The following is a 72,089-nucleotide window of genomic DNA, read 5'->3' as shown; positions in this document are numbered from 1 at the left end:
TTTAAATATTTAACCCTTTAAAATATTTAATTAAAATACTTGAGCCCTTAACAATACATTTTATTAATACTTAAATACTTTATAAAAATACATAAAAATACAGGGTATTACAATTCAACTTCATCGAGTTTACTTTCTAACGCAATGCGTAGAGAAGGTATTTCTAGTTCTACAGGTTGTACGACATCCATTCCATAGACTAAGGCGAATGGTGTATTTCCTGTTGATGTATGAATTGACGTGCGATAACCCCAAAGTGCAAAATGGAGTTTGTCAGGCAAATCCTTGTAGTTTTCTGTCATTTTCTCGATGATAGTCTTTAAATTTTTGTTAGCTGCCTCAACTGCTCCATTTGCTTGAGGTCTGTAAGGAGAAGAATGGTGATGTTGAATACCATACTTTTGTAACAATTCTTCACATTCAGCTTGAAAGTGTTTCCATTGTTAATTATCATCTCATGTGGGACTCTGTATCGAAAAATTATGTTCCTTTCGATAAAGTGTGCTACATGTTTTGCAGTGAGTTTAGCATATGATTGTGCCTCAACCCACTTTGTGAAGTAATCAATTTCTACTAAGATGTATTTGTCCCTTCCTGTTCCAGGAGGAGTGATTTTTCCGATTATATCAATTCCCCACGCTGAGAATGGCCATGGTGATGTGTAGGTGTAGAGAAGAGATGGAGGAACATGCTGTAAATTTGCATAGATTTTGCATTTAGGGCATCTTTTTACATATTGATGACAGTCCCTATTCATGGTAGTCCAATAGTATCCTTCTCGCATTATCTTTTGGACTAACATTTTGCCATTAACATGTGTTCCACATACTCCTTCGTGGACTATTCTCATAGGCCTTTGTGCGTCATTTTTGCCTACACATAAGAAGGCTCGACCTTTAGGTACCCTTTTGTGCAACTCATCATTTATGAGTACGTATTTGGAAGTCAAAAGTCTTAAAGCTCGTTTTGCTCTTTTGTTAGCATGAGGAGGATATTCTCCGTAGTTGAGTATATCAGTGTACCATGGTTCTTCTTCTTCTTCTTCTTCTTCTTCCTCCTCTTGGACTATTTCATCATCCTCTAGCTTGAATGTACGCTGGTTTGTGTCTTATCTCTATAGTTAGAGGCATTTGCTCAATTTCCTTAGGAATCCTGACCATTGAGGCTAGTCTTGCCAAGGCATCGGCAAATTGGTTTTCCTCTCTAGGTAGTTATGTGTATTCTAACTTCTCCAATTGATCGGTGAAAGTTTCTAGATAGGTTTGGTAAGGGGCTAAGCTTTCGCTCCTTACTTTCCATCTTTTTGAGATTTGATTGATGATCAAGGATGAATATCCGAATATTCGAAGTTTCTTTACACTAATGCTAAAGCTGTTTCGAGGCCTACCACGCATGCTTCGTACATTGCAACGTTGTTGGTAACGTCGAATTCTAGCTTTATTGAGATTAGGACATGTTCCTCTTTAGGTGATACTAATAGGACTCCCACGCCACATCCCTTTTGGTTTGAGGCCCCATCAAAGTATAAAGTCCAAGTATCGTCTTCTGTATCAAGTCTTCATCTCAAAATTCATTATCGTGTATTGGTGTCGAATCTTCTATAGGAAATTCCGCTAAGAAATCCGAGACCACGGATCCTTTAATAGCCTTTTGAGGCATGAACCTTACATCAAACAGGGCTAGACTGACTATCCACCTTAAAATGCGCCCGTTTAGTGTATATTTCTTGAATAAGTACTTGAGAGGATCCATTCGTGACACTACAAAGACTGTATGAACAAGCATGTAATGTCTGAACTTGGTTGTGGCCCACACCAATGCGAGGCACAATTTCTCAAGTGGTGTATAGCGTGCTTCATATTCGATCATCTTTTTGCTTAGGTATGCTTAGGTAGTAGATAGCATTTTCTTTTCCTTCTACCTCTTGTGCGAGCATAGCTCCCATTGTTTCTTTGGTGACTGTTAAGTACAACCTAAGAGGAATTCCTGGAAGTGTTGGAGCTAATACAGGAGGATTGGCGAGATAGGCTTTGATCTTCTTAAAGGCTTTTTGACACTTGTCGTCCCATATTACCGGCACATTTTTCTTGAGCTTTTAGAATATCGATTCACATATAGTTGTTAGCTTGGATATGAACCTACTTATGTATTGCAACCGGCCAATAAATCCTCGAATTTGTTTCTCGGTTTTGGGCGGAGGCATTGACATGATTGCTTTGATCTTGGTTGGGTCTATCTCTATTCCTCTAGAGCTTATGAAATAACCTAATAGTTTGCCTGAGGTAACTCCAAAAGCACACTTGGATGGATTCAACCTCATATTATATTTTCTTAGCCTCTCGAAGAATTTTCTTAAGGCTACTTGATGTCCAGGACGGTCTTTAGATTTCACAATCATGTCATCCACATATACTTCGACTTCTTTGTGCATCATGTCATGGAGTAGGGCAGTTGTTGAACGTTGGTAAGTGGCACCCGCGTTTTTCAACCCGAATGGCATTACCGTGTAACAGTAAGTACCCCAAGGTGTTATGAATGTTGTTTTCTCCATGTCTTCTTCGGCCATGAGAATCTGGTTGTACCCTGTGTATCCATCCATAAACGAGAGAAGTGCGTGATTCGCTGTATTATCTACCAAGATATCGATTTGTGGTAAAGGGAAGTTATCCTTTAGACTTACCTTATTTAGATCTCGATATTCGACACACATTCGAACCCTACCATCCTTTTTCGGAACTGGGACCACATTTGAAACCCATTCGGGGTATTTGGATACCCTGATAAAACCTGCAGTTATTTGTTTTTGTACTTCTTCTTTTATTTTAAAAGCTATGTCTGGTTTCATTCGACGTATCTTTTGTTATACAGGTTTTATTCCTGGAATTAGTGGTATAGTGTGTTGAGCTATTTCTCTATTAATGTCTGGCATATCTTCATATGACCAAGCGAATACATCGATGTATTCTTTTAGTCGGTTAATTAAATCGGTTCTTTCATCTTTATTAAGTGTGAGTCCGATTTTAACTTCTCTTTTAATGGTTGGATCTTTTGAGATATCAACTGTTTCAGTGTCTTCAGTTATTGGTGTTTTATTTTCAATTGTTACCATTGCTTTAATGATTTCTTTGTCATTTTCATCGTTAGTTAAGCAATGCTCGTCATCTTGAGTTAAAGAAAAACACGAGGAGTAAGGGAAGAATACATATTATTGAACTCAGAAATCATTACATCGAATAAAGAGATGTCCGTTGGGACTTGATTACTAACTATCCTAGGAGTAGATGATGAAATAGAAGAGTTAGAGGGAGGTGCTACAACTAAAGACTTAGAAGACTCGATAGGGGAAGAATCTGACTCAGACTCTAACGATTCTTCGAATATTAGTCCTTGTCCTGTAGTTATTGAGATCTTCTTTCCGCTTGTAGTAGTCACCTTCACTATCTTGCGCCATCCTTGCACTAAATCCCCTGCTGGAGTGATGAGCTTCGAAGGATCGAAGCTTTCGCTTTGTAGGACTGTTTGAATGAGCGAGGAGTCATCCTCTGCATATTTTGGCTCAATCTTTTCTCACCCAAAGAGGAGTCCCATGACATTAAAATCAAAGCATGGGGGTGCTTTCTCCTTATAGATGGAAGTTGGGATCTCATCTAGAAAGCAACAATCCAAAAATATTTCAAACCCAGGTTGCCTTATGCCGTTTACAACAAAGGGTTCTGGGAATTCATATCATGGATAATCTTCTCCCTCTCTTATGAACTGTCCATTTAAAGTGAGAGGGTATTGATCCATTGGGATTGCTTTCTTTTGTGTGCGAGCATTCCTACGTGATTTTGATCTTTCCCGGGCTCGCTTTAGATCTTTGAGAGTTGGTTTGAAACTAAGTCCGAAAGTATCTAATTTGGGGAGGCCAGGTAGTCCCATCTGTTTTGCTATCCCTTTCTTCTTTCATAGAGTCATTCCAAGGAAATGTCCTTGTTTTCTCAGGATAGCATTGGTTATTATGTTGGAGTGGAGGTCATAGCGAAGAGGGGTCCTTTCATCTTCCTCAATTAAGGAGACATCTTTATTAAAGCCCCACAAATCTTCGTCATTCTCATCGTGCTCCACATTGATTATTGGGTTTTCTAGTGTTTTGATCCTCATAGGCAAAGCATCGATTGTAATTGGGATTCCTCCAACTATGGCTTTCACTTGTTGGTGAATGGATGAAGGGACAGCCTTAAGGTCATGAAGCCAAGGGTGTCCTAACAGTAAATTGAATGAAGCTTTAATATCTACCACTTGGAATGTAGTGGCGTGTTCAATTACTCCCTCCGTTATGTTCATAGTAATTGTACCTAATGCTCGGTGACGTGAGTTGTCGTAGGCTCTTATCCCTTGTGTTGATAAAGATAAATCTTCATCTCTTATTCCTAACATCCTTGTAGTTCTAAGTGGGCAAACAATAATTGCCAATCCATTATCTACAAGAGTCATTAGGACATTCATTCTCTTGCAAATTACTGTGAGGTTTAGAGCTTTGTTGTGTTTATCACCTTCTGGTGGTAGATCTTTGTCGGAAAAGGTGATCAAATTAATAGGACTTGGGAGTTCACTCGTGAGAAAGTTAGCCAACCCCTCAGGAGTGGTGTCTGAATCTATTCCTACTTTAGCTAAAGCATCCATGACCGCGATTCTGTGTTCTCGGGAGGTAGCTAGAAGTTTCCATACGATCATCTCGACCTTGGTCTTTTTTAATTGTTTGAGAACATCGTTGTCTTCTATGATTGGTATGGGAACTTGTTGAGTAGCGGGAATAGGTTATGTAGTAATGGGAGGTTGCATTATCCCGGATCTTGTAAGGACATCTATGGGTGAATCCTCTTCATCTCAAATGTCACCTACTGGATATATTGTCGAAAGTGGAGTTTCTTCAACGTCCTTGAGGTAGACATCCTCATCATCACTGTCCCAAACTCCATTAAGGTAGCATCTTGTTCTTGTGGGATTTGGACTAGCTTCTTGTTGTCAATCAATCTTTGGACCAAATCTTTATAATGAAACAATTTTCTATTGTATGACCTTCCGATTGATGATATGGACAATAGTATCTATCTGTCCTTTTTAGTGATTCAAATGGTCTCGGTTCGAGAGGTTGAATTATACCATTCTCGGAGAGCATTTTGAACATATTTGCATAAGTTCCAATTGGAGTGTATGGCCTATTACTCTTCTTGGGTGTGTCAATTACTTGGAGGGAAAACGATTTCTTTTCCTTAGGTAGAGGTCTACTTTTGAGTAGTGCATTTTGTTCTTTTGTGACCTCGATGGCCTCTCGTATCAATTCCCTCGTTTCTAACACAACCTGTATAAGGATGCACGCTTCTTGTTTAGTTGCGGGTTCTTGTCCACAAGGTAATTCATTCTTGGCATCCTCAAAGATTTCTTCCTCCTCTTCAATGGTATGAACTTCTTCGATGGGTTTGATGAGGCTTGAGGGGTCAACCTGATTTTCCTCATCGGAAATAGCCAAGGAATCCGACAGTGGTGCATTATTGATGCTTGGCTTCTTACTTGCAGCGGGCAATGGAATTTTTTGTTATCAATTAGATCTTGGATAGCTTCTTTTAGCTTCCAACAATTTTCTGTGGGATGGCCCCTACCTTGATGATACTTGCAATGTGCGTCGAGGTTCCATCTAGCCGTTCTTCTTTCGACAGGTGGGTCCCCAAACGATCCAATGGGAGTTATAAGACCTTTTGCATGTAGGCGATCGAATGCGGTGTCATAACTCATACCAATAGGAGTAAAGTTCTTCCTAAATGGTTTATTTTGTCCTTGATTGTTCATGGCGAGGAAATCATTCAAATTAATTAAAGGTGCTAACATTATTTGAGTGGGTGGTTTTGGAGGAAGAAAGATTGTCGTTCTTCTTGCCTTTCCAGCCACTTTTGGAGTTAATATTGTTAGCAGCTTTTTGTTTAGCTAGGTCGTCTTCAATATTGATACCGATGTCATAGACGGCCTTGAAAGTGTGCAAGTTATTTTGGTGTTTGAGATGGTTAGAGTATTTGTCCTGGAGGTTCTTGATGAACATCCTCACATATTCTTTCTCACTAGGCACCTCAACCATCTTCGCGGAAGTTTCCCTCCATTTATTAAAGAAGGAAGTAAAGCTTTTATTTTCTTTCTGTTTAAGGATTTCAAGTTCTCTATGATCAATTTCAACTTGAATATTGCATTTATATCTATCAATAAAAGCGTTTACAATTGATTCCCAATTATAGGTTTTCTCTTTATCAAGAGATAAGTACCATTGCTGACAAACGGTTTCTAAAGATAAAGAAAACAAAGAATGAAAAGCTTTCTTGTCTATTCCCTTAATATTCATTATAGTTTCAAAGGCTCTTAAATGAAAATAAGGGTTATCCATTGCCTTGAATTTTGGGATGTCGTTGGCATTAAACTTCTGTGGAAGAAGATCCTTGTCCACCGAGACCCCTTGTGAGCTAATGCCTTGGAATCTATAGTCATTGGATATCTTGCTCAAGCTTTCTTGCACGAGCTCCATCTGTTGTTGATTCACAGGGTCATTGATTTGAAGAGTCAAATTCTTTAACATTTTCATCCATGTTAGCCACTTGGCCCTTGAGTTCGTTGACATCTTCCTGACTTGCCATTATCTTCTTAGCTTTTTTTTTTCGACCGATTGGCTTATCAAAAAGTGAGATTTGAACGAAAGTGTTGTCCTTGATTAGACGCCCTTCCTTTCTTGACCACACGCTGTAAATTAAACCTTTTTTTGTTTTAATGACTTGACTCAAAGAGACTTTGATTTTATGGTTTAAAAGCAAAAAAAAAAAAAAAAAATAGGGTGCATATTTTTGGGAATGGGTTCAAACATGTGGTTTACTTGGAGGATTAATATCCGACTTACCCCCCCTTAAAAAAATGACGGAAAACACGCATTCACAACTCTCTAGACATGGTAAAAGTATGACATACATGTTAAGTGTGTGCTTTATAAGTGAGTGCAAGTGACATGCTTTGACTCTTGTGTATGACCATTGGACTAAGTGCCTAGACTCAGACAAGAACTAAATATGGCTAAAGTCATTAACAAAGTTGGTCAAACTGATTAGCAAACTACTTAATTAGACTCATCGTGATGACTCGAGTAAAAATCTGGACTGTCGCTAGAACAATAGAACTGTCGCCGCATTCGGAAGCTTGTCGCCAAACGACAAAATTGTCGCCAGGCGACAAACAGCAGAACGTGGCGCCATAGCCCAAACCACTGTGCCATTGCTGGAACATTAATTTGGGATTGTTTCTAGTAATTTTACTCTAAAGGGGACATGCCTAAGTCGTGCTAAGTCAGATAGATTGATTTATTAGCCTTTAATTAGTTTAATTAATTAATAAGACAAAGTCCTTTTTAGTCATTAATTAGTTTATTTAGACTTAAACACAAGTCAAAGAAACGAATAGCACATATAGGGTATGCACAAGCAAAGAATGCACAAATAATTCAAGTAGTCACAACATGATGCAATGAGTTTGCAACCTAGCCATGGCTCTAGTTCTCTAAAGTTCAAGGATATGGGTTAGTCAAAGAGGGTCCATGGTTATGATTCCGAATGCATCGCGCGGAAGACTTACCTTTGGAAGGGTTAGCGCGTATGGATGGGACCCCGCAAGTTAAAAACTTGCTTCCACGGTTTGGTGGATTCACAAACTCGGATGTACCCGTCGTTTCCAGGAGTGTTCGATTGGGTAGATGGAGCGTGAACCCCAAGAGGGTTATATCCATATGTAGAACACATATGGGTTTCAAAAAAGAGTGAAAAACTCAATCAGGAAGTAGAATCAAGCCAACAGTGCTAGAAATGGTCAAAACAAGAAGGCAGAGTTCTGGCTCAGTATTGGAAGAATTTGGCGCCAGACTATAGGAACTGTCGCCGCAAAAGTACTCGTGTCGCCAAGCGACAGAAGCACTTTACAGGCGACAAGCCCTGTTTTCTAGGAGCTAGTTCCTACATGCCTCAGTAGGTATCTACGTTCTTAGAATTTTCCAGATTTTGCAATATTATTTCGATTCTAGTTGTGAAAGATATTTCTCAAATTTCCTACATGTAAAAATCTTATGTTTTTTACTTATTTCGGATGGTATATCCAAAGAGGACCTTTTTTTATGCATATGACAATAATGTTAATCAAAATTACGCACATGAAATACTTATAACTTTTCGAGTCTCATCTACTCATTCTAAATCATTGCCAAAATAAATTTTAGGAATTAAAATAGAAATCCTCCCCAACGGAGTCGCCAAAAAACTGTAGGGAATATTTCAAGCATCATAACCCCAAGCTTGAACCCCACTGTGATCATACACTTAAGTATGGTGGCGTCCAAAGGGAAAGAAAAGAGAGTAAAAGAGTCGCCAACAAGTTTTAGGAACTTGTAAACCGTTCACGAGGTGAAGGTTACACCCCTTAACGATCCATGAGATCATCAGCTCCAAAAGGTCTTGAACCAAATAGGGTTCGGGGATGAGGGTACAAATCCAATCTACAAAAGAAAGGACTCGCCCTATAAAATAGGCCTCTACTTTATTCTACTCGTATTCATGTGCGCTTTCTGACTAACATGCAAACATTATATTTAGCCCTAAACCTGTTTATCTATGTTGGTTGAATATTAATGCACAAATAAATCTATTATTGGCAATCACTTGTTTTAAATCATATTAGCCTAAACCAATTAATTATCTTATTAAGCGTGATTGAAGTAAAATTCCCTTTAAACATGCATAAAAGGTGTGATCAAGAAATAACAAAAATATAAATATCAAGCAACATAATAATAACGTACAACAACAATAATAATAATAAAAATCATGTTAATAATAAGGAAATTTTGGATTTTGGTACCTCGAATATGGGGGTAATTGAAATTTCGTACCGTACCCGTTTAAAATTTATTTTTAAATTGGTACCTCCAAAAACACAAAACTGTAGATTTCAGTACCTCCGTCCAGATCCGTTAAGTTTTCCGTTAGTGGGGCCCACCATCTAATTATTTAATAATTTAATTTATTAAAAAAAAAGGAAAAACATTTTATATAAAAAAAAAACTTAAAAATAATTTTTTTTAAAAAATCAGCCACTGCCACCAGCGCCGGCGCCGGCTTCCGGCTGTTGGTGGCCGAATTCCCCTGGCACCGGCGCCGGCCACCCCTTCCCTTTCCCTCCCTGTATACCCCTTCCCCGAAAACCTAGCGCAACCACCACCATCTTCCCTCCCTTCCTCGTTCCTGGTCGCGATACCCCACCCCCTCCCTTTCCCTTTCCCTCCCTGTTTTCCCTTTCCCCGAAACCCTAGCGCAACGGTGGCCACCCTAAACCAACCTAGCGAGAAGCCGACAGCAGCAAATCAACCCACCACCGCCTCAGAACTCCTCTCCCTTACCCAAAACCGTCGCCGAACTGCCGAAACCCCAACCCACACCCATACCAAAACCCACAAACCGTCAGACTCCTCTCACCCTTACCCTGAAACCAAATCGGGGCTGAGGTTAGGGTACAGTTGGGCTCGTTTCGAAGGTGGTCGGACGGCTGGTGTCGTGGTTCGAGGAAGGTCGGTCGGCTGACTTCGTGGGTAGAGGGTAGTCAGTTGGGATTGGGTGATGGCGGTGGGGGTTGGCATCGGTGGTGGCTAGTTAAGATTTTAGGGATTTTTCATTTTTTTTATTATTTTTTTAATTATTTTTTAAGTTTTTATTTTTTTTTTATAAAATGTTTTTTCTTTTTTTTTAATTAATTAAATTATTAAATAATTAGATAATGGGCCCCACTAACGGAAAACTTAACGGAACATGGACGGAGGTACTGAAATCTACAGTTTTGTGTTTTTGGAGGTACCAATTTAAAAATATATTTTAAACGGGTACGAAACTTCAATTACCCCCATATTCAAGGTACCAAAATCCAAATTTTCCTAATAATAAAGCTTAATAATAATAGCAAGATCCTAGACATGATACTAACACGATTAATAACAAATCCTAGCATGTCACTAAGCATCAAAGATCAAAGCTTTAAACCTAACATGATACTAACATGCTATTAGAAAGAATAAAAGGCACCCTAAACATGATTCTAGAAAGCAATAAATAACACCCTAACATGAACTAGGAACTAAACAAATCTAAACATGTTTTCTACATTGAAATAAAATAGGGAGTAAGCTAATTACTTACTTTGAAGCCTCGTACCTCTTTCTAATAACAAAATACACTTGTAAGTAAACTTCAATGAAAATAATAAAATTAAAGAATTAAATTAAATAAATTGAAAGAAAGAGTTAAAAAGTTTAGACTGGATTTGGGACCAAACCCTCAGAAAAGTATAAACCTTTCACGTCTAGGTCGAAGGCAACTTCGAACTTGGCTAGGTGTTTCTAGATCTCGTGAGTGCGGAATTGTGTTTGTAAAAAGCTAGTTTAGAAAGAGAGAGAAAGAATAAGCTATATTGCTTAGAGGGAGAATAGAGAGATTTGATGATTGTTGATGAATAAAAACGGAGGTCCAGGGACCCTATTTATAAGAAAAATAGTCCAGAAATAGGTAGAATTTGATAAGGAATAAAACTCCATGCTGTCGCCGCAAATAAACCTTGTCGCCTAGCGACAAGCATTGTCGCGTGGCGACAAGCCTGTCGTTTGGCGACAACTTGGATTTTCACACGCTTTCAACTCGAAGTCCACTTGTCAATCAAAATTGATCCGTAGAGTCTGTACAAAAACTAAAATCGTATTTTTACATAAAATAATATTTTATTCCAAGTAAAACTTATCAATCCACAATTATCAATTCTAATTCCATTAGGATTTAAGAGAACCTTCTAGAGAATTCTAGAAGACCATAATCAGTCCTAATAGCTTTAGGAATTATAATTGACATTAGGCCCTCTTCTAGATCATTGGGCCGCATGTAAGGATCAAATCGGGCCCAGTTTAGTATTTTGGCCATAACTTCCTTATTATTCATCGGAATTGGGCTTATAATATATCGTTAGAAAGCTCTTTGCAAGCCCCATCCAACTACGCTGTTATTGGACCCTTGTCATGGACCAAACTAAACTGGATTGGCTATTTTCATAAAATAGAGTTGGTTTTCGAAAGCAGAAAGAAAGATTTTTAATAAAAACTAACCGCAACACTTGACCTTTCACACTTTCACTTCATTCGATTATGGTTCGACGCGAAAGGTATTGATCACTGGGTTTGGTTTTGGGGAGACACAAATGGGTGTCTACAGAAGCAGATGATAGAAACACAAAATTTTTCCACCAAAGAGCTTCAAGTCAAAAGAGTAAAAATACAATCAGGTGCCTCATGGATGATAGGGACGATTTGCATTCTGATAAAGCGAAAAAAGGCACTATGGCAGTGGACTATTTCCGTAATATGTTCACCACTTCTCGATCGGAATTGATTGATCAGGCCTTGCATGATTTTCAAGCTCGTGTGACTAGTGATATGAATGCTACATTGTGTGACGAGTATAGTAAAGAGGAGGTAAAGATCGCCTTAAGCCAAATGCATCCTATTACAGCGCCGAGTCCGGATGGAATGTGCCCCCTTTTTTCCAATATTATTGGAATATTGTTGGTCCATCCGTTATTCACACTGTTCTAGCCATTCTGCGTGGTATGCCGATCCCTTCATATTTAAATAAAACATTTATTGCTCTTATTTCGAAGAAGACGGGCGCAAATTGTATGCCTGATTTTAGGTCGACTGCTCTGTGTAATGTGATTTACAAGCTTGTGTCGAAATTGTTGGCTAATAGACTGAAAATATTTCTTGATAAGATTATTTCAGTTAATCAGAGTGCCTTTACCCCAGGGAGATTAATTACTGACAGTATTTTGGTGGTGTTTGAATTGTTTCATTACATGAAAAATTCGACACATGTTGAGGGTAGTATGGCAATGAAGTTGGATATGTCTAAGGCATACGATAGAATTGAATGGGTTTTGTTTAGATGTTGTTCTGAAAAAATTTGGCTTCGAATATAAATGGCGAGACAGAGTTATGGATTGTGTGCGTTCGGTGTCTTGCTCTATGCTTGTTAATGGTTTGATAGGCCGTCGTCGAGCCTACCAAAGATAAAGTCCTATCTTGGTCTCACTAGCTAATAGCAAGGGTAAGAAAGAGTCGAACCCAAGAGAGGCGTTGAATCAACCACCGAGATACTACCGTTTAAACAAGCTAAATGAAGTCGAAGGGTTTTATGTAGCATGTACTAATTCAAATCAACTAATACTAAGGGATAATTAACAATAATTAGAGAGTTCTAGGACTCGGGATATACCACTCAATTTCGTCACAAATCACAAATGGCATGTAGCAAACAATGATAAATTAAGGGGATAATATAGGGGAAGTCATCTAAAGCACCCAACTACTCTCTCAAGCTAGAGGGATTACTTGAATCATGAATACAACCTACTCTCGTGGTTACAAAGCATAAAACAAGTGTTAAAGTATAATCACGATGACAAAAATATTCCCTTGACTGGAAATTCCTATTCTCATGGCATTTCAAGTCAATTAAGCATAAGGGAGCTATCTCAAGTTCATCTCTCGATCATTCGTTGAGAAAGCTTAGATAATAGTTCTAGCAATGGCCATTTACAATAACTAAGCAATTAAATCACTTAAACTCAACTAATTAACACCCAACAATTACCAAATTAACACATGCAACAAGTAATTAGTGACTACATTGAGGGTTTTACCCAAACCCTAGAAAATTAGACTACTCACAATTCATGGAGATTAAAGCAATTAAGGATTTCAAGTAGCTCATGAATAAGAATTAACTAAAGATTAAGCTAAATAACAATCTAAACATACAAGAATTAACCAAGATAATTAACAATCAAAGCAATTAAAATGGAAGAGAAGAGTGAGAAAATGTTACTAGAAGCTTCAACTTGAATAACAATGGTGGAACTTGTCTTCTACAATGATTGAGATTGAAATTTCAAGCTATTAATTAAAATCTAACTAATTATTTGAGAATATTTTTGTTCTACAATTACAAATTAAGAGAAGGCACTCCAAACTTGGATCCCCCGTACAAAATGAGCTAAGAAGAGTATTTATATGACCCCCCAAATAAAAAGGACGGAGAAAACAAGAGTCGGGCTTGTCTACAGGTCGGCACGGACGTGCCAAAGGTTGCACGGACGTGCAGACCTGTTAAAATACGAGAAGTAGCTACTGCCTAACCTTACACGGACGTGCTTCATTTGGCACGGATGTGCAGTGACTTGCACGGACGTGCCACTTATTGGCACGGACGTGCAGACCTTTTCTGGCGAAACAGCTTATTTTCGGAAGGTCATAACTTTTTTGTTACTCATCGGAATAAGGCATATGACCAGTCGTCTGAAAGATCTTGAGATGAAATTTAATCTCCAATATGAATCACTTCAAAATGTTGATTGGAACAAAAGTTATGATCAGTGAAGTTGACCTTAGTGCAAAAATCCTTCTAAAACTTTCCAAAAGCTTTTCATTTCTCTTTAAGGCACTCATCCTTCTTCCTCCATTGCTCTATCAACCAATATTTCCCTTCTCCTTGTTCACTCATGCTTGATCACGTCCATATATAGTGCTAAAAATAGCTACATTACATCAAAAACACAAACAACCCGTGAAGCATGGATGGTGCAAAATTTGTATAAAAATAGGATAAATAATGAACTTTGATGTCGAATAATCACGAAAACAAGGTTCAAAAGTACCCTAAAATCATACCAAATAACAAGTTATCAAATCCCCCCAAGCTAAGATTTTGCTAGTCCTCGAGCAAAACAAACATGTCAAATCAAGAAAGAAGATAACTTGCTAATGATCAATACAAGGAGTGGTAATAAAGAGGAAACACAAAGACACAAATCCGCATGGTAACAACCATAAGCACTTTTAGCACAAGTGAAAAGCAATTTAAACCCCTAAGTCTCCTAAGTGGACGAGTTAGGGTTTCCATTGAGCTTAACCCACAACTCACACAAACCACAACACATCATAATAAATCATGCATACAATTTCAATGTTTTTTTTCCTGCCCAAGTCAACTCATCGGGATATGAGACACAAGCAAGACAAGTGAGCAACTTTCAAGAATTACCAATCATACAAATGTACACATGAGTTGGGGGTAAAGAGGAAAACTAAGCAAGGTTGCACTAGGATACTTCTTTAGACCTTTTACTAGTTCATTAGAGCACATCTAGATATTCAAAAGTTGCAACAAGCCCTTTTTCGTTTATAAAATCTCAAAATACAAGTCCACCTCCCAAAATGCACTCCCAATCCCCTTTAACTACACTCTAACTCGGGAATTTACACAAGAAACATCAAAATAGACAAAGTGTGGGAGGCGTCCACAAGTTGACCTCTAAATAAGAAAAAGTGAAAATTTTGAAAATTTTGGAGGAGTTTTTTTATCTCCCTTTCTTTTTCTATATTTTTTTTCTTTTTTTTTTTTTTACATTCATTGCCCTCGCCTCTTTTAACTGTGAGCGGCTCTTTCTTTTATTCGAGGCATGTGGCTTATTATGCCACTTATTACACAAGATACAAATAGATACAATTCCCTAATAGAGTTTAATTATTTTGGGGAGGAACATCAAGGGCACAAGGGACCACAATTCGATTCAAAAATATCCTACTTTGGGCAAATTTGACAATATCCTATGCTAGACGTGAAATTGAGCGTTCATCGGTTTTCATTTCATATACTCTAATGCAATCAAGATTAATAAGCCTCTAAATGACCCCAACTCTAGCATACACCCTTTTAAAAGAACTTTTACTCATCACTCAAGAGTCAAGAAAGCAAATCATATAAGCATCATCATTTGAGTCTCACCCTTTGGCATTTTTTCGTTTTTTTTTTTTTTTTTTGTTCATTTTTTTTACTACTAGAAAGCAAGAATATTTACAATGTTAAGTTAAGCTAAGCATAAAAATAAAACATAAATATATATCTATATAAGGAGAGAAGAGAAGTATTCACACATGATCAAAAGTTTGGATTTAAAGGAAGCAAGTTTGGCTTTAAGGGCTTTGGATTAAAAAGGGAAAGGAAACAACCAAAACAAACACAACATAAACAAACCAACATGCCAAGAAGGAATAAAAATGACTCCCCCCCCCCCCCCCAAGCTATCATAAACATTGTCCTCAATGTTAACCAATAAAAGCACATAAAAAGGGGGAGAAAGAAGACTAACTCAAGGATCGGGCCTTCTTTGAAGCTTGAACCTCCTTGGTAATTTTGTTCTTGTTGGTTTTTATTGGAAGACTTTAATTTCGCTTCTTGTTGTTGTTGTTGTTGTTGTTTTTTTATTTTTTTTTTAACAACTTAATCCATACAAAAAAAATACTCGGGTTGCCTCCCGGAAGCGCTTCTTTAACGTCACTAGCTTAACGACATTGCGCTATCCATAATTAGGGAGGGTCAAGGCACACCTTTTTGACCCATCTCATTGTTCCCACACACTTGCCATTTTCCTTAGGAAAAATATTCACATTGCTATCATCACTAGAAAGGCAACCAAATAATTTCTCCATCAACTTTATCTTGTTTCTTTTTTTCTTCTTCACCCCCTTTTGCTTTTTCACCTCCAAAGCATGAGTCAATTCTTGTGGCTCCTCCATGTCTTCTTTCAAAGTACTAGACAAAACATCGATCCGATGAACTTGTTTCATTATGGGCTCACTTGAAATTTCCGGAAATGAGAAGAAAATATTTTCATTCCCAACATGCAAGCTAAGTCGTCCCTGTTTCATGCCAATGTTAACACCCGCGGTCTTCAAAAAGGGCCTACCCAAGATGAGAGGTACTTTGGAATCCTCATCCATCTCCATGATTACAAAATCGCATTGCACAAGAGCCTTCCCCACTTGAATCGGGATGTCCTTTAAGACTCCCAATGGGATTCTAACCGAGTGGTCGGCTAGTTGGATTGACATTTTGGTGGGACTTATCTCCCCAAGATTCAACCTTGTAGCCATAGAAAGAGGCATAAGGCTAACACTAGCCCCAAGGTCACACAACGCATTTGTTGATTCAAGATCCCCAACCTTCACCGGTATAGCAAAATTACCGGGGTCACCAAACTTCTTGGGAAGCTCATTTTTAGAAATATCACTTATCTCCGTTGGAAGGGAAATAGAATCACTCTCCTCAAGCCTACTCTTTTTAGAAAGAAAATCTTTCAAAAACTTTGCATATGTAGGCATTTGTGATAAAGCATGAAGAAGTGGAATGTTTGATTGAAGTCCTTTCATTTCATCAAGGAACTTGGAAAGTTTCTCATTTAGCTTCTTCTCTATCATTCAATGAGGGAATGGAATACGAGGCTCATATGCTTTCAATGGAGCTTGGCTTTGCACTTCTCGCTCGTCCCTCTTTGAGGCACCCTTATCACTCAATTTTAAGCTTCCTCTTGCTTCCTCACTCACTTCATTTTAAAACTCACTTTCATCTGCCCAATAATCTCCCTCATCTCCCTTTTTGGTGACCTCTTCTATCATAATTGGAGCTTCATACCCTCTTTCCAAAATTAAGGTGATTGATTTCGCATGCTCTTTTGGATTCATTACCGTTGTGCTTGGAAATTGACCACCGGGGCTAGAAGGGCATCCAACTTGATGCGCAATTTGAGATAATTGACTTTCAATCATCTTATTGTGTGCATGGAGTTGTTGAATTGAGCTGCTAACTTCCCCATTGATCTTGATTTGTTGGGTCATGAAGGTTTCCAAAACAGATTCAATGTTGGATTTTTGAGGAGGAGGGGCTTGATTGTATTGGGTTCTTTGTTGGACATTGTCTCTTTGGTTGGGGTGGCGATAGGGAGCTTGTTGTTGTGAATGAGGTTGATTGATATAGTTTTGAGGAGGAGGAGCTTGGTTATAATTGTTTTGAGGAGGGGGAGCTTGGTTGGGTTGTTTCCACCAAAAATTTGGATGTTGTTTCCAACCTTGGTTATAGGTTTGAGAGTAAGGATCATTTCTCCCAATAGAAGCCACATGCTCCGTTGTTGTAGAGTTGCAATAGGATGCCATATGATCGTTTCCTCCACAAGTCTCACAAGACATGACTTGTGAGGAGGAGCTACCGGGCACATTGTTCACTTGATCTAGCTTTCGAGCTAACATATCAACCTTTGAAGCAATAAGATCTATTGCCTCGAGATCATGCTTTCCACCCTTCTTAGGATGACTTTGTCTTTTGTCACCCCCATAAGCATAATGCTTGGCAACCTCTTCAATCATTTTGTAGGCCTCGTTAACCGATAGCTTTTTAAGGCTACCACCGGCCCCGGAATCAAGGTTGGCCCTTGAGGTAGGAGTAAGACCATCATTGAAGCTTTGCACTATGATCCATGAGGTGAAACCGTGGTGAAGGCATGCTCTAGTGTAATCTTTGAACCGCTCCCATGCTTCACACAAAGTTTCATTAACCTCTTGGTTGAAGTTGGTGATTTTCCGTCTTATTTCGGCGGTTTTCTCGGGAGGGCAATACTTCCCAAGAAAAGCTCTAGTAACTTCATCCCAAGTAGTTAACGATCCCTCTTCAACCGTCCTCGACCAAAGCTTGGCTTTATCACAGAGGGAGAATTGAAATATATGCATCCGAATAAACTCTTCCGAAATGTTATTTTGCTTGATAGTTGTGCACAATTCAAGAAAGTTGTCTAAATGAGAAAAAGGACACTCATAAGGACTACCCCCAAATTGATCACTTTGAATCATACAGATGAGTTGGAATTTTTGAATTTCGGAATTTATTTTAATTATAATTTTTTTTCGAAACCTTATAGCTAAGGGTTATTTTTATAAGAGAAATCACTTCTGCTTCTATTGTAACAAAAGATTCCCTTTTTATATGGAAAAGCCTTTTTTGAGATTTTGAGAAGAGTTGCTCTTTGGAGAGCACAGTACGATGAAAGTTGTAAGCTGTGTTCGGGGGGGAGTTATTGTCTATCGTTGGCCTCTATGGTAGAATCAGTCAGTCGGGGGCCTGAGAGACGGTGGTTTACCCTGAGGCGGATGTCAGCGAAAGCTCGAAATTGTTTGCATTTGTGGTGGGGAGACGTATGCCACTCCGAAGTGTGAAGGCATTGGTGTGGTCATAGTCTCGTAGTAAAGGTGGAGGAGGATTGTTATCACCCATGATATCTTCGTTGTTGGTTTCAAAAACCTCTTCCGGATCGGAATCCGAATATACAATAGAGAACTCGGGAATGCCTTGCAAAAGTCTCCTGACGTTCCTCAAGGTCTTGTTCAACTCTAAATCCACGGGAATAAGCGATGATTGCTTACTCTTTCATGTCATGAAAAGTCAAACAAAGCTAAGAAAGACTTTAGCAATGACTATCATAAGTTAAAAAAATAAATATACAAAAATAAATAAGAAAAATTATGATACAAATACACACATTTAGTCTCATTCAACAATAATACATTCAATGTGACTTTGCCTCCCCAGCATCGGCGCCAAAATTTGATAGGCCGTCGTCGAGCCTACCAAAGATAAAGTCCTATCTTGGTCTCACTAGCTAATAGCAAGGGTAAGAAAGGGTCGAACCCAAGAGAGGCGTTGAATCAACCACCGAGATACTACCGTTTAAACAAGCTAAATGAAGTCAAAATTGGTTTGATTTTATGTAGCATGTACTAGTTCAAATCAACTAATACTAAGGGATGATTAACAATAATTAGAGAGTTCTAGGGCTCGGGATATACCTCTCAATTTCGTCACAAATTATAAATGGCATGTAGCAAACAATGATAAATTAAGGGGATAATATAGGGGAAGTCATCTAAAGCACCCAACTACTCTCTCAAGCTAGAGGGATAACTTGAATCATGAATACAACCTACTCTCGTGGTTACAAAGCATAAAACAAGTGTTAAAGTATAATCACATGACAAAAATATTCCCTTGACTGGAGATTCCTATTCTCATGGCACTTCAAGTCAATTAAGCATAAGGGAGCTAACTCAAGTTCATCTCTCGATCCTTCGTTGAGAAAGCTTAGATAATAGTTCTAGCTATGGCCATATACAAGAACTAAGCAATCAAACCACTTAAGCTCAACTAATTAACACCCAACAATTACCAAATTAACACATGCAACAAGTAATTAGTGACTAAATTGAGGGTTTTACGCAAACCCTAGAAAATTAGACTACTCACAATTCATGGAGATTAAAGCAATTAGGGATTTCTAGCTCATGAACAAGAATTAACTAAAGATTAAGCTAAATAACAATCTAAGCATACAAGAATTAAGCAAGATAATTAACAATCAAAGCAATTAAAATGGAAGAGAAGAGTGAGAAAATGTTACTAGAAGCTTCAACTTGAATAACAATGGTGGAACTTGTCTTCTACAATAATGATTGAGATTGAAATTTCAAGCTATTAATTAAAATCTAACTAATGATTTGAGAATATTTGTGTTCTACAATTACAAATTAAGAGAAGGCACTCCAAACTTGGATCCCCCGTACAAAATGAGCTAAGAAGAGTATTTATATGACCCCCAAATAAAAAGGACGGAGAAAACAAGAGTCGGGCTCGTCTACAGGTCAGCACGGACGTGCGAAAGGTTGCACGGACGTGCAGACCTGTTAAAATACGAGCAGTAGCTACTTCATGACCTTGCACGAACCTGCTTCATTTGGCACGGATGTGCAGTGACTTGCACGGACGTGCCACTTATTGGCACGGACGTGCAGACCTTTTCTGGCGAAACAGCTTATTTTCAGAAGGTCATAACTTTTTTGTTACTCATCAGGATAAGGTATGTGACCAGTCCTTGGAAAGATCTTGAGATGAAATTTAATCTCCAATTTGAATCACTTCAAAATGTTGAGTGGAAAAAATGTTATGGTCAGTTGAAGTTGACCTTAGTGCAAAAATCCTTCCAAAACTTTCCAAAAGCTTTTCATTTCTCTTTCAGGCACTCATCCTTCTTCCTCCATTGCTCTATCAACCAAGCTTTCCCTTCTCCTTGTTCACTCATGCTTGATCACGCCCATATATAGTGCTAAAAATAGCTACATTACATTAAAAACACAAACAACCCTTGAAGCATGGATGGTGTAAAATTTGTATAAAAATAGGATAAATAATGAACTTTGATGTCGAATAATCAGGAAAACAAGGTTCAAAAGTACCCTAAAATCATACTAAATAACAAGTTATCAGTATCCCAACTGATAATTTTGTTCCGACTAGGGGTATTAGACAGGGGGATCCAATCTCTCGGTATCTCTTTATTTTATGTGCGAAAGTGTTTTCGCATTTTTTGAGGAAGGATGAAGAGTCCGGGAGTCTTAGGGGGATTTGAATTGCTCCATTAACACCCTCTATAAATCATTGCTTTTTGCGGATGATTGCATTATTTTCACCAGGGCAACGGAACAAGATGTGACTGTCATTAAGGACGTGCTTGAGCTTTATGAGAAGTCGTCGGGTGTAGACACCCATTTGTGTCTCCCCAAAACCAAACCCTGTGATCAATACCGTTCGCGTTGAACCATAATCGAATGAAGTGAAAGTGTGAAAGGTCAAGTGTTGCGGTTAGTTTTTATTAAAAATCTTTCTTTCTGCTTTCGAAAACCAACTCTATTTTATGAAAATAGTCAATCCAGTTTATTTTGGTCCATGACAAGGGTCCAATAATAGCGTAGTTGGATGGGGCTTGCAAAGAGCTTTCCAACGATATATTATAAGCCCAATTCCGATGAATAATGAGGAAGTTATGGCCAAAATACTAAATTGGGCCCGCTTTGATCCTTACATACGGCCCAATGATCTAGAGGAGGGCCCAATGTCAATTATCATTCCTAAAGCTATTAGGATTAATTATAGTCTTCTAGAATTCTCTAGAAGGTTCTTTTAAATCCTAATGGAATTAGAATTGATAATTGTGGATTGATAAGTTTTACTTGGAATAAAATATTATTTTATGTAAAAATACGATTTCAGTTTTCGTACGGACTCTACAGATCAAATTTGATCACCAAGTGGACTCCGTGTTGAAAGCACGTTAAAATCCAAGCTGTCGCCAAACGATAGGCTTGTCACCACGCGACAAGGTCGTTTTGCGACGACAGCATGGAGTTTTATTCCTTATCAAATTCTACCTATTTTCGGACTATTTTTCTTATAAATAGGGTCCTGAATCCCCGTTTTTATTCATCAACAATCATCAATTCTCTCTATTCTCTCTCTAAGCAGTCTAGCTTATTCTTTCTTTCTCTTTCTAAACTAGCTTTTCCAAACACATTTCCGCACTCACGAGATCTTGAAACACCTAGCCAAATTCGAAGTTGCCTTCGCCCTAGATGTGAAAGGTTGATAATTTCTGAGGATTTGGTCCCAAATCCAGTCTAAACTTTATAAATCTTTCTTTCAATTATTTAATTTAATTATTTGATTTTATTATTTTCATTGAAGTTTACGAACACGTGTATTTTGTTATTAGAAAGAGGTACGAGGCTTCAAATTAAGTAATTAGCTTACTCCCTATTTTATTTCAATGTAGAAAGCATGTTTAGATTTGTTTAATTCCTAGTATCATGTTAGGATGTTTTTAATGCTTTCTAGAATCATGTTTAGGGTGCCTTTTATTATTTCTAATATCATGTTATCATGTTGTAGGGAATATTTCAAGCACTAATCCCTAGCTTGAACCCCACTGTGATCATACACTAAAGTACGGTGGAGTCCAAAGAGAAAGAAGATAGAGCAAAAGAGTCGCCAACAAGTTTTTTAGGAACTTGTAAATCGTTCACGAGGTGAAGGTTACACCCCTTAACGATCTAAGAGATCGTCAACTCCAATAGGACTTGAACCATGACTGGTAGTTCGGGGATGAAGGTACAAATCCAACCTAAAAGAGATTGAACTTGCCCTAATAATAGGCCTCTACTTTATTCTAATCGTATTCATGTGCGCTTTCTGACTAACATGCAATCAATAGGTTTACCCCTAAACCTGTTTATCTATGTTGGTTGAATATTAATGCACAAAAAAATCTATTATTGGCAATCACTTGAATTATAATCAAACTAACCCTAAACAAGATTATTATTTATCTTATTAAGCGTGATTACAAGTACCAATTCCCTTTAAACATGCATAAAAGGTGTGATCAAGCAATAAGAATAAATATATAATGTATCAAGCAATATAATAAGTAATAATCATAATAACAATAATTATAATCATAATAATTATAAAATAAAAAAATAAAATAAAAAAAAAATCATGTTAAAGCATAATAGCAAGATCTTAGGCATGATACTAACATGATTAATAACAAACCCTAGCATGTTACTAAACATTAAAAATCAAATCTTTAACCCTAACATGATACTAACGATATAAATATTAGGAAGAAAATAGGAAGCATCATAATAATCATACTTGATATTAAAGTTACCCTAGACATGATACTAGGAATTATAATAACAATTTAGACATGATTTCTACATCATAACATCAATAAAAAAAACCAATAAAGTACTTACTTGAATGCCTCGTACCTCTTTCTAATAACAAAATACACACATTAGTAACTTGAAGGAAAATAATAAATCAAACAATTAAATTAAATAATTGAAAGAGAGATTTGGGACCAAACCCTCAGAAATTAAACCTTTCACGTCTAGGGCGAAGGTAACTTCGAATATGGCTAGGTGTATCTAAGTCTTGCGAATGCGGAATTTTGTATTTGTGAAAAGGCTAGTATAGAAAAGAGAGAGAGAGTAATCAAGAGAATCTTGATGAGAGTTGGTGAATGAAGAGAATTGGTGAATGAAAACGGAGTTTTTAGGAAGCTATTTATAGAGAAAATCAGCCAAAAAGATAAAAAATCAAAACAGAGTTCTAACGCGTAAAACCAAGGTTAGCGCCAGACGCTGACATTAGCGCCAGGCGCCAAGCTTAGCGTCAGGCGATAATGCTGGCGTTTGGCGCTGACTAAAATATTGACGCGTTTTCTAAAATCAGATAGAAATTGCCCGTACAGGAGGATTAAATCGTATTTTCCTCAAAAACATTCTTTTGTTCTGATTAAAACTCTAAAAAGTCAACAAAAGTCAATTTATCAATGCTAATTGAATTAGGAATGAAAAGAACCTTCTAGAAGAATCTAGAAGACTAAAACCATTCCTAATTGCATTAGGAATGATAAACCCATATTAGGCCCTCCTCTAGATCATTGGGCCGCATATAAGGCTCAAACCGGGCCCAGTTCAGTAATTTGGCCATAACTTCCTCGATATTCATCGGAATTGGGATTAATTATAATGTATCGTCGGAAAGCTCTTTTCAAGCCTTATACAACTACACTATTATTGGACCCATTTCATGGACCAACCAAACCGGATTGGCTGTTTTCTTAAAATAGGTTTTCAAAAACAAAGAGAAGAGAAAAGAAATTAAAACTATCCGCAACACTAAACTTTCCACACTTTCACTTCATTCGATAATGATTCGACGTGAAAGGTACTCATCACTGGGTTTGGTTTTGGGGAGACACAAATGGGTGTCTACAGAAGCCCCCACTTTGACTGAGTTTGGAGAAACGCAAGTTTTGAAAACAAAAGTCAAAGTATCGATAGGGACGGAGAATGATTCAGAACGTTCTGCGATCCTAAATCATTCTTCCAACGTCGATACCTGCAAACTAGCATTAGTTAAACAGATAAAAGAGTTAAGAAACGCGTATCCTGCACTGTCGAGCACACGTCTCTGAAGTGTCCGATTTGCTGCTGCTTTACTGTTTTGATGACCTCCTGCAAGCTAGAGAATGCCATCCTTCTTGAAGACTGCTACGCTTGTACTGCCTCCAATTCCGCCATGATAATCTTCTGCAAGCCAGGGAACACTATTGAAGATTGCTTCGCTTGAAACGATCCTCTTCCGCTTTGTGACCATCTTCCACATCTTAGGGAACACGATCGAAGACAACTTCGCTTGAAATCACCTTCAGTTGTTTGTGACAACTCTCCACAAGCTAGGGAATGCTGCCGAAGATATTCTCGCTTGAAGCTATCCTCATTTGTTGTGATAATATTCCAAAGAAAATTATCGAAGACCTCCGATTGTCGATCTTTAAAAGCTCGCTTGAACTTTGCTTCCGCTATGCCTGTACGTCGACGCTTTTGCTGCTTGTGAGCCTGTATGTCGGTGCCTTTCTAAATGAATTACGAACCAGTATACCGGTGCCATTCTGAATGAACCAATATGTCGGTGCCTTTTGCGATGAGCCAATGCTTAGGCGCTTTAAGCTAAGTGAGACGATCTTTCATTAGGTCGATCACTTTATGTAATCAAGCCGATTACTAAAAATCGTGTCAAATTGCTTAGAGGGGCTAACTGGCATACCAAGGAACCCGAAATATATTGCATAAGGTTGGAACAACCGTACTGAGTGGCTGAACATTCTGGCGCCGCTGAAATAACATCAGCGCCACTTATCTGGCTGTAGCGCCAGACGCTAGAGCTAGCGCTAAGCTTATCGACTAACGCCAAGGTCTGACGCTTGGCGCTAGAGTCGGGTTTTCCTTAAATACCCTTCTCTTCCTCATTTCTACTGCTGTTGTTCGCGTTTCTTGCTCGAGAATTCTCAGAACTTCAACTCACTCGTTCTTGCTCGTTTCTCAACCAAATTTGCTCAAATTTGTTGCAAATCAAAGCTTATTCCATCCATTTTCCCGATCTATGTAAGTTTCCTCCAAACTCACGCCGGTTTCAATGAATTTCGCATGTATTTGTCCTCGAATTTCTTGAAAATTCGAATTTAGAATTGCTTAATTCTCATGTATTTGTGTATTTATGCCATGAAATTGCTTGATTATGTTTATATATTGCCTTGGGAGTATTTTGAGACTAGTTTGACTCAATTTGGTGAAGAAATGAACAAATCACCATTGTTGAACCTCTTAAGGTCGGGAAAACAATGTGGCTTGTTCTTGATGTTTTTGCTAGCAATTCTTGTCCAATTTGTCACAATAATTACCATAGTATTGCAAGACATTGTTTGGTTGCTTGAAAAATGTCGTGCATGCTCAATTTAAATTTGTGCTCTGTTTTAGTATTACGTACTCTGTTTTTTTGCGAACATAGTATCATGCGGCTAGGCGAACCTTAGATACTATAGAACCTTAATTTATGATAATTCTGCATAATGTAGCATGGCTAGACAGCGAGGCTCTAGTTCATGGTCCCGAGACGTTCGACGAGAGCATGAGCCTGTAGAGGACGATGCTGAACCGTCCACTTTGCTCAGCCCCTCCCTAAGTGGGAGGAGCGGACCTTGTACTTTTCTCTCGTCCACCATATCTCTGAGAGGGTGAGACGGGGAATCACAGTTGGGAGGACACGCCATGGTTCTGGTTGTGATGGCTTAGGCGATTTGTACAAGATGTACATCGCCATAGACGATCAGACGAGACTTCTATGGGAGTCTTGCGGGCTTACTGCACTGTTCGAGACCTCCGAGGCCATGATTGCCTTTAGCGAGGGTCACCACGTAGTCCGTTATCTAGTGGAGTTCTTTTGGGACACCACCAACACTTTCCACTTCCCCTGGGGTGAGATGGTGGTCACTCCTACCGACTTCAATCTCATTACGGGACTAGAGTTTAGCTCTGTGGCGCTGTCGTTCGACAGCGGGATCGACATCTTTTCTCCTGAGGTCGAGGAGCTGTTGCGTCCGATTGCTATTCGGGCTCGAGCAGAGGTAGAGTCGACTCAGTTCAGTGCTAGGGGGATTCGCCGCTCGACTCTAGCAGCTGCTTTCGATGATAATGCGACTACCCAAGAGCAATAGGTGCGCATCTTTGCACTTATCTTGTTGTCAGGGACGTTCTTCCCTGACAAGGGTAGTAGAGCGCTGCTTTACTACCTTTTTGCCGTCCGTGATCTGCACCGGATCGGGACTTATGACTGGGCCAGCTTGGCCTATGCTGATTTCATCCGAGCGATGTGGGACTCGTGTCGACATCGGTCCTTTGGGGTGAATGTTGCTCTATCCGGCTTTTGGAGGGTCGTAGAGGTATACTTTATTCCCTATAAAGTTCAGCCCTATATTTTAGCATTTGCTGATAACTTGCCCTTTTGTAGATCTGGTTCTACGAGTACTTCCCTCAGCTGCGCCGCCGATACCGTCGTCGCGCAGGCTTCCAGTTAGTGCTTCCTGGGGTAGCCGCCGTGTGGGGATGTCCACTACCTATGTCCGAGACTGGATCATCTCGGTATGATTCTTTTCCTATTTGACATTTTGCGATGCCTTAGCTAGATTCTCGCCTGATAGACGCTCTTTGCAAGAGCCTGAGCTGTTGTACCGACCATGGGTCGACTTGGTAGTCCCTGGGTTAGCCGCGCAGTATTCTGCTGAGCGTCGCTATTTCTTGGGGACTTACGGAGCGGCCGCATATCTTGGAGAGAGGGTTGCTATTCATCATTCCTCAGATACCTTTGTCGTTCCTGCTCCTCCACCACGTCACATGTTTAACGCCACGAGGTTGGTGAGTGTGTCAGAGGGAGTCGATACCCCTTTGCGATCTTACACGATCCCTGGGCGATGCTATGGGGAGGAGCTACTAGCGTTGTTAGCTGCAGTTCCTGTACCTGCTGAGGATGTGGCGGTACGATTTTCAGCTTTTACCTTTCGTTAAGTAGCCCCCAAGTGATGCTTTACTGATTTTGTTTTACTTTGTCAGGATGATCCTGCTGAGTTCGTGCCACCCCATATGTCTATCCATTATCAGGGGACATATGGGCCAATTGAGAAGATGATTCCTCCGGCTCCTGAGGGCGAGCGCTTTGTGGAGCGGTCGATTCCTCGTCACCAGACTCGGGTAAGCTTGTTTATTTACAACTTTTTGTCCATATATGTTATGCATGTTTACTGACTTATTTCTTTGGCAGTTCTCACGCGAGGTGGTTTCGGCGATGGCACGATGCATAGATGCCTTCCGTAGCCAGCTCGTCCGGATGAGGAACATGGCTACCTGCCTTCGAGACGATGTTGTTCAGGAGGTAGCCTCCCTTCTTATATTTTTGTATTACCGCTTCTACTTTGCATGTTTCTGATCTTAGTTTCTTTTGCAGGGTCAGCCCATTCCTTCTCGTACCCTCACGAGACCTGAGGTGCGGAGGGATCCGCCGAGGTCTATCTCTAGACGTCGCCGCACTGCTTTGGGAGGTCGGGGCGGTCATTCTGAGGCTGCTCGTACTGAGGCGGTAGAGGACTCGGGCTCTTCATCTGAGGGTGCACATGATGCGACGGTAGGCTAGGGAGAGGCTACCTCAGCTCTTAGAGGATGTGGGATGTACGAGGTCGGCTCGTCATCGCAGCAGCCTCAGCCTCAGGTTGATCTTGGGTGGACGGGTCTTGTGTTGAGTTTTCCTCCTCCCGAGGAAATTGGAGCTGGTGCTGGAGCTGGTGGAGAGGTTACTCCTCGTACGGCGCATTTTTATGAGATGATGGGTGTGCGTCCCCCGGCGCCGTAGCTTATTCCTGTGCTTTTTCTATTATTTTATTTTGACTTTGTACAGAACTTTGCCTTTTATTAGACTCATTACTTAGACATATTTGTATATACATACGATTATTAGTTTATTCTTTATTTATCATGTTTTTCATTTTTTATTATTGTTATGTGCATGTTTGTGTGTGCAAGGAAATGTGAAAAATAATTTTGCGCAAAAATTCCGTCATTTTTGTTAGTGATGGAGGGTATCCGACTTTCTCCCCCAAAAAAGAAAAAATGAAAAACTAAGAGTCAAATAAAATATTGGATTTATAACGACTTGGAAGTTAGTCTAAATAAAATCCAAAAATTAATATAATAGCTAAATTAATTAAGAGGGAGGAATAGATGAATTTTTTAGAAAAAAGATAAGGAAACCGTAAAATCATTAGCAGACTCGAATCAAGTCAAAAACGCAGTTTTTTAGAAAGCGCGTACGATGAGACGTATTAGCGCCAGCTGGCGCCACGCGTTTTGGTGTAGCGCCAGCTGGCGCCACGCGTTTTGGTGTAGCGCCAGGCGCTACACTTAGCGTTTGGCGCCAGGCTCTGGCGTCAGGCGCCAATAGTTGGCGTCTGGCGCTAATGAGCGCTGACCCCGAATCCTTCCTGGATTAAAACTGCTTCGATTTTGTGCATAAATAGCCCCCTGCCCAGCCGATTTTCTTCATAATTTCAACAGATAAAATATTTCTTAGCTTTTAGAAAAATAACATCATGTCTCTAGTCTCCAAAAGTTTTACCAACTATACTCATGAATGGTGACAGTCTCTTAATGCCAAGGAGAGAAAAGAGTTAGATGTGTTTCACTTGGGGGGTATTTATGGTATCAAAGGGGTAGATCTTGATTCAGATTTTATTCATACCGCTCTAGAATATTGGGATGTAGATACTAATTGCTTTAGAATATGGTATGATGATATTAGCCCTTTGCCGGAAGAATTTGGTGCTATTTTAGGCTTCCCTGCGCTAGATCTTGTAGTAATCCCTAGAATAAATGAATATTATTATAAGGATTTTGAACGCTTCTTCAATTTAAAAGACAGAGATCTATCAAAAATAGTAGATGGTAGCGTAGTTAATTTGAAAGAATTTGCTCGCCATCATTTTGATAGGCCTTATTCTGAATCTTTCCATGTTTATAGAAGAAGGGCTTTCCTGTTTTGCATGCTTAATCAATTTTTTTTTACTAGTGGTAAAAATAATGAGGGTCAATCAATTATATCCACTGTTTTAGAACAAATTGAATCAAGGAGAAATCCCATGCCTTTAATAGTTGGAGAGACTATGCTTAGTCTTGATGAATTGAAGAAAAATCCAAAAGCACCTTTTCGGGGCTCTCCAATTTTATTACAGGTAGAAAAATAATATTTTTAATTACAGAAATCAAAAATATATTTTTGTATAGTAATAATAATTTATTTGCATTGCAATTTTTACAAATGTGGCTAATGTAAAGACTAGAATTAATTAGCCCTCCGGACAACATTGAGAAATATACTCCAAATTGTTTCGTGAGAAGGAAGAAACGCTTCTCTAAGATGGGGCGCCATGAATGGAAGAAGATCTTCGAGTCTTCTAATTTTACCATCAAGTGGGTCATCCCTTGGTGGAAAATAGAGAAGATGGTTGGTGTCAACAAGCACCCTTTCTATCGTCTTCCAAGCTTGTCCCGTATGACTTTTTATTATCCCTGCAGGGTAAAAAGACAATACGGCTTACTTCAGACTATTCCTTCCGGTGATCTTCGTCAACCCTACGAGTTCCCTATCTCCCAAGAAGTAGACAAATTTGATGCTTATTGGAGCGCTAGACCTTTATGGGAAGTAATTACCCAAAAGGTTCCTCCTTCTTTGCCCAATGATGTAAAAAAGTGGCTTCTGAAGAAACCCTCAAAGGACGTGAAGAAAAATGAGAGTAAGACTGATGTGAAGAGTCGTCTAGGTGACAAAGTGATTCCTGTTAGGGAACACTTGGGTTAAAGAATTGAGTTTAAAGCACCTATAATACCTAAGAAGAAGAGTACTTCAAAAGATAAAGGAAAAAGGAAAGCTGACACCACAGAAAAGAAAGCTTGGGTAGAAAAGAAGCATGGAGTCCTAGCTGAGGGGGGAACTATCTACTCCAAGATTGAATGTAGGTCCTCTAAAGGATGCCTACTAGCTAAATTTATGGATGAGGAAGAAGAAGCAGACAAGAATTAGAAAAGGGCTAAGAAAGAAAAAGAAGATTAAGAGCATTGCTTAGTTTCCAATTATTAGACTTAGTTTTTAAATTTAAAGTTAATTTATTTAAACTTTATTTAAATTCCATCAATAATGTAATTATTTTATTAATGAAATTCCAGCTTTTTAATTAAATTATTCACTTTAAATTTATTTTATTAAAGCAATGAAAACCAAAGAATTAATTTTTCAGGTACGGAAGTCGAAAATTTTCCGAAAAACACCAAAATATTCCCAGACATTTAACTATAAATTAGCGCCACAATTTTGCGACTGGCTCTGGCTGCGGCAGTCTGGCGTCAGGCAACGGATGTTGTCGTCTGGCGCTGATGTTCATCGGCTGGCGCCAGAATCTTTTCTGTGACGCCGATGTTTCGTCGATCTTCTGTTGAATTTTTTTTATTAAGTCTGGGATGCGAGATTTTAAAAAATAAAGTGGCCGCACCCGTGAAGGGTTGCCTACGTATCCTCTCTTAAGGAATCAGGCCAAACGTAGCTCTCTTGAGTATCCTACTCAAGTAATTATGGGTAGTATTTCTTAAGTTGGTCAAGAATTGTCATGTTCGAGAATTCATTGTCATCCATGTCAGTTAATTTTGCTGCACCTCCTGACAGGATTGTTTTGACAATGTAGGGTCCGGACCAATTAGGTCTGAATTTTCCCCTTGGATCTAAAACATTTTTCCTTAATGCTTTTAACACCAAGTCTCCTACTTTGATGTTTCTTGTCTTGACCTTCTTATTAAAATGCCTAGCCATACGAGTTTGGTAACACTGAGTGTGATGTAGAGCTTCTAGCCGTTTTTCATCAAGTAGAATTAGCTCTTCATATCTTGCCCTAGTCCATTTAACTTCATCGAGTTTGCTCTCTAATGTGATGCATAGAGATGGAATCTCTAGTTCGACAGGTTGTACGCCATCCATTCCATAAACCAAGGAAAATGGCGTATTTTTTGTTGATGTGCGAATTGACGTGTGGTAACCCCACAATGCGAACTGAAGTTTGTCCGGCCAATCACTATAATTTTCCGTCATTTTCTCGATGATAGTCTTTAGATTTTTATTAGCTGCCTCGACTGCTCCATTTGCTTGAGGCCTATAAGGGGAGGAATGATGATGTTGAATGCCATATTTTTGTAGCAATTCTTCACATTTGGCTTGAAAGTGAGTTCCATTGTCACTTATCATTTCATGTGGCACTCCGTATAGACAAATAATATTTCTCTCGATAAAGAGTGCTACATGTTTTGCAGTGAGTTTAGCGTATGATTGCGCTTCGACCCACTTTGTGAAGTAATCAATTGCCACTAGGATATATTCGTGGCCTCATGTTCCTGGGGGAGTGATTTTGCCGATGATATCAATTCCCCATGTAGAGAATGGCCATGGCGACGTGTAGGTATAGAGCAAGGATGGAGGAACGTGTTGTAAATTGGCATAGATTTGGCACTTAGGGCATCTTTTTACGTATTGATGGCTATCCCTATTCATTGTAGTCCAGTAGTATCCTTCTCGCATTATCTTTTGGACTAACATTTTACCATTTATGTGAGTTCCACAAATTCCTTCGTGGACTATCCTCATTGCTCTTTGGGCATCCTTTTTTCCTACACATAAGAGAGCTCGACCCTTAAGTACCCTTTTATGTAGCTCATTGTCGTTGAGTACGTATTGGGAAGCCAAGAGTCTTAATGCTCATTTTGCTCTTTTGTCAGCATGGGGAGGGTATTCTCCTATGGTGACATAATTGAGTGTATCCGTATACCACGGTTCTTCTTCTTCTTCTTCTTCTTCTTCTTCTTCTTCTTCTTCTTCTTCTTCGTCTTAGATTATTTCATCATCTTCTATAGCCTGAATATATGCTGGTGTGTGCCTTTTTTCTATAGTTAGAGGCATTTGCTCGATTTCCGTAGGAATCCTAACCATTGAGGCTAGTCTTGCCAAGGCATCAGCAATTTTCTTCTCTAGGTAGATATGAGTATTATACCTTCTCTAACTGATTAGTAAGAGTTTCCAGATAGGTTTGGTAAGGGGCTAGACTTTCGCTCCTTACTTTCCACCTTTTAGATATTTGATTAATGATTAGTGAAGAATCTCCGAATATCCGTAACTTTTTTACTCCCAATGCCAAAGCTGTTTCAAGGCCTACCACGCATGCTTCGTATTCAGCAGCGTTGTTGGTAACGTTGAAATCAAGCTTTATGGAGATTTATGGAGATTGGAACATGCTCTTCTTTAGGTGATACTAGTAATACTCCAATGCCACACCCCTTTTGGTTTGAGGCTCCGTCGAAGTATAAGGTCCAGGTATCATCTTCAGTGACCATTAAGTCTTCATCTGGAAATTCATTGTCTTGTATTTACGTCGAGTCTTCTATTGGAAAGTCCGCTAGAAAGTCTGACACTACAGATCCTTTGATAGCTTTTTGCGGCATAAACCTTACATCAAACTAGGCTAAATTGACTATCCATCTCGATATGCGTCCATTAAGTGTAGATTTCTCGAATAGATACTTGAGTGGATCTAATCGGGAGACTACAAAGATTGTATGTACTAACATGTAATGTCTTAACTTGGTTGTGGCCCACACCAAGGTGAGGCACAACTTCTCAAGTGGTGTATAACGCGCTTCATATTCGAGCATTTTCTTGCTTAGATAGTAGATTGCGTTTTCTTTTCCTTCTACTTCTTGTGCTAGTATAGCTCCCATTGTCTCTTTGGTAACTGTTAGGTACAACCTAAAAGGTATTCCGGGAAGTGCTGGTGCTAATACGGGCGAATTTGCGGATAGGCTTTGATCTTTTCAAAGGCTTTTTGACACTCGTCATCCCATATTACTGGTACATTCTTCTTAAGCTTTTTAAAGATTGGTTCACATATCGTCGTCAATTTTGATATGAACCTACTTATGTATTGTAACCGGCCAATAAATCCTTGAATTTGCTTCTCGGTTTTGGGCGGTGGCATTGACATGATTGCTTTGATCTTGGTTGGGTCTATCTCTATTCCTCTAGAGCTTATGACATAACCCAAAAGCTTGCCTGAGGTGACTCCAAAAGCACACTCAGATGGGTTCAACCTCATATTGTATTTTCTTAGCCTTTCGAAAAATTTTCTTAAGGCTACTTGATGGCCCAGGCGATCTTTTGATTTTACAATCATGTCGTCCACATACACTTCAACTTCTTTATGCATCATGTCATGGAGTAAGGCAGTCGCTGCACATTGGTAAGTAGCACCTACGTTTTTCAACCCGAATGGCATTACCGTGTAGCAGTAAGTTCCCCATGGTGTTATGAAGGTTGTTTTCTCCATATCTTCTTCTGCCATGAGAATCTGATTATAGCCTGCGTATCCATCCATGAAAGAGAGAAGTGCGTGATTTTCTGTGTTATCTACCAGAATATCGATGTGTGGTAAAGGGAAGTCGTCGTTTGGACTTGCCTTATTTAGATCTCAATAGTCGACACACATTTTTACCCTTCCGTCTTTTTTCGGAACTGGGACGATGTTGGCGACCCATTCGGGGTTTTTTGATACCTTAATGAAACCTGCAGTTATTTGTTTTTGAACTTCTTCTTTTATTTTAAGAGCTACGTCGGGTTTCATTCGACGTAACTTTTGTTTTACAGGTTTCATTCCCGGAATTAGTGGTATAGTGTGTTGAGCTATTTCTCTATTAATGCCTGGCATATCTTCGTATGACCAAGCAAATACATCGATGATTCTTTAAGCAAGTTAATTAAATCGGTTCTTTCTTGTTCATTAAGTGTTAGTCCGATTTTAACTTCTCTTTTATTGGTTGAATCATTTGAGATATCAACCGTTTCAGTTTCTTCGATTATCGGTGTTTTCTTTTCAAGTGTTTCCATTGATTTAATAAGTTCTTTGTCTTTTTCATTATTAGTTAAGCAATGCTCGTCATCTTGGGTTAAAGAAGAACACAAGGAGTAAGGAGAAGAAATCATATTATTATACTCTGAGATCATTACATCAAAGAGTGATATGTCCTCAGGGACTTGATCACTAACTATTCTAGGAGAAGAGAAAGAAGGGGAAGGTGCTACTACTAAAGACTTAGATGACTCTATAGGGAGGGACTCTGACTCTGACTCTGACTCAGATGAATCTTCGAACATCGGTCCTTGTCCTATCGTGATGGAGATCTTTCTTCCGCTTGGAGTAGTCACCTTGACGGTCTTGCGCCACCCTTGTAGTGATCCTTCCGCTGGAGTGATTAGCTTCGAGGGATCGAAGTTTTCGCTTTGTAGGACTGTTTGAATGAGCGAGGAGTTATCCTCTTTGTATGTCGGCTCATCCTTTTCTCGGCCAAATAATAATCCCATGACATTAAAGTCAAAGCATGGGGGTGCTTTCTCCTTATGGACAGGAGTTGGGATTTCATCTGTGAAATAGCAATCCAAGAAAATTTCAAATCTCGGTTGCCTTATGCCGTTTACGACAAATGGCTCGGGAAATTCGTGGCATGGATAGTCCTCTCCTTCTTTTATGAATTGACCATTAAGTGTAAGAGGGTACTGATCCATTCGGATTGCTTTCTTTTGAATGCGAGCGTCCCTACGTGCCTTCGACTTTTCCTAGGCTCGCTTAAGATCTTTCCGAGTCGGTTCGAAACCAAGTCCGAAAGAATCTAATTTAGGGAGGTCAGGTGATTCCAGCGGTTTTGCTATTCCCTTTTTCTTTCCTAGGGTCATCCTAGGAAAATGTCCTTGTTTCTTGAGAATAGCATTCACGATCATGTTAGAATGGGGGTCGTGGCAAAGAAAGATCCTTTCATCCTCCTAGATTAAGGAGACCTCTTCATTAAAGCCCCATAAATCTTCATCATCCTCATCGTGCTCCACGTTAATTATTGGACTTTCTATAGACTTTATTCTCATAGGTGAAGCATCGATGGTAATAGGAATTCCTCCAACTATAGCTTTCACTTGTTGGTGGAGGGATGAGGGGACGGCCTTTAGGTCATGAAGCCAAGGGCGTCCCAACAGTAAATTGAATGAGGCTTTAATATCTACTACTTGGAAAGTAGTAGCATGTTCTATTGCTCCCGCCATTACATTCATGGTAATTTTACCAAGAGCTTGACGACGAGTGTTGTCGTAGGCTCTTATTCCTTGCGTTGATGGGGTTAATTCTTCATCCCTTATGCCTAGCATCCTCGCAGTTCTAAGTGGACAGATGTTAATGGCTGATCCATTGTCTATAAGAGTCATAGGGACGTTCATTCTCTTGCAAACTACTGTGAGGTTTAATGCCTTATAGTGTTTGTCACCTTCTGGGGGTAAATCCTTGTCAGAAAAGGTGATCAAATTGATGGGACTAGGTAGATCACTCGTGAGGAAGTTAGCCAACCCCTCAAGAGTGGTGTTAGAATCTATCCCTATTTTGTCTAAGGCATTCATTACAGCCAACCTATGTTCTCGAGATGTGGCCAGACGTTTCCATACGTTTATTTCAACTTTTGTCTTCTTAAACTGTTTGACGATATCATTATCTTCAATGATAGGCATGGGAACTTGTTGTGTGGTTGGCATGGGTTGTGTTGAAACAGGAGGTTGCATTCTCCCGGATCTTGTGAGGACGTCTATTGATGAATCTTCTTCAACCCAAAAGTCATCCATGGCATATGACACCGAAGGCGGAGGTCCTACCATGTCTTTTAAGTAGACTTCTTCTTCGTCGCTGTCCCAAACTCCATTAATACTTGCATCCTCTTCTTGTGGAACTTAGACTATCTTCTTTTCATCAATCATTTTCTGAATTAAATCCTTGAATTTAAAACAGTTTTCGGTAGTGTGACCTCCTGATTGATGATATTGACAGTAATATCTATCTGTCCTTTTCAATGATTCAAATGGTCTCGGTTCGAGAGGTTTGATTTCTTCACTCTCGGAGAGCATTTTGAACATTTGTACATATGGGATCCCAATTGGAGTGTAGAGTCTATTACTCTTCTTGGGTTTTTCGGTGACTTGTAAAGGAAAACGTTTTGCCTCATAAGTCGTTCCCATGGGTGTGAACTCTTCCTTGGGTTTACTTTTCGGGAGTGGAACCTCGTCATATTTCTCCTGAAGTTCTTTTATAGCCTTGAGAGTTTCACGTAGCAAGTGCGATCCTTCGATCATAGATAGTGTAAGCGATTGTATGTCCTCTTTACTTGCTAATTCCGGAAGATTATCCATGGCGTCGAAAAAGATCTCCTCCTCTTCTTCGATGACATGGATTTCTGTAACAGGTTTGATGAGAGACGAGGGGTGAACCTCGTTTTCCTCATCAGAGATAGCCAAAGAGTGAGCGAGCGGCGCATTATCAATACTTGGCTTTTTACTGGCAGGGGGCAACGGCAGCTTGTTATTGTCGAAGTCTTGGATAGCTTCTTTAAGCTTCCAACAGTTCTCGGTGAGATGGCCCCTACCTTGGTGATACTTGCAATGTGCATTAGGGTTCCAATTAGCCGACCTCTTTTCGACTGGTGGGTCCCCAAATGGTCCAATAGGAATTATAAGACCTTTTGCATTTAATCGGTCAAATGCGGTGTCATAACTCATGCCAATAGGAGTAAAGTTCCTCCTAAATGGTTTCTTTTGTCCTTGATTATTCATAGCAAGGACTTCACCTAGGTTAAAAGTGCTAACATTGTTTGAGTGGGTGGTTTTGGAAGAAGAATGATTGTCGTTCTTCTTGCCTTTCCAGCCACTATTGGAGTTATTGTTGGCAGCTTTTAACTTAGCCAGGTCGTCTTCAATATTGATTCAAATGTCGTAGACGGCCTTGAAGGTATGGAGATTATTCTGATACTTGAGATGCTTGGAGTATTTTTCTTGAAGGTTTTTGATGAATAACCTTACAGACTCTTTTTCACTGGGCACCTCAATCATCTTAGCTGAGGTTTCTCTCCATTTGTTAAAGAAGGATGTGAAGCCTTCATTCTCCTTTTGTTTGAGGATTTCAAGTTCCCTATGGTCAGTCTCAACTTGAATGTTGCATTTGTATCTATCAACGAAAGCGTTTGCTATGGACTCCCAGGTGGAGGTTTTTTCTTTCTCGAGAGAAAAGAACCATGGATGGAAAACGGTCTCGAGAGATAGTGAAAACAGAGAGGGGAACACCTTCTTGTCGATACCCTTAATACTCATTATTGTTTCGAAGGCTTTTAAATGAAAATAAGGGTTATCGGTTGCTTTGAATTTCGGGATGTCGTTGGCATTGAACATCTGCGGAAGAAGATCTTTGTCCACCGAGACCCCTTGTGAACTAATCCCTTGAAACTTGTAGTCTCTAGATAGTTTGCTAAGACTCTCTTGCATGAGGTCCATCTGTTGTTGTTTCACGGGATCATCGATCTTAAGGGTTAGGATCTTTAGTGCCTCAGTCACGGTAACCAGTTGGTTCCTGAGCTCATTGACTTCTTCTTGTGTTGCCATTAATGTTCTAGCTTTCCTCTTACGAGCAATGGGTTTGTCGAAAAGTTGGACTTGTACGAAAAGATTTTCTTTGATTAACCGCCCTTCCTTTCTTGACCACGCGCTGTAATTTAGACCATTTTTATTTTAATTACTTGACTCAAATCGACCTTGACTTTATGGTTTTAAAGAGGAAAAATAAAAAATAGGTGCATATTTTTTGGCAAAAATAAGGTATATATTTTTTTAGGAACCAAGTATGGTATTTAAATTGGAGGATTAATATCCGACTTACCCCCCTAAAAAAAAGACGGAAAAAACGCGCATACAAGACTTTCTTAAACATGGTTAAAGTACGTGTGTTGGTGTGTGCGTTGAGTGTAAGTGACATGCTTGGACTCTTGTGTAAGACCATGGGACTTGGTGTCTAGACTCAATTAATGACTTAACAAAGTGTTATTAACAGTAAAATTTAACCAAATTAATTAGCCAACTGGTTAATTAGACGCAAAGTGATGACTCGATCAATAATCTGAACTGTCGTCAAAACGACAAGACTGGCGCCTCTCTTTGCAGTGTAGCGCCAGACGACAGAACTGTCGCCAGGCGCCACACTACAGAGAGTGGCGCTACAGTTCAAACTTTGGCGCCATTGCTGGAGCTTCAATCTGAAACTGTTTTCGGTATTATTAATCAACAGGGGTATGCCTAAAGTCGTACTAGGTCAATTCTAGTTAAAATATTAGACTTTATTTACTCAAATTAATTAATTAATTAATTAATTAATTAATTAATTAATTAGGAAAAGTTCTTTTAGTCATTGATTTATTTAATCTTAGCACAAGTCAAACAAACGGTTAAGAAAAACATATATCATATGCACAAATAATGCACAATTAGTCAAATAGGCACAATATGATGCAATGAGTTTGCAACCTAACCATGGCTCTAGTTCTCTAAAGTTCGGGATATGGGTTAGTCAATAGAGGGTCCATGGTTAATTGTCTGGATGCACTGCGCGAAAGCCTAACCGTGAAGGGTTGGCACGAGTGGATGGGACACCGCGAGTTTTAGAAAAAACTCGCTTCCATGGTTTGGTGAATTCAACATTCCCGGATGTACCCTTTGTTGCACAGAGCGTTCAATCAGGTAGATGGAGCATGAATTCCCAAGGGGTTATGTCCATATGTAGAACACATATAGGTTTCAGAAAAGTGAGAAAAACTCAATCAGGAAGTAGGATCGAGCAAACAGTGCTAAAAACTGGTCGAAATTAGAGCGCATATTTCTGGCTCGGTATTGGAAGAATTTGGCGCCAACAAACAGAGGTTGGCGTCAGCTTTTGGCTTTAGCGCCTGGCGACAGAGCTATCGTCTGGCGCTAATGCCAAAATATTGGCGCTAACTTCTGTTCGCTGACGCTAATTCCTACATGCCTCAGCAGCTTTCTGTGCTCGATAAAATTTTCCAGTTTTGCACAGTGTTATTTCGGTCCTAGTTGTGAAAGATATTCCTCAAATTTTCTACGTGTAAAAATCCTATGTTTTAACTCATTACGGATGGTCTTTCCAATGAGATCTTTTTCATGCATATGACAATAATGTTAATCAGAATTACGCACATGAAATACTTAGAACTTTTCGAGTCTCATCCACTCATTCTAAATCATTGCCGAAATAAATTCCAGGAATTAAAATATAAATCCTCCCCAGCGGAGTCACCAAAAACTGTAGGGAATATTTCAAGCACTAATCCCTAGCTTGAACCCCACTGTGATCATACACTAAAGTACGGTGGCGTCCAAAGGGAAAGAAGATAGAGCAAAAGAGTCGCCAACAAGTTTTTTAGGAACTTGTAAACCGTTCACGAGGTGAAGGTTACACCCCTTAACGATCCAAAAGATCGTCAACTTCAATAGGTCTCGAACCATGACTGGTAGTTCGGGGATGAAGGTGTAAATCCAACCTAAAAGAGATTGAACCTGCCCTAATAATAGGCCTCTACTTTATTCTGATCGTATTCATGTGCGCTTTCTGACTAACATGAAATCAATAGGTTTATCCCTAAACCTGTTTATCTATGTTGGTTGAATATTAATGCATAAATAAATCTATTATTGGCGATCACTTGAATTATAATCAAATTAACCCTAAACAAGATTATTAATTATCTTATTAAGCGTGATTACAAGTACCAATTCCCTTTAAACATGTATAAAAGGTGTGATCAAGCAATAACAATAAATATATAATGTATCAAGCAACATAATAAATAATAATCATAATAACAATAATTATAATCATAATAATTATAAAAAAAAAATAATCATGTTAAAGCATAATAGCAAGATCCTAGGCACGATACTAACAAGATTAATAACAAACCCTAGCATGTTACTAAACAATAAAAATCAAAGCTTTAACCCTAACATGATACTAACGATATAAATATTAGAAAGAAAATAGGAAGCATCATAATAATAATATTTGATATTAAAGTTACCCTAGACATGATACTAGGAATTATAATAACAATTTAGACATGATTTCTACATCATAACATCAATAAAAATCATTAAAGTACTTACTTGGATGCCTCGTACCTCTTTCTAATAACAAAATACACACGTTAGTAACTTCAAGGAAAATAATAAATCAAACAATTAAATTAAATAATTGAAAGAGAGATTTGGGACCAAACCCTCATAAATTAAACCTTTCACGTTTAGGGCGAAGGCAACTTCGAATATGGCTAGGTGTATCTAAGTCTTGCGGATGCGGAATTTTGTATTTGTGAAAAGGCTAGTTTAGAAAAGAGAGAGAGAGTAATCAAGAGAATCTTGATGAGAGTTGGTGAATGAAGAGAATTGGTGAATGAAAACGGAGTTTTTAGGAAGCTATTTATAGAGAAAATCAGCCAAAAAGATAAAAAAATCAAAACAGAGTTCTGACGCGTAAAACCAAGGTTAGCGCCAGGCGCTGACATTAGCGCCAGGCGTTAACGCTAGCGCCAAGAGCCAAGCTTAGCGTCAGGCGCTAATGCTGGTGTTTGGTGCTGACTAAAATATTGACACGTTTTCTAAAATCAGATAGAAATTGCCCGTACAGGAGGATTAAATCGTATTTTCTTCAAAAACATTCTTTTGTTCTGATTAAAACTCTAAAAAATCAACAAAAGTCAATTTATCAGTGCTAATTGATTTAGGAATGAAAAGAACCTTCTAGAAGAATCTAGAAGACTAAAACCATTCCTAATTGCATTAGGAATGATAAACCCATATTAGGCCCTTCTCTAGATCATTGGGCCGCATATAAGACTCAAACCGGGCCCAGTTCAGTAATTTGGCCATAACTTCCTCAATATTCATCGGAATTGGGCTTATAATATATCGTCAGAAAGCTATTTTCAAGCCCTATCCAACTACACTATTATTGGACCCATATCATGGACCAACAAAATCGGGGGCTATTTTCTTAAAATAGGTTTTCAAAAACAAAGAGAAGAGAAAAGAAATTAAAACTATCTGCAATACTAAACTTTCCACACTTTCACTTTATTCTATTATGATTCGACGTGAAAGGTAGTCATCACTGGGTTTGGTTTTGGAGAGACACAAATGGGTGTCTACACATGTTAGTACCATGTTAGGTTTAAAGCTTTAATCTTTGATGTTTAGTGACATGCTAGGATTTGTTATTAATCTTGTTAATATCATGCCTAGGGTCTTGCTATTATATTTAAGCTTTATTATTAACATGATTTTGATTATTGTTATTATTATGTTGCTTGATGTATATTTATTGTTATTGCTTGATCATGCCTTTTATGCATGTTTAAAGGGAATTTGTACTTGAAATCATGCCTAATAAGATAATTAATAATTTGGTTTAGGCTAATATGATTTTAATTCAAGTGATCACAAATAATAGTTTTATTTGTGCATTAATATTCAACCAACATAGATTAAACAGGTTTAGGATTAATATAATGATTGCATGTTAGTCAAAAAGCGCACATGAATACGAGCAGAATAAAGTAGAGGCCTATTTTATAGGGCGGGTCCTTTCTTTTGTAGATTGTATTCGTACCTTCATCCCCGAACCCTATTTGGTTCAAGACCTTATGGAGTTGACGATCTCATGGATCGTTAAGGGGTGTAAACTTCACCTCGTGAACGGTTTACAAGTTCCTAAAACTTGTTGGCGACTCTTTTGCTCTATTTTCTTTTCCTTTGGACGCCACCATACTTAAGTGTATAATCACAGTGGGGTTCAAGCTTGGGGTTATGATGCTTGAAATATTCCCTACATCGTGGCAAAAGGTTAACTTTGATAAAACAACGGTTTCTTTTAGTAAAGGTGTGCCTTAAGATAGGCGTGTAGCTTTGGCAGGTAGTCTTGGGGTGAAGCTCGTGGATGTTCATGATCGTTATCTCGGGCTACCCACCGTTGTTGGTAGGTCGAAAAAGGTAATCACTAGAGGTGTGTAGGAGAAATTATGGAAGAAACTACAAGGTTGGAAGGGGATGGTGCTTTCTAAGGCGGATAGGGAGGTTATGATAAAGGCGGTGGCCTAATCTCTCCCTACCTACGCTATGAGTGTGCTCCAGTTTCCATCTTCTTTTTGTGATGAAATCAGGTCGTTAGTTGCTCAGTTTTGGTGGGGTCAAAAACAAGGGGAAAGAAAAATTCATTGGCTTGCGTGGAAAAAATTATGTAAGCTAAAGAATGAAGGGGGGCTTGGTTTTCGGGACTTTAAGCTTTTTAATTGGGCTTTACTTGGAAAGCAAGCATGGAGACTTGCTATGCAACCGGGCAGCTTGCTGGAACAGGTATTAAAAGGCAAATATTACCCATCGAAAAGCTTTATGGATGCAGATTTGGGTTCGTCTCCACGTTATACTTGGAGGGGAATTTTGGAGGCTCGTTGGGTTTTAAGAAGGGGAATGCGATGGAGAGTTGGAAATGGCAAAAAAATTAGAGTTTGGGATGATCTGTGGCTTCCTGGTACCCAAACTCTTAAGGTGCTCTCTCCTAGAGGAAATGTCAGCTCGGATTTAAAAGTCTGCGACCTTATTGACCCTGTGAGAAAATGCTGGGGTGCTACTGCAGTTGCTAGCACTTTTCTTCCTCTTGAGCAACAAAGTATCTTGAATATTCCTTTGAGTAGTCGTCTTCCAGAGGATTTGTTGTGTTGGGATTTAGAGAAAGATGGGACTTATTCTGTAAGATCTGCATTAGGGCGCTCTTTGATGATGATTGGAAAAAAGCTGAAGGAGCGGCAACAACTCTCATCAGTATTTGGGAGAAATTGTGGGGTGTTCGTGTGCTACCTAGGGTCAAGATCTTTCTTTGGCGTGCTTGTCAGAATGCCCTGCCTACTAGAAAAGGGCTGAGTGTGCGTATGAAAGAGTTTGATGCGTTGTGTGGGGTCTACAAGGGAGCGGAGGAAACTGCAATTCATGCCTTGAAGGAGTGTGCTCTGGCTCAGGATATTTGGGACGAGTCTCCTTATAAGAATTTGGGTGAGATGCGCTTCTCTTGTGTTGCTGATTGGTGGGATCACTGCTTCAAGGAGCTAGATGAGATAGATGTTGAAAACATTCTCACCATCTGTTAGGCGATTTGGAGTGCTCGAAACTCCTAGGTGATTGAAGGTGAGCAACCAGACCCTGCAAGCATAATCAGCCATGCCTTGAAGATCAGTGGGGAAGTGAGAGAGGTGGGTAATGATGCTGGGTTAAAGTCGGGGCAACAAGCTGCTTGTCATCCCGTGTCCTGGTCTAAGCCTGCGGTGAGAAGCATCAAATTGAATGTGGATGCTGGTCTGTTGAGGGATATTGACTCGACTTTTGGTGTTATTGCTCGTGATTGTGATGGGCAGGTGCTTGGTTGTGCTTCGTATCAGTGCAAAGAAGTATGGGAAGCGAAAATTGCAGAGGCAAAGGCTCTTTCATGGGGATTAATTAAGCTGGGCAATTGAGATAGGATACAAGAGGATTGTTATCGAGAGCGAGTGTTTGATGCTGGTGCAAGCTTTGCGTGATGGTTCAAGAGGGCAAAGCACTTTTCATCTTCTTTTAGAAGATATTCTAGCTTTATGTTCTAATTTTGAGTCTTTTTCTTGGTCTTTTGTTAAGCGTAGTGGTAACCGGGTAGTGCATACTTTAGCTCACTTTCAACCTTGGGAGTTGGGTCGAAGAGTATGGGTAAATGATGTTCCGGATAGTATTTTGTCTTTGATTTCCGAAGATCTTATAATATAGTTTTCCTTTGAGAGGGGTTTCAAAAAAAATATATAAAAAAATAAAAAATAATAAAATAATAATAATAATAATAATAATAATAATAATAATAATAATAATAATAATAATAATAAATTGAGTTTTAGTCATGCACAAGCCTTTAACTAGTATTATCATAATAACGACACAAAATACATTTCAAAAACATCAACAATAGATCCATAAGCTTGTCGACACATTTCCACAAACGTGGGCGAGCAACAACCTCCGCCCTGAAAACAAAAAATGGGGGCAATCACAACCGCAATCATAGCAGTGGTGGGTCTAGCATTAGGCTGGATTGCAGTCGAGATGGCCTGCAAACCTTGCCTCGAGAAAGGCCGCGAAGCCATTGACCGTAACCTCAACCCCGATTACGACCCCGATGACGACGCCGCCAACAACAACATCCGCGCTCCTCTCAACCCCGACGCTGATTCTTCCGAATCAACCCCTTCTAAGCCCGTCTGATTTCGATCTGCAATCTCCCTCAATCTGATCTAAATGAAATCGAATCTTCTGTTTCTTTTCTTTTTTTTTTTTTTTTTTTTTTTGGATTGGATCATGGATTTGGGTTTTTTGTTGTGTGATTTTGGTCGTTGTGCAAGTTTTTTGTAATGTAAAAATTCTTAATCATAGTGTCAACGATTTTTCTATGTCAAAGATGAATTACAGCATTGTATTATAGTGCTCTGTATTTTTAATTTTCTTTTCTACCGTATTTGTTTATTACTCGCTTGATTGTATAATGTATAGTTTCTTTTTGTCGTCTCTTTAAATGTTCCATTTAATAATAGAGAAAACCTAATTAAGAGTAATCTTTGAAAAAAAAACTAAAGTCATGATTTTGTTTAATTTGTCTTAGTGTATAGTTTAAACTTTTAAATCCCCTTCCATTCTTGCAAGTGTAACTTGTTTACCTTTTACAAAATTTATTTAGGGTCTGTTCATATTTACTGAAGTGAGCTGAACTGAACTGACCTGAACTGAAGGGAAATTAAGAGCTGAACTGAACTGAACTGAACTGATTGAAGCTGAACTTAACTGAACTAAACTGATTGGAGCTGAACTGAACTGAAAATAAGTAAATATAAACAGGCCCTTAGTGGGATTTGATTTGAGTTTATTATGAATGTATAAAAAAAAAAAAAAAAATGTTATTAACAAGGCATGTTTCATTATATCAATATTTTATAACTAATTTAGATAACTAAATTTATTAATAATTAAAGTTATGAATTATACATGAGGTTAAGAGTTGCACTTTAAAAGCAACCAAGTAGTGTCCCAAAGCTAAATATTCTTTCGTAACAATCTTCAAATTGGTAGGATTCTCCACCTCTAAATACTCTATTTGGTACTATTGATAGGACTCTTATGCCTCAATTATGTAAGGGACGATTCATACCAAGTGGACCACGTATTGCTTGGTTGAATGATCGAATGTTTATAAACTGATACTCAAACCCTTGTATAAGATTATCAAAAAAAAAAAAAAAAAAAAAAAAAAAAAAAAAAAAAAACCAAACCCTTGTATAAATAGTTTTCTCATTTAAGTTGTCTTTATTAACCTTAAATTTATCAACCGCTTATTTGACTAGACTTTATTAACCGCAAATACATCATCCGCTAACTTGACAATTCTTTATTAACCCTTGATTATACAACTTAGAATTATATTGAACTTAGTTAAAATTTATTTCCCCAAACTTATTAACTTTAAAATTAGTTAATTTACATCAGAGCCTTAGTACCAAAATAAACAGGGAATAATATCATTCCCATATACAATACATATGTGCACTTCTATACATATTCTTATCATTTTCATTTTTAGCTTCTTATATGCATCCCTTATTATTTCCTTTTTTTTTTAACTTCTAATGCAAGGGTTCATTTATCACTTTCCTATTATTAAGTTGTTAAAAAAAATTAATAAATGAAATAAAAACTAGGTTACTTAAGTATGATCAAAGATATTGATAATGGCAAGCATAAAAGTCCTATTGAATGATTTGATTACAAAATTCTCAAGCATACTACGACGTTCTTTTCACATTTAAAAAAGCCTTAGCTATTGTCCAAAATTATTCTCCTCAAATAGAAGACTCATTTCTCTTTCACCCACCAACTTTTTTTAATTCACTCTTCATCAACTTCTCTTTAAGCCCACTATATTTCCTCTCAAATCACTTAATTTTTTCTACTCAATTTGTATCAACAATAGCCTACCATAATCATTCTATGATTTTTCCAAATAGAAGTGTTGATTTTATTTAGTGACGAAGGTAGTAAATGACATACAGCTTTATAAATGTAAATACTCGTATATATTCGTACCAATTGAAATAACGTTGTTTTGATCAGAGAACAAATTAACCAACACCAACACTTACACCTCCAGGATTACATAAGAGAGGGGGATGGATATAGGTCGGAGACACACTACAAATGGTTGAGGCAATACACGGCAAGTGTGGAGATTTGAGTGACCAAAGGCTATTCAGTACTGATTACCAAATCCCTGATATTTTACAACATATTGCAACTGGTTTGAGAATTTTTTTTTTTAAATGCAAAATTATCAAGAAATGGGGAAAAAAATATTACATCTACATTGTTGGGAAAAAAAAGGGTGCAAATTACTGTACATTATCAAACAAACCTTCAGCTGACAGTAGCAGTTTTTCCGTGTGTCATCTAGAAGGTTCGACTCAAAATGATCTGTTTACGCTAAGTAATTATATATTTGAGGATTATTCTTGTCTCTCTCCAAGTATTCTCTGTCTATAAGGCTCTCAATCCTTTTCTTCAGATCAGCTGGTTTAATGGGAAACTTGAGCTGTTTCATCAAATAAAACAAAGTAAATTCAAACAGCATATAAAGAAATGCAAAAATCAAGTAACATGTCCAATGCGTTTAGAACGTTTAGCTACACATAAGCATTTCAAGCATCAAAGACAGTTAGACACATTGTGCTTGATGCAACTAAACAATAAGCAGCATTTCAAGCATCAAAGACACATTGTGCTTAATGCAACTAAACGATAAGCAACACAGAAGGTACACCTTCCATCCTGAAATACTGCATCATTTTCCTTTATAAAACCATTACAAATTATTTGCAACACTTTGAAAAGGATGTAATATTCAACACCATTTACAGCCAGTAACAGAAATTCAGTTCCCAATCCAGTAATAAAATGCATACATGGGACTGAATATGACAGAACTACAAACGTATACGAACTCCTGTACCCAGCTACTCCCTAGCCCACCCGAATATCAAGTAATAAATTTACCTGTTGGAATAGTTCAGTTATCAGAAGAGTATGACTAAGCACCTTCCTCGTCTTCATAATACGAACTATAGCAGCATCAACCTTTGATTTACGAAAATGTAAAACACTGATTAGCTACCTAAATTAAGAAAATCATACCCTGGAGCAAACTTGCAAGCATTACAAAATGAGGGGCATCGAATACTAGGCAAACCTGATATTGACGATCTTGAAATACTCTCTCAGTGGTGCTCGTGTTCTCCTCCACTGTTTCCTTCATCTGGATTGCATTGACCTGCATCATTCAAACATTCATGATTAATTATCGTCAGATAAGCAATCCATGGCACATGACAAGAAGATGAAGCTCAGGTCTCGGCACAAAAGAGGAAAAGGGGAAAGAGGGTACTTAGATTTCAGGCAATTGCTCCCTGCACCGTTTAATAAAATTTTATCAGATTAAGCAGCATATTTTGAAGGAAAATTTGAAATAGACGGTCTCAAATATGGCTGGTCTACCATAAACAGTCGCAAATACAACTGAGTATTATTTAGTTGGGCCAAACTTTAACTGCATTTGACATTATTGGACCAGTCAGCTTGTTTACAAACTACAGTAGGTATTTGTGCTCCGGAAGATGGTCATCTTTTTGGTTGACTTACTGCATTTTTTTCTTTTTCACTCGTGGTGATCATCACCCACACCACCATTGTTGTTACCTTCAACAATCTAGCCCCATGCTTACTGCCATCTCCACCTCTTTGGCATGGTGGTGATGTCAATAATTCATATTTCAATATCACACATTTACACATTTGTCTCTCTAATGAGGATCTACATTTGAACATTTGATTATTTATCATGACAACATCTTTGCAAAAATTGACAAAAAGGTTAAAAGCATCAGAGTTTTTGTAACAATCAACACGAAGGAAATTTTATGATTGGGTTGTTCAATTTCCATGTAGTCAAATTTCATGTGGATACCCAGTGATCAAAAGCACATGCTTTGATCTGTTTGCACTAAAGAAAAAAGAAAAGTAATAAAATAATCAATGTGGAAAGTGGCACTCTCAAGATCAAACAGATAGGGTATTTCTACACGCATCAAGGAATAGCTGAAGGTTACATTATATAAACCACTAATAGCTAAAAAATAAATAAAACCAACCCCTAAGTAATAGCCAGGTAACTGCATTAAAATATGTTTTAGAAATTATTTTTAACAAATACCACCCTCAAGCGGGAGCACTTATACATATAGCCACTTCAGCAGAATCTTCATTCAAACATCCACCCTCAAATTTGGTTCCATGTATGATTTCCCAAGATTTAATTAGCATACTTATGAAAAGAATCTCCCAAATCTTATTCGGGGGAAGCTGTGTTGTAGATGATGCTATGTAATTCCTTTTTACCACACTCTGCAGCATATTAGCCCAAATTCTTTAAATAATAGCCAAGCCATCAAAGGTGCTCCTCAAAAAACTTTCAAAGTCTTAAAAACAAACAAAGAGGTGACGACTACAAGAGAATGATGTCCAACATCAACTAAGTACAACAAATCAACATTTAAAATGAATCTATCTCTTTCTTACTCACCCATCCTCACATTAGTTCCTTAAAGATGCCATTGTAACCATCACCTAGTTGTCTCTATAGCACAGCAAATAACTCTGCAAAAATGCACTTCTAGCACTAATTCACCAAAAAGCCTAGGAGACTGGATAGTAGGAACAACTGAATGACAGTAGGAACAACTGAATGACAGTAGGAACAACTAAATGACCTAGAGTTAATTCAGCTAAGAAAGAATTTGGGAGGCCCACCTTACTGCAACTACTACTTTAATAGAGTTAACAAAAACATTATTACTACAAAATACATAAAATGGATATAATAGTAACAAAGCCATTCTACCATAGCATGTAGAAGAAAAGCATTACAGATGAAAACTTCTCAAAGAATACATGATAGAACAACCATACACCCGTTCTTCTATGAGTAGCCCCTTTACTCAGAATTATCTTTGTCCATGACAAGACAACTCTAACGCCAAGTCTGCCAACCAATTTGGACAAGCCCCTTATGTTCAAATCTGCGATTGACTATCCGAGATAACAATTTCAATCAACAAGATTCACAATTTACCTATTTGGAAGATGAACAAAGACATAAAATTGATAACATGAAAAAGGATCTTCAACACTAGGGCCTACACCCCTTGCCTGAACCAGTGTACAATTCTAAGATATAGGCATAACATATTAACATACAGTCTAAAACTGCACAGTAAACACCCAATAAAACAGCCAAATTGAAAATTTTGAAATCCTTCCTATCTTACCATGTCATATTTGTTACCAGGAAGTGGTTCGCCTATCTTACCATGTCTTATTTTGTCATGATTTTAATCCAAAATTAAGGTTAAAAGTGTCCTAATCATGTATGAGGGATCTTAATCGCGCACTTGAGGTAAAATGAGGAGTGCAAATGATAATATTGTTTCCCTACTTTTTGAAAAGTTTGAGATAACTCTTATGAATAGTGTTTGAACAATTAAAACCTTTAAAATGTTTATTTACTTATTTGCCCTCATTTATGTTGATTATCTCTTTTTTTTAATAGTGTGCAGATATTTATACCCCTAAAAATATTTGTTTATATATTTTCCCACATCAATGCTACCAACCTATGACATAAGGACAAACTGAAAGTGCTCCTGGACATGGCTAATTATGACGCGCGCATCGCACGCGTTAGCCGCCCTAGTTATATAAAAGGAAAATGGTAGTGTATGTAGGATGTTAGTTTCCTAGTAGTTTAGCATTAGCAGCTAAACCATGTACCCCCCCTCTCCACTGACACACACAATCTGTCTTCCCTTCCCATTCTTCTAAGAAACCACTATAATGCAAAAAACTCTCTAACTCTCCAAAGCAATAACAAAAATCAAAGTCCAAACTACATGGTGCAATCTTTTTAACATAATTGCAATTTTGCAGCACAATCAACCTCTCTTCCCACAATTGCTCATCTTCCCCTCCCAATATTTCCATGAACCACTACAATGCAAAAATCTCTCAACATCTACAAACTCAGATAAGACTGAGAAAATGCAAAGTCCAAACTAATACAAGCTACACATTAGCAAGCATGATGCTTTGTTGCAAGACAGGTACATTATTAAGAAAATAATCTGATGTAATAAATGACAGAATTAATTCGATGATTATCTTCTTCACTGTGTATTATATGTAGTTCATGTATAAACTCATTATTATAAGATCTCGGGTACCTTTATACGATAGAGCGGGGCAGCAAATGTGTCATTGAACACAAAAGAGTCATCATCCTCCACTTCTCTGCCTTTAGGAACCTGCATTTTTAAATTTATAACAAGTGTTTGATACAATATCTCAAACATAATATCCAAAGAAAGTTTTGAATAAACTAATTGCTGGTCAGTACCTTCTGAAGGACACGAACTTTGCCACATGCAAGGGACTGGAGAGTTCTCCGCAGCTCTTTATCCTCAATTCCAGTGGCATCCTTCATATCTTGGAAGCTCAGACTCTCAGCATCGTTAAATAGCATCAAAACTACGGCCTAGGTATTACAATACATAAGTTAAAGAGTTAAAACAAAATAAAAGGGCTTCTATAAACAAAAAATAAAGTCAATAAACAAACAGCAAAAGTAATTGGAGGAGACCAACCTGAAACAGAGAAACTGCAAGCTCCTTTTTACCTTTTGGGAAGTCTGCTTTCAGGACACAGTGACCCAGAGAATTTTGCCACATTAGCCGTCTACCACTGTGTTTGCTAAGGTAAAACTCTTTAAATATGTCCTGCACATCAAACCAGAATCAAAACACTTGTATGGCAGTGCATTTATAAATCCTCTGGCTTCACAACTTGTATCTTACCTGGTATACATTTAACTCATGTGGGAGCCTGACATCCATCGGGGGGTACGTTGGCCAATAACTGCAGCAAAACAACAAGAAGATTTACCAGTGGACCAAGCAAGGAAGCCTACTAAACAAAATCTCTTCAATCCTTTTGGATTCGAAAACCAGACTAGAATAACAACCTACCCTGTGGTTAAGACATGTACGCTCATCTCAATTCCTGATGGAAGTTTTGTCCTTGCTTGGGATGATTGTTTAAAAGACTCATTAATTTCCTTCGATAATTCAATGTCCTGCAAAAATACAAGAGAGAATAAACAAACTATACATTCACATATATATTAAGAAGCATACGGTCATTTAACACTAGAACTCAACAATAGGATATTCAAGTATTTTCACAAGCGTATATTATTGGATTAAACTGCCATATCTAACTTTACTTGACATGAAGTCTATCAGGAAGCATAATGTGCATCAAATCGACAAATCTGTCGATGTTAAAAGCCAAGTCTCTACAATAACATTTTAGAATTTAATGCCGTACAGCAATTAGATACTCCACTGAAAGAGGAACGGAAGAAGATACAATCTTTCACTAGATACACAGTCCTGTACTGCACAAAGAGGTACTTGTAACCTAATCTGTATAGCAGATTGAGAGCAATGAGACAGGTCAATAATAATTAGACCTTTTTTCCTGCCAATATATAATGTAAATGGGGTAGTTGGGTCATACAAATTCAGTACTATTCCATAACAAACTGAAGCTAAGTTTTGAGCTTCCCCCAAATGCCCCCAATACGAGGGTAATGAATACTTGTAGAAGGAGGCTGAAGTAATCTTAAAATTACCTAGAACCATGATCCTTCCTCTGTAAAGTAAACAGCCCTCTTAAACCACAAAGCCCTACTGTTTGCTGATATCCCGACTTAAGATCAAGCATAGAGAAATTCAAGACCCGTAGAGTTAATCTAGAAGCTTATCAATCTTTACAAACATTGTCTATCTGTTTAAGGCCTCTGTAATCCACACATAGCCTCCATAACACATACTTCTTTATTAAAGAGAATCAGGCTAAAAAATGGCCTACAATAAGGCCTTATTATTCCAGCTGATATCATTAAATCTCATCGGGATTGGAGGTTAGATAAAGCGCATGCTTACAAGATCATTTCCCCTTTATTATTTTTTTATTTTTTCAACGTTTTAGGGTGATTGAATGTTCTTTTTCCCTAATTGGTGGGCATACAAAAGATCTTAAATAATTGTTGCAAGGTGGTATGCAAAAATGGTGGCACCGTCCACTCGTGTCTTCCTACTAATGTTGTGCTACCTTTAATTGACTCTAACTCAATCTTAATCTCTCCTTTCTCTTTGAATAGTCCTCAACATGGCTTATAATGAAATCTCCATTTTTCTCTACATTAGGTCTCCAAGAAAGTTTATGAAAATCCCTCTAGCCTGAAATTAATTTCAAAGCCGGAAGCTTCCAGTTGCTGAGTATTGGACAGCCAATTTTACTCTCAATATCAAATATAAGTTACCTAGCATAAGGGGTTGAAATTTGAAACAAATTGTAACTCCTAAAGGTAGAATTGCACCCCCTTAATTAACCTTCCTTTGAGCTAAGACACACCGACATAATTTCATAGGTGAACCACCGTATCAAGGCTTATGAAATAGTGGGTTGCACCAAGATCCACCATGACTACCACTTCTTCCTCCCTAATATTAATCACCATTACAGAGTTGTAAAAATTATTCCCACCACCAATTTTAGAGAGATTTAAGAGAGCCTTAAATAGGACGATGGAATGTTACTCATCGTCTATGGGTCCGACTACCGCTTCACCCTCCTCTTCATCATCTTTGCCGAGTAGCACACAGCTATATGACCCACCAACCACCACTCATCAGACCAAAAACAAAGGTTTTTCTCCCTTCTATGCTATAGATCGTAATTGTCAGTCTCTTTACTTCAATGGTAGGTTTGGAGAAAGCTCATTGTGTGTTGTTGTTTAGGGCTAAACTATCGAGCCAAGATAATTGATTAAGTGGTTTTGGGTTATAAAGGTAGTTTGTTAAGATTGTATACGTAACAAGGGGTGGAGTACGTTCTCAATGAGACCCCAAAATTGCCTGGTAGATCCGGCCCCTTTTCCTCTTTGACAGAAAAAGCCATGGCTCAATGGCTGAATTCAGTCACCTATATCTCCTTCATTAGACCTTTGAGGAAGGTTCAAGGCAATTAATTTGGATTCAGATAGCTCAAAGTCTGAATGAAACCTATCAATTAAAGGCATGTCAATGCCGCCATCTTTACGCTCACTTCCAATATTTTGACACAATTATGTCATCATCTTGTAAATTAAATTCGCGCTGCAATACCTGTGCTACCTTCACTATAGTCGCGATGTTGCCGACAACAGTGGCGAGGCATCTATCCAGCCTCATTGTCAAGCTTGCCACAATCTATTCCAACACACAAGGTTGGACTTTGGAGAGTCTAATGTACTCTTGGTGATTCTTGCTCCACCAACTCTACTCTTTGAGGAACATAGCTTGGTGCCATTTTTTTAAAATCACATGTAGCTATCAGGTAACCCAAAATAATGTTGCTCTAATAGATGGGGACTTTGACGTGAATTTGAGATTGAAAAGAAATTAAGATGAAATTAAGAAAATAGAGAAGGCAAGAGAAACAGGGAAGCAGCGGCTATATTATGGGAGTGATTATATCATCAATAAAACAAAAATGAAAGAGAAACTATTACTTTTTGGATTCCCTTCTCAATCCTTCTATTCATACAAAGTCTGACACCTTTCCAAAATTCCCCAAATTCCACGCCTAATTTCTGCCCATAGCAAGGCCTAAAGGAATTCTTATATCAAGGTAGCTTCCCATTTTTTTCCTTATCCAGTTGCCTAGCATATACTTAGGCCTACATATATTGAAATCAAAACTATGCAAATAGCAAAAATACATTTTATTGATAATGTACTGCAGACGAGTAAATAAAAAATAGTTAAAGTAAAGGACTAAGGGCATGTTCACATTTACTTAATTTCAGTTCAATTCAGCTCCAATCAGTTCAGTGCAGTTCAGTTCAGCTCCTAATTTACCTCTCATAAAATATTCATTTCAGCTAAGTTCAGTTCAGTTCAGCTCCAATCAGTTCATTTCAGTTTAGTTCAGCTTCAATCAGTTCAGTTCAGTTCACATTAACAGGCCCTAATTGTTACTTAATTACCAGCTAAACTGGACTAGATCAGAAGCCCAAATTTATTATTATTATTACCACCATTTAAGCATAATTCTCACAAAAGACAGACGAGAGGAAAGAGCATGGTATTCGCGACAACTCTACAGCTGCAACAAGGCACTTACAGTCAAGCATGATAAAGGGTAGCCAGCAGGTGATAATTTAGGGTGGCTTCACAACAATTTAAAGGACACCTATTATACAAAGAAAAGTTTTTTTCTTTTTTTTTTTCATCCTAGATTTCCTTGTTGCAAAACTTGTTTATTGTCTAGAAAATTATATGTTTAAAATTGCTTGAATACATCAAATACATTATTGAGGGGATTTTATAGCCAAGGTATCGACATGTTAGGTTACAAAGAGGTAACTGAGAGGAGAGGAAAGGAAAGGGGGGAACATATGATGAAAAAACAAAAAAAAAAAAGGAAAAGAAACGAAAAGGGAAGAATTACCTAATTCCTCATAGCCTCAGAAGTTCAGATATCATTTATTAAGGTAAAATATTGCAAGCCACAATAAAAACAGACCACAAACATGTTAAAATTGTCTGAAATTGTTTTTTTCACCATAACTGAGATAGAGTTACTCTTCAACCCCCAGATAGCCTTAATCTTCACAAACAAAGCAACAATTTTTGAAAATCTAATTCACTATCCAAAACCATTTGCTATTGATGCAATCTATGTCACTCGACTCTTCATTTCACACAAAGTATCCCGGGCAGTCCTACATATCTTTGGGCTAAAAAATCACCAAAATATTTCACAAAATAGCCGAGTTGACACTTGGACACGTTCCCAAGGACAAGACATAGTATGTAATGCATTGAGCATGGAATTTATTGACTATCTTTTACATTCCTTCAAGTCTCCATCTGTGTCCTACCAGAAGCAGGTTATTGGCATGTCCCCCCTCAACCTCTACCAAAAACAGAGAATCCAGATGAGTGTCAGTCAAAGTTAGACCTTTACTCACTTCCCAAACACTTTCCAGCAAACATAATTGGATTTTGAAAACAATGGAAGAGGCAAAATATTACTTTAACTACATCTCTTGCAATAGCCTCAACACTTAACACTTACAGACCTACAATATACAGCCTTTATTCCCTGTAATAACAAACTTAGCCTACCCCTAAAGTTACACAAAATCTACTGAATAAGAGTATTTTGCTTCAAGATTTGAAGATTTTCCCCTTTCATTATTTTCCACAGAATCCTCAAGGCCTACAGTTGCTAGGACTTCAAGAACATAGCCGTTGGTCAAAGGCTCATCTGTTAGAAAACCTCACCTTAATGCAGGCAGGCTTTTTGAATCAAGAGGTTGAGGATATAAGGGATTTCATAACAAAGGTTTCCACCATAGAGAAAAATGTCAAAACATAAAAAGGCCAATCATCTCCACATTAGCCTGGATGTACATTCTAAGACTGTACTGTCTCATACCATTTACACTAGCTCACAAATACTCTACAAACTAGGCAACCTAATGAATCTTGAACCGCCACATATTGGACAAAAATTTTGAACCATAACATTGACATTTGTAGAGTAACATGGGTATATAGTAATATATAATAAATAAAGCATTCTATGTGTGATTGCCTGATTGGTGTCCAAGTTAATTTCAGGGTGCACAATGAAATTACATGCATGCATTTTTTTTGTATTGACGTATAAATTGTTCTCTTGCCATTCTCTATGATCAACTCTTTTGCATTTCTTTTCCTTATCTTAAGCATACCTTCTCTTGCCTTCCTAGTCCCCCCACCCTTCTCCCCCTAAGATTTTCCCTACATCCCTCTTTTCCATCTTTCTCAACAGCATTTAGCCCTTCATCTCCTCTTAAAAAAGAAAATGATCGAATGAGGTAAAAACCTGCCAAAAAACCTGTCAAGCTAGCGGAAAGAGTATCATTGCCAATTAATTAACAAACGGTTGTTTCCTCAGCCATTTTAGAAAACAACAAGTTAATGTACAGTGTGCTGGTTGGAAATCATCAGAAGAAAGGGGAAAGAAAGAGAAGGGAGGGAGGCGAGGGGAGAAGAGGGGAAGGGAGGACTGGACTAGAATCTTCTTCCTAAATCCTTTCAATGATGGAAGGAATTAGTTTATAACAAAGGGAAAGAAAACAAATACCTCTCCAATCCCTTTCCTCTCCCCATTCTATATCCAATAAGTCAAAGTAAATTTCTTTAACTCTAAACTCTCCCTTTTGCTCCAAATTGCATCTTTACGGTGAATGATATCTCAATTTTGCATTAACTGTTAATTCTTAAACATTTAATAAATTTAAAATTTTCCATTTTATATTATCCTTCCCCTGTCTCCTGCCATATGTACACTCAAATCATTAACGTATATGATAATCATTTACCCCATACATATTAATTGCACTCGCTACAAATGGCTCCAAATGAAACCCACCCTAAGTTGAATTAATATGAATAAATTATTTGATGTTTATTCAGCCCATCAATCTAAAATCTCAACACCAGTTTTTATAGATTACAATCGCCTAATAATGCAAGGAATTGGTAAATAAAAAAGTTAAATAAATAACAGAAACAGATACCTCAATTTTCCATTCCTTATCAAATAAGTTAAAATAAATCCTTTCACCTCTCAACACTTGTTTTTCCTCGAAATTCCATCATTCAAACACACCACTAGAGCTAAATTCTTAAAACTGATTTGCAATGGAGGCTAATTCTTAAACTTTTAATGAATCCAACAATTTCTATCTTACATCATTACTTCCCCACTCATCTATTTAATAACTAGAGCATAACCGTGCTTTATGTTATTCATGAAAGAAAACAACAAAAAGTAAAATGTTACTCCCTCCGTCCCATTATTACATGCCTGTATTCCTTTTTAGGGTGACCAAAATTAAGTGCCTATTTCTATTTATAGGTTGTACTTTTTTACAATATTATTCTCTTATTGATTTGTCACCCCTTTTCTTTTTCTTTTTTGTACTTTAACATCAATTCCCAATACTTTCTCTCCTAGTTCTCAACAACTTTTTCTTTCTCTCTATCTCTCTCTAACCCCACATGCATATTTATACTCTCAATTATTAGTTTTAAGGAATCTTTAACTTTCTTAATACCCGTGCAAAATGAGAAATAGGCATGTAATAAAGGGACGGAGGGAGGAGTAGTTATTGGAGTCCCTTGAAACAAAAATGTAGGAAAACAATGGGATTGGTAGTTTCTTTTTATAAAAAAATATAAATAAAAATAAAATAAAAAATCAAATGCATAAGATTAGAGTATTGGGGTTTTCGAGTGTTGTAGTAAAAAGTTAGGAAGAAAAAACTCTTAAATTTAAAAATAGATAGGCCATATGTACCTCAAATCATAATACGGACACAACATGCATATGAAAATCATTTAGCCCCTGTTTATTATCTGTGTCCCCTAGAAATAGCTTCCACAGGAGATCCGACCTAAGTTGAACTAACACGGTAAATCATTTACAATAGATGTTCATTTACACACCATTTTAAAATCTTATATACCCATTCTTATACATCACAATCACCAAAATTCAGAGTCTAATTGTATCATAAAACTCTACTCCTGGTTCATGTCATAAATAACAACTGAAATTACCAAACCCATCCATTTCCACCATTGAAGATGATTTAAAACATCTTTCAAATAGAAGGCTCTAAAATACTAAGCTAACATGGGTTAGCAAATCATCTTCATTACACTATACCAAGCACAATGCTAAAAGTTAAATTTAGATTAAAAGCATGATTACCTAAAATGAATACTTAAGCTTCATAAGCACATGAATTGCATCTTTAGGCCTCTCATTTAGCAAATTACAGTCTCTAAACAATTGCCTGATATCAACTTTTCACAATCAGCTGGCAGATTTATAGTTTTTTTAGGATTACAAATTGTTTTCACACAGAAGACCACCGAAGAAATAAAACCTCTTTCCCTTGGTCAATACATCAACACGCAGCCTCCCCCCCCCCCCCCCCCCCTCCCCCTTCACCTAAGTGATCCAGTCAAGTACTTGGACCCTATGTCAACCAATAGACCAGCTTCTCAACATACCATGTCGCTAAGAGACCAGCTTCTCAACATGCCCAACCTCAATGAAGAGCAATCCTTATAGTTAACCTCTGATTTATGGGGCAAGTATGTAACAAACCACATGAACCTTTTTTTCACATGATGTAAACAGCCAAAAGACACTGAAATTAATATACTTCACTTTTGATAAAAAATACAAACTAAAGAGGAAAATAAAAAGATAAGCTAGACAGAAGGCCGAGCAGCTTTGGTAAATTATGGTTTTGTACTGGTTTGAAATTGAGAAACATTAAACCTAAAGTCCCTTAACGCACACTCAGACTCTCGAGTTCATTTCTTATTCAGCTTTGGTAAATAATCCCACTTGATAAGATAAGATGCAAGTAATTCATCATAGTTTTAATTACTTTTAATATTTTAATTTGGACAAGAAAAGGCTTTTTTTTTCCTTTGAAAAACCAAAGGTATCAGATACAAGTAAATCAGAAGAGGACAAACAGTAATCTCAGCAGTAAAAATAAAATAAAAATAAATAAAAATAAAAAAAATTGCATCCAAATAATGCTGTATGTCACGTAATCACATTTTAAACAATTGAATTTGTAATTGCTTGTAAAATAACAATTTCCAAGATAAGAACCATACCTTGAACATTCCTTCAAGTTTATTTGTAAATTGACTACCGCACTCAGTTTTGAGCTGCAATGCCAAAAAAATGATCAGAGAGAATAATTGAACTTCAAACAATCAGAATTATATCAATAAAGTCACCTTTGAGATCATAGACTTTTCAGCATCAATTGAAGCACTCTTTCCTAACAAAAGCCTCTTCGCAAGATCCTTTTTGTAAAATGCTTCAAATACATCCTTACCCTAGAATTAACAGAGGAAATGAGATATTGGCCCAAATATTTAGATTGAATTAATATGCAGATCACTTGCAACGGAAAGAGAACCTTCAATATTCCACTTAACATAAACAAACTTACCTGTATAAAACGGAATAAGACCAAAACTTTATCAAGGGTTCCCTCCAATTCCTCTTCAGATGTTCCTTTATTGCCCGCTCGAAGCTTCTCATCCAGAAACTTCGCAATCAGCTCCGCAGGACGGTTCTATTAAATCGAGTATAAAGTTAGAATTGATGATGCATGAATATAGCGAATTTAAGCAAAGTATGTAGAGAACAAATGAAATAAATATATAATACACACGCATGTCCCACATTCATTTTGTATTAGCTAACTTGACTTCAAGTTGGTAACTAGAAAATAGATGCTTTTAAAATGCCTACCTGACGTAGATTAATTAGGTACTCAAACGAATCTTTGATAGTATTTCCAAATGATTCATTCTTTGAGAAACTTTCTTCCCATATTTTATCAAGTGCTGCCTTGAACTCCAAGAGGCAAGAAACCATGTCTTTATCTTTCTCTTCATCCATTACTGTAGCCTGACCAGCTTTGCGGATGTATGAACTTAGTGCCTGTCTCAGAGACTCAAGGGCGTCGACCCTGGAAAATAAACTGTACATTCTATGCAGATCATCAACACGACTTCCATCCATCAGCATCATGAAGCCCTGCTCAATATATTAACACTTCAGTAATAATACAGCAAAATACAGGAAATGAAAGTGCAGAGATGCCACGAGTATTGCAAAAAGTCATACCTTATCAAGTATTGCAGATATATGACGCTCAAGAAGCTGCTTTTCAGCCGTTGAGATGAGTGGTTTTCTAGTACTTGCATCCAAGTAAAGTAGACATCTTTCTTGTTCTTCATGTAATCTTATCTGCAAAGAAGCATCAGCATCAGATTTTGACCACAGAAAGGTTGCTGTATAGGAATAGCCATATCATATGCCACCCCCTAAATGATAATAACAGCAGTACAAAAACACAGTTCTAGTATCATAATAATGAATAATGCAAGGAAAAAAATGCTTTAAACTAGAGGGGATACTAAAAGCAAACACATACTTCGACATGCTTCAAATAATCTGGAACATCCGACTGCTGCATGTATTTTGAACCTTCAGCAGCATAAAACTCCTCTGTGCAAGCAAGGAATGGTTTTTCAAAGCTCTCTTGGTAAATTCCAAGAGCAGTAAACATTTTCAAAAGATGGTTCAGAAGAGTCCTATCAACAGCTTCACCTAATCTGGGAAACAGTGACAAAATGAAAAAATAAACACCTTACAATGGCAGGAACTCTGTACACAATTTTGTTATAATAGCACCTAACGTTAAAGCAAATGTATATAAGGTCCAATGATTTACAAATTACTCAAGAACAAACATTTTTTATTACAGAAAGATGAAAAAAAAATAAAAGAAGCATAAATATAAACCATAACAGATGTGAAAACAGCATTTTAGTCCCTCTTCTTTTCCTAATTTCCTTTGAAACAGCAAAATAAGAAGAAAAAAAATGGTTAACAGAAAAGAAAAGAAAGAAAAAACCTTTTCAGGTAAAATCATAAGAAAGAAGCACAAATATAATACTACATAATAAGTGCACTACAAGCACTTAGTCCCTCTTCTTTTCCTCTGAAACAGCAAGTGTCATGGACCCAAGTAGCCCAGTATGTAATTTGGGTCAGCCACCTCATTTGGGTGAACTACTGAGCCACCACTAAGGGTCTATGCTCAAAGGCAGAACAAAATCAAGGGGACAGGAGTACAAGCAACAGAACAGCCAAATCAGCAAAAAGAGGAACAGAACAAAAGTCATCAATGAAGCACTAAGGGGAGGGAAAAAAGACTGATTCTCTGACCATGTGATACTTTTGGCAATAGAGGACAAATGTAATCAAAGAGTAGGTTTAACCCTTGTAATAGAGCTTGAGTATAAAAAAGCAGGAGTAGTAGAATAGCAATCGTCCAGAAATTGAGAGAGAACACTTGTTGAGAGTTGTAGCCTAAAGCTACTAATTGAGAGTGATACCTAAAGCTATTAATCCTTGTAAGCAATTTCGCATTATTGATCAATTAACCAAGCTTCCTACTCTAAATTCTTGCATAATAATTACTATTAATTGATACTTGCCGGAGGTAGTCTATAACAGCAAGATAAAATTAATATGAATTGACCTTGCCAAAAAACAGAAAGCGATATGAAGATAATTTGCCATTATTAATCAATTAACCAAGTTTCCTACTATAAATTCTTGCATAATTATGGTTAATTAATATTAGCCGGAGGCAGTCTATAACAGCAAGATACGATTAATATGAATTGAACATGCCAAAGAAAGCGATATGAAGATAATTCTATTCCACACACGCACAGACACACACACACACTTCACACCGCACGCACACACACACACACACACACACACACACACAAAGTTCCAAAAAGGTTAAAACAAAAGCCTTGCTCTCAACTGTAAAAACTAGTGCAGAAGATAATTCACGAACAAATATCAAATTTTAGCATCAATTACAATTCAAAACAACATGCTAGAATAAACAAAAAGCATAGGCAAAATATATCAACCAGCATCTGTAAGATAAGTTGTCCTCTTAGAGATATATCACATAGACACACAATACTACATAACAATAGCATAGGGAAAAAGCAGAGGAGCCAAAATGTCAGTCAACTTAATCTGTATGATGGAAATATTGCGTAAGGGATCAAAGTTGTGATACCGATGTCATTGCATATTTCAGCCATATGTCCATAGAACATAGTTTAGAAATAATGAAAAATACAAAGCAAAGAAACATGCAAATTTACCTTTCCCTCTCAATCATTCTCAAAAGACCAGTAACGGTTTTGTGCTCAACTTCAGGACATGAAGAAAGATGTTTACGAAATAGCTGTAATCCCATGTCCCACAATGACTTCACATTTGGGGTCTGTTTCACATATGTCCTATCAAGATACAAAGCTATGCCACGAATCATCAGCATTTGGTCACAAAGGTCCTGCCAGCATTTCTCAACAAGTGATAGAAAAACTACTAGGTCTGGACTTTGTCCAACCAATGAATGCAGTACCGCAGAAACATGAGCTTCACACTCTTTCTCAATTCTTTGATAAAGACTTCCCCCCATCTTGTGCAGGCAAAGATCATTAACAGCCTAAAAATTTAAGATCACAACTGTGAATAATATTCCAAAAAGGACAAGGCAGTTTGTGTTTTCTACCTGGAAGTTGTGAGTTTATTTACCTGATACAGTTTCTCTAGGTCACACGAATCAGGCTGCTTTAAGAATATAGCATTGATGGCTGACTTCAAGGTTGCCCAAGTATCTTCCTCGAAGTTTGGGGGAAGGGTGGGCTTAGCTGTTTCACAATGAGCAAAGAAGAATAAAGTCAAATAAGCATTTTGAATAGATACACTCTCAGTAAATATTACTTTCCGATTCCATCTGATAAACTCCAATTAGATTAAAAACAGTCAAATGGCAGCATGATGAACCCAGCTTTTTGGCTTCCACATACAATGAACAATATAATCAATACAATTACCCACAGATTTTAAAGGAACACCGTTATCATTTACATAAGCTACAACAGGATAATCAAAGAGTGAATTTCCAAGATATTGCAACATGATGTACTAGAAATAAATCTGATGCGTCGCCATTAAGTCTTACTGAAGTGAGTAAGAAATGTTAAAATGGAGGAAGAGAGACAAAATGGTTGTGAAACAAATGCCCACAACATAAATTGATTCAATCTACCTCTAGCAAAGATCTTAATTGAAACAACAAATACTGATAACCAAACAAAACCTATAAAGCCCATTCCTCTTCAGAAAAAAAAACATTAAGCACTCACATCTCCTTATATACATTTTTGATCCCTAACCTTCATTCATAATGATGAAAATATTAATATAGAACTGATGGAGAACATTTGTTTCGGGTCTCTTCTTTAGTTTCTTGTTCCTCTTCACAATTGATAAATAAATGTCAGATATTTGTGTAAATTTCATCTGAACATTCTGATACTTCAAACACCTAGTACTGCTGCATTTATCCCAATTCCCAAAGTTCTGATAATATCCTTGATTTTCTGATATAGAATAAATTTGAAAAAATATGGAAGTAGAATCCCTGGATTCATCACTCTTTTTCTCTAACATGACATAGGCAAAATCCTTGATTACAATGTCAGCATCTGCCTCACACAAGGGCCATAAATAGTGTTACTGAAGAGCTATTGTTTTCAAGATTGTTTTTAGGAACTGGAAGATATTTGTTCTATTGATTGTTGCCAAATTACTAATATTAGAAAAAAAAAATTAAATAGTTGTGATATTTTTTGGTAGTCCAGTTATAAGTAAATATCCTTCCAGTAAAAAGCTAATTGGTTGAATAGGTTAAGCCATCGTCACCCATAAAAAGATGTTATAGCTAATTATAGCAGATAATTAAATGGCTTTAATACCATTCAAAGTACCATATAATATCAGTATCACCTGAAAGTTTAGTAACTAAAAATTCAGTATTAGAAAATTCCACAAGCTGTGTTTTTGGAGAGCTGATATAAAAAGTTTTCTTTCTAAGAAGAATTTTTCTGGCAGTTGTTTCTTAAGTTTACCAAAACTATCAGAATTAAGAAAGCCTCCTATGTGATTTTAGGATAACATTTGGTGGTTGCTCGGCTGACATAAAGTAATAAAGGGAAGTAAAAGTTCCAGGAGTGGAAGAATGTACTTAATTGGTGGCCAGAGATAGAGAAACTTGCATTCAAATTAGGAAATTTTGTCAAAAACTACCTTTTAAATCATTGTTTTTTCGAAAAAAACATCTTTTTAAAAAATGTTGTAAAAAACCACCTAATTTAAATTTTGTTGTAATTCACCACATGCTGTAGGAAAATGAGCTTCAACTATAAACGATTCAATCGTCATTTGTTCTTGTAGTGGCAAATTACAACAATAATTTTAACTGACGTGGTTTTTACAAAAAAAAAAAAAAAATTTAAAGATGGTTTTTCACAAAAACAAGGATTTAAAAGTTGTTTTTCACAGAATTTCCTTCAAATTATAAAAAGGCTCTCTACTCCACAACTACCTTTCCTGCTTCAATGAAGGCACAATTAAGGATGATCCTTCAACGCAATAGGCATGCCTTGTTGCAAACATCTATACCAAATATTACAATAACCATGGTTGTTACCTTCGATCGAAGGCACTTCCCCATAATTCTTTAGCTTCATGTGTGTTTTGCAATTGATTTGTCATTTTCTTTGAATCATAGGACTTTTCCTATATCCTTAACACCTGTATTTTTAATTTTCATTAAGGGCAGCAATTAAATTTGAATCCAATCCATGGCCGACTCACTGCAAAGGAATTTTCCAATCCAAATTTGAGTTCAAACTGTTTGAAACCAAGACTGAATAGGAATCGAGTTCAGTTCGAAGGCTACAAGTATATGAACCAGGTTAAGCTCATTAAAAGGCCAGCGAATTTTTTTGACTTTGCTAATTCTTTAGAGTATTAAAGCCAAAGTAAACCTTAAGCCCATCACTTGTTCTGATTTTGCAGCCAAGAGTCAAAACCCCTCTCTCGCCCCGTTTATTGCATTTGCTCATTAAAGCCAATCAACTAACATCAGTTTCCAAAAAGCAATCTAAACTTCTCTCCATGTCATTCTTCAAGGATGTATATACTTGACTACATTTCCAGTTTTATCAATTGGGACTAGGTTTAATATGCTAGTAGAAAAAGATAAATAAAAAGGAACGAATCATAAAGTTATTGGATTCAAAAAAAATAAAAAATCGCCATCGTTGGCTCCTATAAGTGTTGATTACCTTTCAGTTTTCCAATTCACAAGGTGTTTATGGCACTTTGTATTGTAAACTAAGTTAAACCCAGTGCAATACACGGTTGTTAAATAGTTATAATGACAATAAATAAATAAATAAATAAATATATATATATATATATATATATATATATATACTCACCAAGCATTAAAAGTATGAAATATATTTAAAAAATATGACAGAATATAATTATATATATAATAGTTATAATGGGCAATTTTAAATTATAGGAAGTTTACTTTAGAAACAAAACTTCTTTCTATGTAACAATGAATTTTTATTTTTTTTTAGCAAGTAATTTTGGAGGGAAAATTTATAATAACTCGTTGCCAAAGCGTCCCTCCTAGTTTCACCTTTACTAGTATGTAATAGATTAGAATTTCTTTTTATTTTAAATGCTTACTTATGAATAGATTTGTTACACTTAATCATAGATAATAGGTATACCTATCCTCTCTCCTCCCTCCTCTCTCCAAAGCCCTAGCACTCATTGTTGAGTTTTGAAGGGGCATCCATCGGTTTTAACCGGTAGAAAGCCCAATTCTTGTTTTTTTAAAGTTTTTCTAGGTTTATAATAATGCTTCTTCCTTTTGGGAGGAACTTTTCTCCCTCGAAAGAAAGGGTTTCCGATCTCCTTTGAAAGACAAGGGTTTTTCAACCTCCATCGAAAGACAAGGTTTATCTCCTCTTTTCGGGGGAGAAATTTCTTAGTTTTAAATCCATGATATTAGATCTAACAGATTGTTATGAAATTATTTCGTTGGTGAAAAAGTTATCAAGTTTTCGAATACAGACAGGATGAATCAGAAGAAAAACAGCATCACGACTACAAAGCATCGTTAAATTGTCTCTCTAACAAGGCTGTATTTTCCAGCGATATAAGCGGAAGATGTTCCACAATGCAAGATACGATCGTAGCTTTTATGAAGGAAAATTTTATTTAATTCAATATTTTATGTATTTGTTAACGTCGAATCTCTATTGTAGATGTCATATAACTTTTAATTAACGTAATATTTTTGCTATTCAAAAAAAATAAAAATCATAGATAATAGGTTAATATTATAGTTGGTCCATCAGCACTTATTAATATATTTCAATTTTACCTATAAGTCACTCTACAAATTTCAGGTCTCAACTTCTTGGTTGGTTTATTGACCTTTTGAATTGTTGTTTATAACAATTTTCTTTGGGAACCACAAATACTATCAAACAAAAATTTTAGTGGATTTGTAATAGAAAATGAGAAGATCTGAATAGATTGGACTTGAAAATGAGCAATATAGTAACACAGTCTTGGACTCAGATTTGGAGGCAAACTAAGATTTCTTTTGCTAGTTGGGTTGATTTCAGATGTACCTGTGAAGTCCGATTTGTTGTTACCCACCCATCTTTATTCTTCATCCTTGTTGCAAGGACAGAGAGCTTCTCACCTAAGATAAAGAGCTCGTCTAATACAAAGTTCTTCACACCATTTGTTGCGAACTTCAAATATAACCAGGTCAATCTCTAAAAACTGTACCTAAAATCTAGCCTTTGGCGATTACTAAAAATTGTTTCTCAATTCAGCAAACATCTTTTTAGATAATCCCACCCTAACCTATATCCTACCCATAACATGCACCACCAACATTAACTCTATTGCTAATGGAAGTTGGAAGTTACACAGGCAAAAAAAAAAAAAACACCACCAAAAACTATGGACACAAGGCACCCAAAATGTTAGATTTACCACTTTAATCAACAAAAAATTCACCCTTGATGAATAGCTTCTACCACTACAATACTAATGGAAACAAGAAATTTGGGCTAAGAACTCTTGACTAGCAATATCCCGAGCAGTCTAGTGCACTATAGTATTCACCAATGTGAGCTACCTTAGGACAACCTAGAGTTTGGGCAGTGGTCAAGTAAGCCATATCACAACCTGAAAGACGAGCACATAGATAATGAAAACAATATTAGACAAGCTAACTGCATTACAATAATAGATAGTCATTACTTAAACACCATTTCCTATGACTTTGAATGCACCAATGCAATGGTTTGGCAGGCTGAAGAGCCTTATACTAAATTCAGTTTCTCCTTTTTTTCAGTGCAGCAAGGACAAGTGCGGAAAGTGACTACAGGTTTAACTAATACAAGGAAAAAGTATTATACTTTGTTAACCCCCTCCCCATGGTTGCATTTTATCAACAATCAACACCTAAAGGTACACTGAAACAAAAATATACAACATGAGTGCCACTAATGGCATGTATACGAAGCTACCCCTGAATCAATCCTTATACCTTCCCCGTAAACCTGAAATTAACAATAAAGCAGCAACACTTCATGAAGATCCCACCATTGACATATCTGCTTAAATTAAGACAAAAATGGCATAAAGAATCCACTCAGTCCATTCCAAGTTCATACCAACAAAATTTACAAATCTAACATCCTAAAGAACAAAAACTTTGATCCCATTCACTTCATAATTATTTACCTTTCATATGTACATAGTACCTCAAGTTGCAAATTAGGAAACTTTGTCTATATGACCATAATTCCAACTACTCATTATCCCAAATAAAATAGCTATAAATTACACACTGCTTAATGCTAATGATGGAAACAACAGCAACCAAAACAACGGACACATTTACCATATCCTCAAACATCATCCAATAACGAATGTTCATAAAAACCTCCATCCAAAAACCGAATCCAACCGCTATCATCCTCGCCGAAAAGCCCTCATCTTCACTAATAACCTTAAACATTTAAACAGCTAAGCTAATGTAAACCTACCGCCATTTCTACCTCAATTCAACAACAAATCGCCATCAATCATTTGCAACACCCCAAAAACAAAAACCTAACATAATCCCTCAATTCAAATCCTCACTCTACCGCTAAAAATCTAACAAAAATCACATCATTCATAACAAAACAATCAAATTTAACTGCAAATTCCAAAAACCCTAACAATTCAAAAGCCCAAATTACCAAAATCAGGTACGAGAAAAAGAAAGAGAAAGAGCAAAAACCTTTAACAAGCTTGATAACAAGCTTCTTAGTAGAGGGATTAGGAGGGGTAGCCTTCTTCCGGGACAAATTCGCGGTAACCCCAGCAGTGATCGGAGCACGAGAATTCGAAGAAGGAGAAACAGCAGCAGCATCAGACTTGAGATCGTCATCAACAATCATGGAAGCGGGGGTATCGGTATCGTCATCGGCGGCGGAGTTGAAGGAATGGTGGAGGCCATTCTTGGAGTCGAGGGACTGAGAGTAGGACTTGGGCTTCTTCATCGGAGAAGAGAAGGCGGAGGAAGAGAGGTTGTTGGTGTTGGAAGCGGCGGAAGAAGGGCGCTTGGTGTTGGGGGGAGACATGAAAATGAGGGAGAATGAAGATGGGTGGGGGGGTGTCTTAGCTGAGGGTCATGGTATTTGGTGTTGGTAAGAAAGAGAGAGAGAGGAGGGGGGGGGGGGGGGGGGGATACGAAAGGAAGAGGAGTGACTATGATGTGCAGAGTTTAGAGGGGAAGAGAGTGTTCTAGATTTAGCACTCCGTAGTCCGTACTAGTTTAACTCCCGTGCAATACACGGTTATTATTAAATCTTGTAAAGAGTTATTATATTGAATTTTATAAAAAATTATATTCATAATACTAATTCAAAAATAAATATATATATATATATATATATATATTTACTAAAAGACACACCAGCTATGACACGTGTCATTTTCTGGTGTGTCCCTTAGTGTTTTTTTTTATTTTTTTTTATTTTTTTTATTTTTATTTTAATATCTACCATATATAGGAAATAAATCTTATACTTAAATAAAAGATCGATTAAAAGATTTTCCTTACAAAAAAAAAAAAAAAAAGATTAATGTATCTTTTCAAATATACATCGATACCATAAAATTCTAAATATAATTTATGACATATATGGAGTTGCGTATACTTTACCATTATTAAAACAAGGAATGTTTTTTTAAAAAAGATTTTTGTATTTAAATTATCTATTTTGCTAAGATTTATATTTGGTTAATAAGAAGAAAACGATATAAATTTGTTGATGATATATATATATAAATACACCTACCTACGCATTTTAAATTATCTATTTTGCTAATAATAGACTTTCATAATAAATTCAATTTACAAATTAATAACTTAGCCAAATTTAATTTTTTATTATAAATATAATTTTAATTAAAAAAAATATTGAAAGTTACCGTGCATGGCACGGGACCTAACCTAGTAACTTTAAAATCATACCTAGGTATACCAATGTTGAGAATAGTAACACTTAGACTTGCTTTTATTTTTTTTTTAAAGGGGTCTATGAGGTTATATTTTAAAAAGTAAAGAACTAAGGATAGTATCCGCGCATGTGCTTTATTATTTTTTTTTTTTTTTTTTTTTTGAAATACATGTGCTTTATTATTGATACGACTTTAAGAGTAAAAAATAAAGTGTATATGTGTGTGTTAACAAAATGTTTTTATTTTTTTATTGAATTGAATATTATTGCAAAAGTAACAAAATTAGAAAAAATGAATAAATAAATAAAAAGTTGATAGTATTAACGATAACTAAGATAATATAGAGTAATATTGGTGTGTCTTTTGAAAAAAAAAAAACCTTATATTAAATACTACATTTATGTAAAAAATATATTAGTTGGGTTTATGTGGAGAATTATTATTGTTAACAATTTTAATGGGAAAAAAGATGTTTTGGATTATTATAATTTACTTTCCTTAAAAAATCTGTGGGAAAACGGAAAACAAAATGGGCGGGAAAATTACTAATAACATCGTGACAAGTGTCATTTTAGATTTGCTTTTAGTATAGGTTAATTGATACTACAAATTAGGCCAATTAACCATATTGGTATAAAAGTTAACACCCTTATGACAGATTGGTATAAAAGTTATTGTCGGCGAATATTGGTATACAAATTAACATGTGGCGACATATTGGTATATAAGTCAACAGATTGCGACATTTACCCCTATTTTCTCGTCGGAGGATATGCGTATGATACACGCGCTTAATTTTAGTGCTAATAACTTTTATTTGACATTTTGTTTTTTTGTACTTTTCTCTACTTTTTATATTAATTTAAAAAAATTATGAAATAAAAATAAAAAAAAATAATAAAAAAAAGTTGAAAGCCCAAAAGTGATGAGAAAGAAGCTAGGGGAAAACGAATAGGAAAGCTTGAGCAAAGGGATATAAGCTTGAATGTATTGAGGGCATTGGTCATTGAAGCAAGGGTAGATTCTTCTTCTTTTTTTTTTTTTTTTTTTAAAAAAAAAAACACTCATATATATATTTTTTCTTATTATATTGTTGATTTACAAAATTGAGGGTATAATTAAACAAATGAAGTAATAATGAAAGTTAGCGTCTACTAGTAATTGGTTTTGAAATTAAATAACCAATATTGAGATTTTGTTTATTAATTATTAGTTCTTTAGGGTTTTATCGTTTGATTGATTTATCAAAGTTATTGTATTAGAAGGGAAGAGGGAAAAATTATTATTTGGTGCTGAATAAGTATATTATGATAATAAATAAGATTGCAAAAGTAATTAAAACAAATTTTTGAAGTATACAACACGCTCTTTCATCCGAAGAAAAAATAGGGGTAAATGTCACAATTTGTTAATTTATATACCAATATGTCGTCACATGTTAATATTTATACCAATATGTCGCCGACAATAACTTATATACCAATATGTCATAAGGGTGTTAACTTATATACCAATATGGTCAATTGGCCCTACAAATTACCCTTTTAGAGGAATTTACGTAAGAGGCTCGTTTTACATGTTATCTTAATCTTGAAGGGGTGGCAATTGGGTTGTTCAATATCGATTATGATGTCGATTTTTAGGTTTGGGCTCGATTGTTGATTGTGCGGTTGTGGGAGTGCTCAATATCGGGTTTGGTGAGTAGTTCTTGGTTCAGATCTGATTAACGATCACATTGTTGTGATGGTTGCAATCGGGTTGTTCAATATTAGGTTCAATGTGAAGTTTTCTGTTCGGATCTAGATTGTTGTATTTTTTTTTTTTTTTGTCACCACTAGATTGTTGTAGCTTAGGAGGATCGAAACAAATCGATTTATTTAAAGGAAATTTGCAAAAAAAAACCACCTTTTATAAGCAATTTTTTGCAAGAAACCACCTTATAATTTTTTTTTGCAATGACACACTATAATCAATTTTTTTTTTTTTTTTTTTTTTTTGCAAATCAACACCTTTACGCTTCATTTTCCGACGTTGACTACCCTAATCTACCCACGAAACCACCTCTCTCCCCAGGCCCCACCCACGAAACCACCTCCCTCCCCAGCCCCACCCACAAAACCACCCTTTCATGGCGTTGACCACCATAAACACACCCCTCTTACGCCGTTGACCACCCTAAACACACCCCTTTAACGACGTCGACCACCCTAAACCCTCCTCTATAGCCCTAGCCACCCTTCTCCCCTCCACTATCAGTTTAGTGGGTGGGGATGGGGTAGTCAACGCCGGAAAATAAGGTTTGACTCTATTTTCCGACATAAGGGTATGGTTTTGCAAAAAAAAAAAAAAAAAAAAAAAAAAAAAAAAAAAAAAAAAAATTGATTAAGGTATGTCTTTGCAAAAAAAAAATTATAAGGTGGTTTCTTGCAAAAAAAAAAAATGCTTATAAAAGGTGGTTTTTTGCAAAATTTCCTTATTTAAATGAATTCTAGTCTTCTAGATTTAGATACAAGTTGAAGATTAGTTTGATTGTTTGGATTGGGTTAGTTTTGTCAAATTTTGACATCATTACAACCTTGGTATGGAGGGATAATAATCTAATCAAAGAAGTGCTTGCTAAGTATATGGAACAAGGCTTGAGCTTTTTATGGTTAGATATTCACTTGCTCGCAACAAGAAGGAATTAGAAATGGTCAAAAATTTCAGTGCCCAAAAGAAGCAACCTTGGTTTGCGCCTATAGGAAAACCACCAAATTATGAGTAGAAGAAGAAAGCTAAGAAATCTAAATCCACTGATATTTTCATACAACCAAACACTAGATGTTGCTCCTAGTCATCCAAGCCAACCTATTTAGAGCTTTTTATATGCAAGGGGTTATCAAGGAAAAAAGAATGTCATCTATCAAGGTTAGCTCTTAAAAATTGCCTCCACTATAGTATATAAAGGTCTAG

The 72,089-nt window shown here is 37.2% G+C and overlaps 1 protein-coding gene, 1 non-coding gene and 1 pseudogene across 2 annotated transcripts; 2 read left to right on the top strand and 1 right to left on the bottom strand.

Annotated features, from left to right (window-relative positions):
- The first annotated feature begins 17,462 nt into the window (after positions 1-17,462).
- LOC145637552 (small nucleolar RNA R71) lies at positions 17,463-17,569 on the top strand. Its single transcript, XR_014114324.1, has one exon. It is a non-coding gene; the product is annotated as a small nucleolar RNA R71 (small nucleolar RNA).
- A 24,304-nt stretch (positions 17,570-41,873) lies between these two features.
- Positions 41,874-42,674, top strand: LOC145636986 (putative mitochondrial protein AtMg00310 pseudogene; annotated as a pseudogene).
- Positions 42,675-45,869: 3,195 nt separating this feature from the next.
- On the bottom strand, positions 45,870-68,302 carry LOC145636108 (cullin-4-like). The gene is made up of 17 exons (XM_081687563.1): positions 67,912-68,302; positions 62,265-62,380; positions 61,829-62,175; positions 60,064-60,244; positions 59,754-59,876; positions 59,376-59,663; positions 59,071-59,196; positions 58,853-58,954; positions 58,727-58,780; positions 50,945-51,051; positions 50,774-50,834; positions 50,564-50,695; positions 50,317-50,454; positions 50,144-50,224; positions 47,059-47,139; positions 46,866-46,946; positions 45,870-46,404 (listed from the first exon to the last, which is right to left on the bottom strand). Exons 1-17 carry the CDS (start codon positions 68,252-68,254, stop codon positions 46,291-46,293), a joined length of 2,475 nt encoding a protein of 824 aa, XP_081543689.1. The 5' UTR covers positions 68,255-68,302; the 3' UTR covers positions 45,870-46,290.
- Between the last annotated feature and the right edge of the window lie 3,787 nt (positions 68,303-72,089).

The sequence above is a fragment of the Chenopodium album genome, chromosome 6 (genome assembly GCF_948465745.1).
Source record: "Chenopodium album chromosome 6, dcCheAlbu1.1, whole genome shotgun sequence".
Lineage (NCBI taxonomy): Eukaryota > Viridiplantae > Streptophyta > Magnoliopsida > Caryophyllales > Amaranthaceae > Chenopodium > Chenopodium album.
This window is presented reverse-complemented; position numbering and strand designations above follow the sequence as displayed.

Bases quoted from the DNA above. Each gene is read 5' to 3' on its own strand.
- LOC145636108 (XM_081687563.1), bottom strand. From the start codon at position 68,254: ATGTCTCCCCCCAACACCAAGCGCCCTTCTTCCGCCGCTTCCAACACC. The intron at 62,381-67,911 runs GTTTTTGCTCTT...ATTGTGAAACAG, and splicing joins TGTTATCAAGCTTGTTAAAG to CTAAGCCCACCCTTCCCCCA. The intron at 50,835-50,944 runs GTAGGTTGTTAT...GTTTTGCTGCAG, and splicing joins GTACATGTCTTAACCACAGG to TTATTGGCCAACGTACCCCC.